General features: G+C 37.0%; 1 protein-coding gene across 1 annotated transcript; it reads right to left on the bottom strand.

The window, feature by feature from the left end:
* Positions 1–30,162: 30,162 nt before the first annotated feature.
* On the bottom strand, positions 30,163–59,765 carry LOC122031067 (mitochondrial Rho GTPase 1-like). The gene is made up of 14 exons (XM_042590125.1): positions 59,398–59,765; positions 59,184–59,316; positions 58,943–59,092; positions 57,816–57,992; positions 57,434–57,685; positions 56,588–56,656; positions 55,726–55,781; positions 45,323–45,404; positions 38,341–38,552; positions 38,094–38,163; positions 37,145–37,257; positions 32,515–32,665; positions 31,290–31,476; positions 30,163–30,465 (listed from the first exon to the last, which is right to left on the bottom strand). The coding sequence occupies exons 1-14, from the start codon at positions 59,622–59,624 to the stop codon at positions 30,392–30,394; spliced, it is 1,953 nt and encodes a 650-aa protein (XP_042446059.1). The 5' UTR covers positions 59,625–59,765; the 3' UTR covers positions 30,163–30,391.
* Between the last annotated feature and the right edge of the window lie 12,324 nt (positions 59,766–72,089).

Raw genomic sequence — 72,089 nt, 5'->3', positions numbered from 1 at the left:
CTTCTCTGGAAGAAGGATGAGTCTCATTTTCCAGAGTGTTTTCGTACTCACTATACTTCGCTTCTTCCCGCGTAAACTCTTTCTTTCGAAAAGGGCTTGATTCTAGTATCTGCGAGAAATCGGAATCGGGATTAAGATACCCTATGCAGTGTGACTTTCTCTTTCTTCTCCACTACGGAAGGATTCGGGGAAGACGACGGTAATGATTCCTTTTTTACAATCGTATCTATCTTGCTTGTCTTTGTTAGAATAGGGCGGGGGGATTCAGCGAGAAAGAAAAAAGACAACCGAAAGGCCGATACACTAAAAGGATTAAGGCATCAGAGAAAAGTGACTCATCAATTACCAAGTCTAGGTCCGGTCGCCAGGAAAGACCGTCTTCCAGAGGGAGAAGTGGATTTTTGCTCTAGTAGCTCAGTTGGGAGAGCCAGAGGCATTCCCTCCTACTTTCGAGGAAGAAGTTTATTCAAACTCAAACCACTTCCGCGGGCTTTTTTTTTTTGATTCCCGCGCCCCCCATTTCACAGAGGCGGTTCAGGCTCAGAAGGGGAAGCTAGCCGAACTTCTCACTCCTTTGATAGAGGAGAAAGCAGCGGGTCTCCCTAGGAATCAAATCCCCACCGATGGTCCTGGTGCCTTATCATCATTCCCAATGGAATACATAGCTATTCTAACTTCTTCAGCAGAAACTGGGGCAAGCAAACCATCCCTGTCACCATCCAACACTTTTAGACCAGCTGTAACAACAACAGGATCAATGCTTCTCCTTTGTCTATTCTCTTGACCAAGCAGCTTCCTATAAAAATCAACCATTGCCTCCTGGATTCCTTCTATATCAGTAACTCTAGTTCCATTGTCATCAAGAATACTGGTAATACTATTCTTACTACACCTGTGTTTGACAGAATTATGGAAGAATTTGGTGTTAGTGATGTGAACCCAACGAGAGAGATATCTCAAGAACCCACAACGAATTGAAAACAGAAAGAAGGAAGGTCTAAGTCGATAAGATGGATGAAAAGAAACCTTGACCCAATGCTTAGAAAAGCACGAACCTTGGTATAGAAGATGGAAGACGCCACAACCTTGGGATTGAGGTTGATAAGTCTTCGAATGCCACAAGGAGATGCCTTGATAAGTTCAAGTTCAATGAAGAACCAACAAGCGAGAGCCTCACCGTGTTTTAGATTGAAAAATATATCAAAGATACATGTGTGACCATCACCCCCTTTATTTATAGCTATAAGGTGACCAAAAAACCCTAAAAGGCCAAAAGAAAGCCCATTTAGTAAAGGCTCATATAGACTATTTAGCCATTTTAAGCATATGGCATTATTACAACCCAAATAAAGGTAAAAATGAGTCCAAATTGAGCCAACATATCCATACTACATAGATATGAAACTTAAATACTAATTTAGCTCATCTAAGGCTCGAATTAGGTTGACTAAGCCGGATGACTTGCTCTTGGTCAAACCTTCTTCAATAGTAGCTTTGGCCTTCACATCTTCAATTAGCACATTAAGTGCTTCCTTCATCTTTTTAGCCCTAGCCCTTGTAATTGGTCCTCCATTGATGCATAATGGATCATCATTAATATCTCGAGTGGATTGAGCATGACCCATATCACTAGCTTGTTGCGCAACTTGTTCTCTTTCATTTATTCCATCATTCCCCCTCTCCTCAAAAGGATTCGTCCTCGAAACTTGATCACCTACATCAAATGGAGAAAGATCAGAAACATTAAATGTAGCACTCACATTATACTCACCTGGTAAGTCAAGCTTGTATGCATTATCATTGATTCGAGCAATGACTTGAAATAGACCATCTCCTCGTGGATGCAACTTAGTACGACGTTTAGATGGAAATCTTTCCTTCCTCATATGAACCCAAACCCAATCTCCGGGTTCAAAGATCACTTTCTTTCGTCCCTTGTTGGCTTGCGTAGCATATTGTTCAGTCCTCTTTTCAATTTGCAATCGAACTTTCTCATGCAGTTGCCTCACAAACTCTGCTTTTCTGGTACCATCTAAACTGGCACGCTCAGAGATAGGCAAAGGCGATAAATCTAAAGGAATTAAAGGTTTGAACCCATATACCACTTCAAAAGGAGAAAAATTAGTAGTAGAATGCATAGATCTATTATAAGCAAATTCAACATGTGGTAAACAATCTTCCCAACCTTTTAAATTCTTTTCAATGATAGCTCTCAATAAAGTGGATAAAGTTCGATTTACTACCTTAGTTTGTCCATCTGTTTGTGGATGACAAGTTGTGGAAAACAAAAGCTTTGTTCCTAACTTTCCTCACAATGTCTTCCAAAAGTAGCTTAGAAACTTTGCATCACGATCTGAAACTATGCTCCTCGGTACTCCATGAAGTCGCACGATCTCTCTAAAAAATAGATCAGCAATATGGTTAGCATCATCTGTTTTCCTACAAGGAATAAAATGAGCCATTTTAGAAAATCTGTCCACAACCACAAAAATAGAATCCATACCTCGTTTAGACCTTGGTTGTCCTAAAACAAAATCCAAGGAAATATCAACCCAAGGTTCACTAGGAATTGGTAAAGGTGTATACAGTCCATGAGGTAAAGATCTAGATTTCGCTTGCCTACATGTAATACACTTCTCACAAAATTTAACTACATCCCGTTTCATTTGTGGCCAAAAGAAATGCTCTACCAACACTTCTAGAGTTTTTTTAACTCCAAAATGTCCCATTAGTCCCCCACCATGAGATTCTTGGATTAATAATTCCCTTAATGAACAATTAGACACACACAACCTATTCACTCTAAAAAGAAACCCCCCATGTCCATAAAACTTCCCAAATGCAGTATGTTCACAAACTTCAAACACATTTCCAAAGTCAGAATCATTAGAATATAAATCTTTAATGTATTCAAATCCTAACAATTTAGTGTTTAAAGTAGAGATCAAGGTATACCTTCGAGACAAAGCATCAGCAACAATGTTTTCCATACCTTGTTTATACTTGATCACATAAGGGAATGATTCAATGAATTCTACCCATTTTGCATGACGTCTATTCAACTTACTTTGGCTCTTCAAATGCTTCAACGATTCATGATCAGTGTGAATAACAAATTCTTTGGGCCACAAGTAATGCTGCCAAGTCTCTAAAGCCCTCACCAATGCATACATCTCCTTGTCATAAGTTGGATAGTTCAAAGCTGCTCCGCTGAGTTTCTCACTAAAATAAGCAAGGGGTCGACCTTCTTGTATTAGCACAGCTCCAATACCTATTCCTGATGCATCACACTCAATTTCAAAAGTTTTAGCAAAGTTAGGTAATGCAAGTAATGGTGCTGAACTTAGCTTCTTCTTAAGTAAATTGAAAGCTGAAACTTGTTCACTATCCCAACGAAACCCAACATTCTTTTTAACAACTTCAGTCAAGGGTGCAGCTATAGAACTAAAATTTTTAACAAACCTTCTGTAGAAACTTGCCAACCCATGAAAGCTACGTACCTCAGTTATCGTTTTTGGTGTTGGCCATTCACGTATTGCCTTAACCTTTTCTTCATCAACCGCTATTCCCTTAGCACTAACAATATAACCAAGAAACTCTATCTGATTAGTGCAAAAAGAACATTTTTGAAGGTTAGCATACAATTTTTCATTTCTCAAAACAAGTAGAACTTTTTGTAAATGATTAAGATGTTCATCTAAATTTTTACTATAAATCAAGATGTCATCAAAATATACTACAACAAAGTTCCCAATATAAGCACGTAAAATATGGTTCATTAATCTCATGAAAGTACTAGGTGCGTTAGTTAGGCCAAATGGCATGACTAACCATTCATACAAACCGTACCTAGTCTTAAAAGCAGTTTTCCATTCATCTCCCTCACGCATGCGAATTTGATGATAGCCAGACTTCAAATCAATTTTAGAGAAAATGCAAGAACCATGTAGTTCATCTAGCATATCATCTAATCTAGGAATAGGATGACGATACTTTACCGTAATCTTGTTGATAGCCCTACAATCAACGCACATCCTCCAAGTTCCATCCTTCTTAGGCACAAGCAAAACAGGAACTGAACAAGGACTCAAACTTTCTCGGACGTACCCTTTTCTCATCAATTCTTTAACTTGCTTTTGAAGCTCCTTCATCTCCATAGGATTGCTCCTATAGGCTGGTCGATTAGGGATAGCTGCTCCTGGGATGAAGTCAATTTGGTGCTCTATTCCCCTAAGTGGTGGCAATCCATCAGGAACTTCTTCAGGAAAGACATCATCAAATTTCTGCAAAAGAGATTTAACAACACTAGGCAAAGAATGGTTAAGATTGTTAGTATTGAAATAAGCCTCCTTATACAAAAGTATAATCATCGGCTGTTGAGAATAAAAAGCTCTCTTAACCTCTCTTTCTTTTGCATAAAAGCTCCTTTTTTTACTCTCTAGATTTTTTGTTTCTTTTTCATTATTTTTTTCACTCCTCTCATCCTCACTTTTTCTTTTCTCACACTCCTTTTCTTTTCCATTTTTTTCTCTCTCACAATCTTTTTTTTTCACTCTCATTTTTTATCCTCAATTGATCTTCATATACTTGCTTAGGAGTAAATGGTACAAGAGTTACAAGTTTACCATGCATCTTAAAAGAATATTTATTTGTGAACCCATCGTGTATGACCCTCCTATCAAATTGCCATGGTCTACCTAAAAGCAAATGACTTGCATGCATTGGTACTACATCACAAAGAACATCATCATGATACCTACCAACGGATAATGAAACCAATACTTGCTTAGTGACCTTAACCTCCCCGCAATCATTCAACCATTGTAGTTTATAAGGTCTAGGATGTTTAGTGGTTGGTAAGCATAATTTCTCAACCAAGATAGTACTAGCAACATTAGTGCAACTTCCTCCATCTATAATCATACTACATACCTTGTCTTTGATGTGGCAACGGGTATGAAATATGTTGTCTCGTTGTTCTTCATCTTCTTCCTTCACTTGCACATTTAGAGCACGCCTAGTGACAAGGGCTTCACCTTCAACGGCATACTCTTCTACATCACTTTCCATCAATGGTGGCAAGGCATTATCATCTTCAGACTCGCTCTCAGTTTCAATATCACCATTTTCTTTCAAAAGCATACTTCTTTTGTTTGGACATTGTGAAGCGATATGTCCTCTTCCCAAACACTTAAAGCATTTAATATCTCTATTTCTTGAAGATTGGATAGGTTCTTTACCTTTAACCAATGGAGAATTAGCATCTTTATTCTTCAAAAACTCAGTCTTACTCTTTGATGCAACTTTATCATCTCTTTTGTTCCAACTAGATTTCCAAGTGGATGAATTAGAACTTTGACCATGTTTGATTGAACCCTTCCTTTTGAGTTGCCTTTCAAGTTTCATGGACATATGCACCATATCTTCAAGCTCCACATAATGTTGCAACTCTACTATATTTGCAATTTCTGAATTCAAACCTTGTAAAAATCTTGCCATGGTTGCTTCACGGCCCTCCTCCACATTGGCTCGAATCATGGCAATCTCCATCTCTTTGTGGTATTCATCTACGGTTTTGGATCCTTGGGTTAGACTTTGTAGCAGTTGGTACAAGTCTCGATAGTAATGTGATGGAATGAACCTCTTCCTCATAAATGATTTCATCTCTTCCCAAGTGCCAACGGGTCTCTCGTTGTTTCTTCTCCTGCTTAGAATAACTTGATCCCACCAAATAATAGCATAATCAATAAATTCGACAGCAGCAAGTTTTACCTTCTTCTCTTCAGAGTAGTTGTGACAATCAAATACTAATTCCACTTTCTTTTCCCACTCCAAATATGCGTCTGGATCACTTTTACCTTGAAAAGAAGGAATCTTCAATTTGATGTTTCCCAAGTTTCTATCAATATAATCAGTCAACCTTCCCCTTCTACCACCAATTCTGATGCCACCAGATCTGCCACTAGAAACTCTATCATCAATGTCCTCAGAAATGCCATCATCATCATCGTTGTTGTCTTCACGGTTATATTGCCTTGAAATTCGTGTGGGAACTCTACCAGCTTGGCTATTTTGCAATTCAGTAATTACAGCATCTTGTCTCTCCAATCTGTCGAGGATTTGATTGAATCTGATTTCCATGCGTTCCAAGTGTTGTGTCAAGGCATGTTGTTCAAGTGTTTCTCTAGGTCTTGCTTCTTCTCCACTTGTCGCCATTAATGCAATCTGTTGTCACTCAATCACTCAACTCGCTAATGTTAGCTCTTTAAGGAACTTAGAATTGTGGCAATTCCTTGTAAACGATCTTTGACTGATTGAAAATCCCAAAGGTATAGGATAAAAGAAAGGAAATGATAGAAGAATGCAAATTGCAAAATTGAAAAATTAAATTAAGTTCAGAAAGGAAATTTGCTAGAATTGAATCTAGGCAAAACTTATACGAATGCGGGACTAAAGGATAAAGATATTTGAAATAAGAACTGAAAAGGATCTTGCCAGAACTTAATTTAGGCAGGTGTAGAATTAAATCTAGGCAAAACTTTAAAAGAAATGCGGAATAGGAAAGTGCAAGTATATTAGGCAAAACTTTAAAGGAAATGCGGAATAGAAAAGTGCAAGTATATTAGGCAAAACTTTAAAGAAATTGCGGAATTGGAAGGTGCAAATATACTAGGCAAATTATTAAAGAAAAATGCGGAATTGGAAAGTGTAAATATAATAGGCAAAATTTTAAAAGAAATGCAAAATTAGAAAGTACTAGTATAGAAATAATAATTCCCTACACTCAACTTTTTTTTTATTTTTTTTCGATTTTTTTTTTGAATTTCGGCCCTTTTTTTTGCCGAAAAAAAATTTTTTTTTTGAATTTCGGCGTTTTTTTTTACAATTTTTTTTTGCTGATTTTTTTTTTAAATGTCAACTCTTTTTTTTTTACCGAAAATAATTTGCTAGTACCAAGACGAATAAAACTCACTAGGATTGAGATGATAATGATAAGCAGATAATTTTGAACAAATTGACAAAGTTTCAAGCACAAAGAGAAAAGGATAACCAAATCGATTTAGAAAAACTTGGCTCTGATACCAAATGATGTGAACCCAACGAGAGAGATATCTCAAGAACCCACAACGAATTGAAAACAGAAAGAATGAAGGTCTAAGTCGATAAGATGGATGAAAAGAAACCTCGACCCAATGCTTAGAAAAGCACGAACCTTGGTATATAGAAGATGGAAGACGTCACAACCTTGGGATTGAGGTTGATAAGTCTTCGAATGCCACAAGGAGATGCCTTGATAAGTTCAAGTTCAATGAAGAACCAACAAGCAAGAGCCTCACCGTGTTTTAGATTGAAAAATATATCAAAGATACATGTGTGGCCGTCACCCCCTTTATTTATAGCTATAAGGTGACCAAAAAACCCTAAAAGGTCAAAAGAAAGCCCATTTAGTAAAGGCCCATATAGACTACTTAGCCATTTTAAGCATATGGCATTATTACAACCCAAATAAAGGTAAAAATGAGTCCAAATTGAGCCAACATATCCATACTACATAGATATGAAACTTAAATACTAATTTAGCTCATCTAAGGCTCGAATTAGGTTGACTAAGCCGGATGACTTGCTCTTGGTCAAACCTTCTTCAATAGTAGCTTTGGCCTTCACATCTTCAATTAGCACATTAAGTGCTTCCTTCATCTTTTTAGCCCTAGCCCTTGTAATTGGTCCTCCATTGATGCATAATGGATCATCATTAATATCTGGAGTGGATTGAGCATGACTCATATCACTAGCTTGTTGCGCAACTTGTTCTCTTTCATTTATTCCATCAGTTAGCATAACCAAGATCAATCCATAACATTCGAGATTTCTATCTGTAAAAACTTCCTTCCTGCAACATGTTGTCTCGAGGGTAAGCTACCATAACTCTCTCCTCATCTAATAAGATCTGATTGAAGGGACTAGACTGAAGATTCCTTTGTACAATCTCTACTTGCTCCCTGCGGATTTGTACTCTCTGAGATATTGGCATATTCCATCCTATTCAAATCCTTCAAACCAGCCTTCACAACCTTGAGTTTTGCACCAGTTGATACATAGCAGTACCTTCCACTCTTGTGCTCCATCCATCCTTTACAATCTGTTTGAACCTGGGATGAGTAACCCACAGATTGAAAAAGCTGAAAGCTTTCCTACCTGTATTAAGAGATTCTTTAACTCTCACAATTATTGGAGAATGATCAGAAATTCCCATAGGTAGAGCTTCTGCAAAAGCACCCCCATACTGCTCAATCCATTTTAGATTAATGAAAACCCTATCCAGCCTCCTCTTCTCTCTGAAGCAGCTTGATTATTAGTCCAGGTATAAAAAGACCCTGTGGTTCTCATTTCAGTCAGCTCTGCCTCTATAATACATTCTCTCATCTCAGCTCTATGTCTGTCATCAAGATCAGCTCCGCCTAATCTCTCCTCATCATTCATCAAAGCATTAAAATCCCCTTGTATCATCCAAGGAGTATCACCATCACAACTCAATCTCCTCAGACTATTCCATAATTCAACTCTACTATCAATATCATTAGCACCATAACACACAGTCCACAAACAATCATCAAATCTGGAAGAAAGACTTCAATGAATAAACTGACTATTAATTTCCAAGATTCTAACATCAACTGCTCCCTCCTTAAACAGTAACCAGATCCTCCCCAATTCAGCATGTTCATAAGTAGTAATTGGCTCCTAATCCAGCAATTTCAATCCCTTAAACACTTTCTCCGTATTCCTTTCTCTAACTCTAGTTTCCAACAGGCCTACCACTACCACTCCATTATTAACAAGAAGGTTGTGAACCTCTACTTGTTTGGGAGGGTCATTCAACCCTCTCGCATTCCAGCTAGCTATAAAGATTTTGCCCTATCAAGGGGGGTAATCAACTTCCTACCCTGCATACTATCTTAGATATCAAGAAACACAAAGGTTGATAAGAGGATGACACGGTCTATGCCTCATTGATCAATCTAGATATCAAGGATAGAGGGACCAAGTCATACAAGATAATAGTCACGGATAGATTAGGTCGGATCTTGACCTTCTCGTCACTTGGGTAGCAATGATGTCTTGCTAGATGTCACTCATTGCTTATGTATCTAAATGTTGATTTAGGTACATTGCCAACGTTACGAGAACATATTAGGTCACACACAACGAACAAGTAGATTTGGAGATGGGTTCATATGATGAATCATTGGATTAAGTCTTATCCGAATTGGACTTATTAAGTTAGACTCAATTGGATCTAATTGTTGGATTAAGTCCAATTCAAACTAGACTCAAGGAGTCAATTCAAATTAATGAAATGTGATTCCTTGAATTTGAATTGTATGAGATTAATTGAGTAAGACTCGATTGAATTAGACTTGAGTTAGACTCAAGTAAATTAGACTTGAGTTAGACTCAAGCAAGGAGACTTGAGTTAGACTCAAGTGAGGATTAATGAGACATTCATTGAATTTTGAAATTTTATTCAATGATACATTTGATTCAATTTTCGAAATTGAAATGAGGAGTTATTTGAAATAAGGAGTTACAAGTGTGTGGTCCTTAATGGAGTGTAAATGCTCATTAAGGCTATTAATGCTAATTAAGTGTTTTCATTGAATGAAAATACTTAACTATTTTTCTCTTCATTTTGGCTTAATTCTCTTCATTCTCATTGCTCCTCTCCTCTTGGCTGAAATCCACTATATAGGTTGCTAGCACAACCTTTCTCCATCTTGTGAGTTTGTGAGACAAACGAACGCTTGTTTGTGTGGATACTATAGAGGCGTGAACGTGAGATCGTGTTGTGATCCGAGCTGTCGGGAGTCCGTGAGCACGCTACAAAGGTATAATCTCTCATGTTCCTATGTAAACTTAGTATATTTTTCTTCTCCCTTCGCATGGATCTTCTGGAGGAAATAGGTTTTTCCGCTGTATGTTTGCGTGTTTAGCAACCTATTTCCTTACAGTGGTATCACAGCCACTTGCGAAGGGATATATTAAGTTTTAGAGTTTTATATGCGATATAGAAAAGCATGATAGGTTTATTATGATCTGCAAAATTATGAGTTTCGGCCAAAAAATTAGTGTTTTGTTGAGAACAAAGCATAGTTAGTATGTGACCAACAAGGTCTCGGCCAAAGGTGTTTTGTTCGGAATGAAACATAGTCGGTTTTAAGGGTAGTAGGATCTCGGGCATGGCAGCAACTCATAAACGAGTATGCAAAATTAATTTTATTTCGGGGGTGCTGCCCCCTAACTCCCGTGGCATTGTAGCTCATAATTTATTATTGCAATCATAGTAAATCTATGTAGTAAATATATTGTGAATATATATGACATGGCGCATGGTTATGTCCCTTGAATCCCTTATGTGGTTGTGTGTGTTGTTGTAATTCATAATACGGCCTGCGTGTCGTACCTTCATCCCTTTCATTCTAGTTTAATTTTTGACTACACTCGAATGTAAGTAGAGTTTCTTTAGTTGTTGTAATGTACAAATTAGAAAGAAATTAGTCTACTGGACGATGGGTGAAAAGGAAGGAAGGAAGAACAACAACACATGATGACAAAAAGGAGCGCTTGGAGAAGCTGCTTTGACCTAGATGGACTCATTGCTCTTCTCATTGACATAAATCACGTCTTGATTTATGCATATATGTGTGATGTGTGCTTTGTGATGTATTCGATACATGTTTAATATATATAATTAAGTCCTTTTAGAATATGCCTACCAAAAATTTAATACTCACATCTAGCGCGATCAATTGTAGTCAGGTTTTGCCAAAGCAAAGTGACTCAATTTATCTTGCTAGAGTGCGACAGGACAATTGTGATGTCCGACTATTAAACTTGGGTGCGACTTAACTAAGTTATCTCATTTAGAATGAGAGATTAGAGGCATATCCCATAAGATGGAATTCAAATTGTGCTAGTCTTGGGTGATTAGCCAAAGCTAACTCAAGATGAGCTATAATATGAATTTCATAAGATAGGCAAATGAACAAATATTATTTTTCATCTAGCTATACAAGATTTGCATTTAATGCAATTGGTATAAGATGTCTACCTACATTATACGAGTCTTGGGTGATTAGCCAAAGCTAACTCAAGATAAGGTATAATGTGGGTCCTGTCCCACATGAATGTTATCGTGATTGGAATTGGAGCTAGTAGTGTGGGTAAAACCACAATCATGACTTGCTCCTACTAAGCTTTATAATTCTGTGGGAGAATCATTTAATTAAAGGCCTAATTAAATGATCAATATATGATATAAGTTCTGCATTATGTTGTTGTAGATAATCATGTCATCAAATACGTCGAACACTCTCTCTCTGCAATCTATCTTTGATAAGGACAAGCTCAATAGAGCTAACTTTCTGGACTGGTACAGAAACTTGAGAATAGTTCTCAAGCAAGAACGAAAACTATACGTCCTAGAACAGCCCATTCCTGAGGCACCCCCCGCTACTGCCACAAGAGCTGATAGGGATGCTTACAAGAAGCATCAAGATGATGCATTAGATATATCATGTCTTATGCTCGCCACCATGAACTCTGAGCTTCAGAAGCAACATGAGAACATGGATGCTTATGATATGGTTGAACACCTTAGACAACTATATCAAGGACAAGCAAGGCATGAGAGATTTGAGATCTCTAAAGCGTTGTTCCAATGCAGAATGCAAGAAGGAAGTCTCGTAGGACCATATGTACTCAAAATGATTAGGTATGTAGAAAACCTATAGCGGTTGGAATTTCCACTAGGCCAAGAATTGGCCACTGATCTTATCTTGCAGTCTTTGCCCGATAGCTATAGTCGATTTGTCATGAATTACAACATGAATGAAATTGACAAACTACTGCCTGAGATGTTGAGGATGTTAAGAACTGCTGAACTAAACCTTAAGAAGGCAAAGCCTAGTTCCATTTTAATGGTGTCTAAGGGCAAAGGCAAGTGGAAGCCTAAAGGTAAGGGTAAGACCCAAGCCAAAGGCAAGGGCAAGGCTCATGCACTGAAACCCAAAGGTGGGGTTGCTAAGGAAGGAACCTACTTCCACTGTGGTGAGACCGGACACTGGAAGAGGAACTGCAAAGTTTACCTAGAGGAACTGAAACGGAAGAGAAGTGAGACTTCTGCCTCAGGTATATATGTTATAGAAGTCAATTTATCTATTTCTTCTTCATGGGTATTAGATACCGGATATGCATCTCACATTTGTACTAATGTGCAGGGGCTGAGAAATAGTAGAGCATTGACAAAGGGAGAAGTGGGCCTACGAGTAGGCAATGGTGCAAGAGTTGTTGCTGTCGCTGTAAGAACATATTCTTTCTCTTTGCCCACTAGGCTTGTTTTAGAACTAGAAGAGTGTTGTTATGTGCCCGCTTTAATAAAGAACATTATCTCTGTTTCTTGTTTGGACAAGAAAGGCTTTTCATTTTTAATAAAGGACAAATGTTATTCCATTTATTTCAATGATATGTTCTATTATAGTGCACCTCTTATGAATAGTCTCTATGTTCTAGATTTTGAAAACCCAATCTATAACATAAATACCAAATGGTTCAAGTCTAATGATTTGAACCAAACATATCTCTAGCATTGTCACCTAGGTCACATAAATGAGAGTCGCATATCCCAACTCCATAAGGATGGACTTTTGGACTCATTTGATTTTGAATCATATGAGACATGCGAATCTTGTCTTCGAGGCAAGATGATAAAGACTTCATTTAGTGGACATGGCGAAAGGGCTAATGATCTGTTAGGACTCATGCATACAGATGTATATAGGCCTTTCAGAATAGCTGCTAGAGAAGGCTATCATTACTTCATTACCTTCACTGATGATCTCAGTAGATACGACTATATGTATTTGATAAGACACAAGTCAGAATCCTTTGAAAAGTTCAAAGAATTCAAGAATGAAGTACAAAATCAACTTGGTAAGAGTATTAATATGCTTCGATCAGATCGAGGTGGGGAATACCTTAGCCAGGAGTTTCATGACCATCTCATTGAGTGTGGGATCATATCTCAGCTCACTCCACCTGGAACACCACAATGGAATGGTGTATCAAAAAGGAGAAATCGCACCTTATTAGATATGATACGATCAATAATGAGTCATACGAATCTTCCTACTTCCTTCTGGGGACATGCTCTAGAGACGGCCGCTTTCACACTTAACCAATTCCATCTAAGGTCGTCATAAAGACACCATATACGATATGGACTAGGAAGAGTCCCAAGATGTCTTTTATGAAGATTTGGGGTTGTGAGGCTTACTGATGGAATAAATGAAAGAGAACAAGTTGTGCAACAAGCTAGTGATATGGGTCATGCTCAATCCACTCCAGATATTAATGATGATCCATTATGCATCAATGGAGGACCAATTACAAGGGCTAGGGCTAAAAAGATGAAGGAAGCACTTAATGTGTTAATTGAAGATGTGAAGGCCAAAGCTACTATTGAAGAAGGTTTGACCAAGAGCAAGTCATCCGGCTTAGTCAACCTAATTCGAGCCTTAGATGAGCTAAATTAGTATTTAAGTCTCATATCTATGTAGTATGGATATGTTGGCTCAATTTGGACTCATTTTTACCTTTATTTGGGTTGTAATAATGTCATATGCTTAAAATGGCTAAGTAGTCTCTATGGGCCTTTACTAAATGGGCTTTCTTTTGGCCTTTTAGGGTTTTTTGGTCACCTTATAGCTATAAATAAAGGGGGTGACGGCCACACATGTATCTTTGATATATTTTTCAATCTAAAACACGGTGAGGCTCTCGCTTGTTGGTTCTTCATTGAACTTGAACTTATCAAGGCATCTCTGTAACACCCACTAAGCTTTTAAGATAAAATAAGAGAATGATGAATTTGCCTTAGAAAAATATTAGTAGAATGTTGAACCAAAAAGAAATAAAAAGAAATAAAAATAGGGAGTTGTCAAGGATTGAACCTTGAACCTCTCATGATGTAAATGATAGGATTAATGGGTAATAACCAGTTGGGATAGGAATAATATATTGATAGCAAAGGAGGAAAACTCATGATAAGGATGAGAGTAAAAGCTAGCCAAAAGAAAACAAGAAAAGAACAAGAGAAAGGCAACTTGCCTTCCTTCTTTTCTCTCCCTCTTCCTCTCTCTTTTTGCCGTGACTTAAAGAGGACCATTAAGGGGATTCATTCCCCCTTGTTTCATCATGAATGATGAGAACAAATAAATAAATAAAATAAAAAGAAAATGAAAAAAAAAGGGCTAAGGGAGAAGGAAAGCAAAAAATCAATTTTGCTACCTCTTCCCCCTTAACATAAAAGGGAGCATGTGAAGAGAAGATTTGATTTTTCTCTCATTTCTCTCATTCTCCCCTCTCCATCACCGAGAACCTCAGCCCCTCTCCTCCATTTTCGGCCCCCAAAACAAGGTTCCTTCTAGGATACAAGGAAGGCTACCAAGGGAAATCAAAAGAGGAGAACAAGAAGAAGAGACCCTTTCTTCCATCTCCACACTTTAGAACCACAAGCGAAAAGGATGTAAGTATCCCCTCACCTGTGGTACAAGTAGTTTTGATGTGTTTTTGGATTTTATGAGGATTTTAAAACCTAGAACAAAGTTGTGAAAAATTCGGCCAAAGGAAGGACTTGTGATCCTAGGAATGTTTAAAATAAGCCTTGATTCATGATAATTTTTCTATGCTTTGTAAGAAGGTTTTCTCTCATATTTTTATATATATGTGATGTTGGATTAGAGATGTATCTAACCCTAGAGTTTCGGCCAAAAAGGTTTTATAAGGGCTAGGGAATTTATTTGTTTACCTAACTTGCACAAAACCCTCTAAATAAATGGTTAAGGATCCATTATTGTTTTCATACTTGAAGGTTACTTGGAACCAAAAGTATCCCACTCACAAGTTTCGGCCAAGGAAGGGTTTAGGGTTAGGAATACTTTGAATTTAAACTCACCATGTTTATATGATAGAATATAGAGTTTCTTAAAGAAGTTGCATGCTTGTATGTTGATAGAAACTCATGAACACCACTCTTAATAGTTCGGTCATGGTAAGGTGGATGGCTTAGAATATCTTAAACAGATTTTTAACATGCTCAAAACCTCCATGACAATAAGATATGAAAGTTGTTTAATGCTCCCATGCTTAATTAGAGTATAGGAAAATTGGTTGCATGATATATGATAATTATGACCACAAGGGTCCTAGCTTGTTGTGAACCAAATTTATATGTATAGTTCTTTGATATTTTTGCCATAAAACTTGTTTAGGTTTTCCATACTTTAGGCCACCTAAAACCTAGTTTAAAGACTTGGAAGGTTTCGGCCAAACATATGCTATGAGATAAAGAAAGGAAAAACCTAGGAAACCTAAGACACAATTTAAATGTATGCTTATAGTGCTTGACTTTTATACATGTTTTGAAATGTGTTATGACTTTCTATGCTTTTATGTCATTTGAACAAATTCTATGCTTGATGAGGTTCGGCCATGTAGGGTTTAAAGACCTAGAAACCCTAAAAATTTAGACCTCATGTGTTAAAGATGCTTCTTAAGAAATTGAGATAACATGTTGTTTGTGTTCACATGCTTATATATTTAACTATGATTCAAATGGACACCTTAAGGTCTCGGCCATGAAGGGATACATGCCCTAGAAACCCTAGAACTTACATTGAACATGCTCATGTCACTCTCCATGAAATATGAAATGTAGAAAGCTAAAAATTCACATGCTATATGTTGTTAGTGACCTAAATTGATGCTAAGGGAAGTTTCGGCCATGACCACTTGTATGATGTCATTTATGAATTTATACATGATGTTAGAGTAAGTTCACATGCTTGTATGCTTGCTTGAAAACCTAAATGAGTACTTGTAAGTTTCGGCCAAGACATAAATTTAAGGGCTTAAAGAATTTAGGAACTAACTCAATGGTGTTTACCATATTTCTTGAAATGAATGCTATAAATATGGTTAAAGTTTCCATGCTTTATGCCCTTTAGAACCTTGTTTCACACTTGTTAAGATTCGGCCAAATGAGGTTTAAGGACTTGGAGAACTTAGAGTCCAAGTAAACCTTGGTTATGATACTTCCTATGAAAATGATATGTGAATGAATTAGGTTCTACATGCTTGGATGTGTTTAAAACCTAAATGGGCACCTAAGAGGGTTTCGGCCATGATAAGAACCCAAAGGATTAGGAAGCTTAGTACCCAAATTAATCATGTTACATTGTTCCTTATGATTGGATGAGCACATGATATACTTTTATGCTTAGACATGTATGCTTGTGAGCTATACCAGATGAGAATTTCTACGATATGTTATGAGTTCAAAATATGCATGTTTTATGTTATGATATGTGGGTAAAGCTTACATGCTTTGGCGATATGATATGAGCTGAAAATATGCATGCTTATGTTATGATATGTGGTTAAATTATGCATGCTTTGATGCTATGTTTAGTGCTTAAAATATGCATGCTTTCATGATATGCTATGTGGTTAAATTATGCATGCTTGATGATATGCTTTATGCTTAAAATATGCATGTTTTTATGATCCATGCCTAAGTGATGCATATTGTTATGATATGATGTATGCCTAAGTGATGCATACTTTTATGGTATAATGTATGCCTAAGCGATGCATACATTTATGACATGATGTATGCCTAAGTGATGCATACCTTTATGATATGATGTATGTCTAAGTGATGCATACTTTTATGACATAATGTATGCCTAAGTGATGCATACTTTTATGATATGATGCGTGCCTAAGTGATGCATGCTTTTATGATGTATGATATGTATAAGTATGACATGTACTTTACTTTATATGGCTTGTACCAAGGGTGGGCTCCATAAGCGCCCCGGGGTCGATGGAATAAGACTCGGGCCTCGTTAGGGATGGGCTCCTAAGTGCCCCTAGGTCGATGGAGTAAGACTCGGGCCTAGTATGTTTGTCTTGTAGGGTTCAAGACTTGCTACCTTGGACCTACATAGGTTGCGCGCAATATGTAAGTGGTACATAGCCGGGATCCCCTTTAAGTTGAGATTATGTTCAAGTATATATATATGTAAGAAGAAATGGTTTTAAAGATCATGAGACATACACATGTTTTTCGGATACATGTTTTTCAAAATCATATGCACATACCTTATGATGATTTATATGTCATGGTTAGATATGATTACATTATGTTCCATGATATGTTTATGTGTATGATATGCCATGACTCCTTATGATGATATGCCATGATTAGATACGATTATATTATGCTTCATGCTATGCTTTACGCTATGATATGTCATGACTAGTTATGATTTCTTCATGTTGCATGATATGCTTAAAAGAGTATGTTACATTATGTCATGACTAGTTGAAGTGATGCCATGTTGAGACATTCTTTGATTATATTATGATTTTCGGTTTTAGTGAGTAGGAAAGGAACTTACTGAGCCATGAGTGCTCACAGCTTACTGTCCTTGTACCACAGATAAAGGAAAAAGCTGGATGAGCTAGAGGAGCAGCAGGAGAGGCAAGGAGATGTGTGTGGCGGTGGCTAGGCAACCAAATAAGAACCTGCTTTAAAACTTTTAAAGAACTACGCTTTGGTATCATGAATTGTAGTACCATATGTGTGACTTGATGTTATGTTTCTACTAAATTTGTTATCATGTTATTGAGGCACTGATAGTGTAGTTCAGATTTGATAAAAAGGAAAACAAAAGAAAAGTTTTTATTAAACTATAAAAATTATTTTAAGTCTTCCCCTGTTATTTGTACATAGAGTATCGTAGCCCCGTCCCTTAGGGTTAGCAGGGAGGGCGGGCGTTACATTCTCCTTGTGGCGTTCGAAGACTTATCAACCTCAATCCCAAGGTTGTGGCGTCTTCCATCTTCTATACCAAGGTTCATGCTTTTCTAAGCATTGGGTCGAAGTTTCTTTTCATCCATCTTATCGACTTAGACCTTCCTTGTTTCTGTTTTCAATTCGTTGTGGGTTCTTGAGATATCTCTCTCGTTGGGTTCACATCATTTGGTATCAGAGCCAAGTTTTTCTAAATCGATTTGGTTATCCTTTTCTCTTTGTGCTTGAAACTTTGTCAATTTGTTCAAAATTATCTGCTTATCATTATCATCTCAATCCTAGTGAGTTTTATTCGTCTTGGTGCTAGCAAATTATTTTCGGTAAAAAAAAAAAAGTTGACATTTAAAAAAAAATCGGCAAAAAAAAATTGTCAAAAAAAACGCCGAAATTAAAAAAAAAAATTTATTTTTTTCGGCAAGAAAAAAGGGTCGAAATTCAAAAAAAAATCGAAAAAAAAATAATAAAAAAAAAAGGTTGAGTGTAGGGAATTGTTATTTCTATACTAGTACTTTCCAATTCTGCATTTCTTTTAAAATTTTACCTATTATATTTACACTTTCCAATTTCACATTTTTCTTTAATAATTTGCCTAGTATATTTGCACCTTCCAATTCCGCAATTTCTTTAAAGTTTTGCCTAATATATTTGCACTTTCCTATTCTGCATTTCTTTTAAAGTTTTGCCTAATATACTTGCACTTTCCTATTCCGCATTTCCTTTAAAGTTTGCCTGGATTTAATTCTACACCTGCCTAAATTAAGTTCTAGCAAGATCCTTTTCAGTTCTTATTTCAAATATCTTTATCTCTTAGTCCCGCATTCGCATAAGTTTTGCCTAGATTCAATTCTAGCAAATTTCCTTTCTGAACTTAATTTAATTTTTCAATTCTGCAATTTGCATTCTTCTATCATTCCCTTTCTTTTATCCTGTACCTTTGGGATTTTCAATCAGTCAACGATCGTTTACAAGGAATTGCCACAGTTCTAAGTTCCTTAAAGAGCTAACATTAGCGAGTTGAGTGATTGAGTAACAACAGATTGCATTAATGGCGACAAGTGGAGAAGAAGCAAGACCTAGAGAAACACTTGAACAACGTGCCTTGAGACAACACTTGGAACACATGGAAATCAGATTCAATCAAATCCTCGACAGATTGGAGAGACAAGATGTTGTAATTACTGAATTGCAAAATAGCCAAGCTGGTAGAGTTCCCACACGAATTTCAAGGCAATATAACCGTAAAGACAACAACGATGATGATGATGGCATTTCTGAGGACATTGATGATAGAGTTTCTAGTGGCAGATCTGGTGGCATCAGAATTGGTGGTAGAAGGGGAAGGATGACTGATTATGTTGATAGAAACTTGGGAAACATCAAATTGAAGATTCCTTCTTTTCAAGGTAAAAGTGATCCAGACGCATATTTGGAGTGGGAAAAGAAAGTGGAATTAGTATTTGATTGTCACAACTACTCTGAAGAGAAGAAGGTAAAACTTGCTGCTGTCGAATTTATTGATTATGCTATTATTTGGTGGGATCAAGTTATTCTAAGCAGGAGAAGAAACAACGAGAGACCCATTGGCACTTGGGAAGAGATGAAATCAATTATGAGGAAGAGGTTCATTCCATCACATTACTATCGAGATTTGTACCAACGGCTACAAAGTCTAACCCAAGGATCCAAAATCGTAGAGGAATACCACAAAGAGATGGAGATTGCCATGATTCGAGCCAATGTGGAGGAGGACCGAGAAGCAACCATGGCAAGATTTTTACAAGGTTTGAATTCAGAAATTGCAAATATAGTAGAGTTGCAACATTATGTGGAGCTTGAAGATATGGTGCATATGTCCATGAAAGTTGAAAGGCAACTCAAAAGGAAGGGATCAATCAAACATGGTCAAAATTCTAATTCATCCACTTGGAAATCTAGTTGGAACAAAAAAGATGATAAAGTTGCATCAAAGAGTAAGACTGAGTTTTTGAAGAATAAAGATGCTAATTCTCCATTGGTTAAAGGTAAAGAACCTATCCAATCTTCAAGAAATAGAGATATTAAATGCTTTAAGTGTTTGGGAAGAGGACATATCGCTTCACAATGTCCAAACAAAAGGAGTATGCTTTTGAAAGAAAATGGTGATATTGAAATTGAGAGTGAGTCTGAAGATGTTAATGCCTTGCCACCATTGATGGAAAGTGATGTAGAAGAGTATGCCGTTGAAGGTGAAGCCCTTGTCACTAGGCGTGCTCTAAATGTGCAAGTGAAGGAAGAAGATGAAGAACAACGAGACAACATATTTCATACCCGTTGCCACATCAAAGACAAGGTATGTAGTATGATTATAGATGGAGGAAGTTGCACTAATGTTGCTAGTACTATCTTGGTTGAGAAATTATGCTTACCAACCACTAAACATCCTAGACCTTATAAACTACAATGGTTGAATGATTGGGGGAGGTTAAGGTCACTAAGCAAGTATTGGTTTCATTATCCATTGGTGGGTATCATGATGATGTTCTTTGTGATGTAGTACCAATGCATGCAAGTCATTTGCTTTTAGGTAGACCATGGCAATTTGATAGGAGGATCATACACGATGAGTTCACAAATAAATATTCTTTTAAGATGCATGGTAAACTTGTAACTCTTGTACCATTAACTCCTAAGCAAGTATATGAAGATCAATTGAGGATAAAAAATGAGAGTGAAAAAAAAAAGATTGTGAGAGAGAAAAAAATGGAAAAGAAAAGGAGTGTGAGAAAAGAAAAAGTGAGGATGAGAGGAGTGAAAAAAAGAATGAAAAAGAAACAAAAAATCTAGAGAGTAAAAAATGGAGCTTTTATGCAAAAGAAAGAGAGGTTAAGAGAGCTTTTTATTCTCAACAGCCGATGATTATACTTTTGTATAAGGAGGCTTATTTCAACACTAACAATCTTAACCATTCTTTGCCTAGTGTTGTTAAATCTCTTTTGCAGGAATTTGATGATCTCTTTCCTAAAGAAGTTCCTGATGGATTGCCACCACTTAGGGGAATAGAGCACCAAATTGACTTCATCCCAGGAGCAGCTATCCCTAATCGACCAGCCTATAGGAGCAATCCTATGGAGATGAAGGAGCTTCAAAAGCAAGTTAAAGAATTGATGAGAAAAGGGTACGTCCGAGAAAGTTTGAGTCCTTGTTCAGTTCCTGTTTTGCTTGTGCCTAAGAAGGATGGAACTTGGAGGATGTGCGTTGATTGTAGGGCTATCAACAAGATTACGGTAAAGTATCGTCATCCTATTCCTAGATTAGATGATATACTAGATGAACTACATGGTTCTTGCATTTTCTCTATAATTGATTTGAAGTCTGGCTATCATCAAATTCGCGTGCGTGAGGGAGATGAATGGAAAACTGCTTTTAAGACTAGGTACGGTTTGTATGAATGGTTAGTCATGTCATTTGGCCTAACTAACGCACCTAGTACTTTCATGAGATTAATGAACCATATTTTACGTGCTTATATTGGGAACTTTGTTGTAGTATATTTTGATGACATCTTGATTTATAGTAAAAATTTAGATGAACATCTTAATCATTTACAAAAAGTTCTACTTGTTTTGAGAAATGAAAAATTGTATGCTAACCTTCAAAAATGTTCTTTTTGCACTAATCAAATAGAGTTTCTTGGTTATATTGTTAGTGCTAAAGGAATAGCGGTTGATGAAGAAAAGGTTAAGGCAATACGTGAATGGCCAATACCAAAAACGATAACTGAGGTACGTAGCTTTCATGGGTTGGCAAGTTTCTACAGAAGGTTTGTTAAAAATTTTAGTTCTATAGCTGCACCCTTGACTGAAGTTGTTAAAAAGAATGTTGGGTTTCGTTGGGATAGTGAACAAGTTTCAGCTTTCAACTTACTTAAGGAGAAGCTAAGTTCAGCACCATTACTTGCATTACCTAACTTTGCTAAAACTTTTGAAATTGAGTGTGATGCATCAGGAATAGGTATTGGAGCTGTGCTAATACAAGAAGGTCGACCCCTTGCTTATTTTAGTGAGAAACTCAGCGGAGCAGCTTTGAACTATCCAACTTATGACAAGGAGATGTAAGCATTGGTGAGGGCTTTAGAGACTTGGCAGCATTACTTGTGGCCCAAAGAGTTTGTTATTCACACTGATCATGAATCGTTGAAGCATTTGAAGAGTCAAAGTAAGTTGAATAGACGTCATGCAAAATGGGTAGAATTCATTGAATCATTCCCTTATGTGATCAAGTATAAACAAGGTATGGAAAACATTGTTGCTGATGCTTTGTCTAGAAGGTATACCTTGATCTTTACTTTAAACACTAAATTGTTAGGATTTGAATACATTAAAGATTTATATTCTAATGATTCTGACTTTGGAAATGTGTTTGAAGTTTGTGAACATACTGCATTTGGGAAGTTTTATAGATATGGGGGGTTTCTTTTTAGAGTGAATAGGTTGTGTGTGTCTAATTGTTCATTAAGGGAATTATTAATCCAAGAATCTCATGGTGGGGGACTAATGGGACATTTTGGAGTTAAAAAAACTCTAGAAGTGTTGGTAGAGCATTTCTTTTGGCCACAAATGAAACGGAATGTAGTTAAATTTTGTGAGAAGTGTATTATATGTAGGCAAGCGAAATCTAGATCTTTACCTCATGGACTGTATACACCTTTACCAATTCCTAGTGAACCTTGGGTTGATATTTCCATGGATTTTGTTTTAGGACTACCAAGGTCTAAACGAGGTATGAATTCTATTTTTGTGGTTGTGGACAGATTTTCTAAAATGACTCATTTTATTCCTTGTAGGAAAACAGATGATGCTAACCATATTGTTGATCTATTTTTTAGGGAGATCGTGCGACTTCTTGGAGTACCGAGGAGCATAGTTTCAGATCGTGATGCAAAGTTTCTAAGCTACTTTTGGAAGACATTGTGGGGAAAGTTAGGAACAAAGCTTTTGTTTTCCACAACTTGTCATCCACAAACAGATGGACAAACTGAGGTAGTAAATCGAACTTTATCTACTTTGTTGAGAGCTATCATTCAAAAGAATTTAAAGGGTTGGGAAGATTGTTTACCACATGTTGAATTTGCTTATAATAGATCTATGCATTTTACTACTAATTTTTCTCCTTTTGAAGTGGTATATGGGTTCAAACCTTTAACTCCTTTAGATTTATCGCCTTTGCCTATCTCTGAGCGTGCCAGTTTAGATGGTACCAGAAAAGCTGAGTTTGTGAGGCAACTACATGAGAAAGTTCGATTGCAAATTGAAAAGAGGACTGAACAATATGCTGCGCAAGCCAACAAGGGACGAAAGAAAGTAATCTTTGAACCCGGAGATTGGGTTTGGGTTCATATGAGGAAGGAAAGATTTCCAGCTAAACGTCGTACTAAGTTGCATCCACGAGGAGATGGTCCATTTCAAGTCATTGCTCGAATCAATGATAATGCATGCAAGCTTGACTTACCAGGTGAGTATAATGTGAGTGCTACATTTAATGTTTCTGATCTTTCTCCTTTTGATGTAGGTGATCAAGATTCGAGGACGAATCCTTTTGAGGAGAGGAGGAATGATGGAATAAATGAAAGAGAACAAGTTGTGCAACAAGCTAGTGATATGGGTCATGTTCAATCCACTCCAGATATTAATGATGATCCATTATGCATCAATGGAGGACCAATTACAAGAGCTAGGGCTAAAAAGATGAAGGAAGCACTTAATGTGTTAATTGAAGATGTGAAGGCCAAAGCTACTATTGAAGAAGGTTTGACCAAGAGCAAGTCATCCGGCTTAGTCAACCTAATTCGAGCCTTAGATGAGCTAAATTAGTATTTAAGTCTCATATCTATGTAGTATGGATATGTTGGCTCAATTTGGACTCATTTTTACCTTTATTTGGGTTGTAATAATGTCATATGCTTAAAATGGCTAAGTAGTCTCTATGGGCCTTTACTAAATGGGCTTTCTTTTGGCCTTTTAGGGTTTTTTGGTCACCTTATAGCTATAAATAAAAGGGGTGACGGCCACACATGTATCTTTGATATATTTTTCAATCTAAAACACGGTGAGGCTCTCGCTTGTTGGTTCTTCATTGAACTTGAACTTATCAAGGCATCTCCTTGTGGCGTTCGAAGACTTATCAACCTCAATCCCAAGGTTGTGGCGTCTTCCATCTTCTATACCAAGGTTCGTGCTTTTCTAAGCATTGGGTCGAGGTTTCTTTTCATCCATCTTATCGACTTAGACCTTCCTTCTTTCTGTTTTCAATTCGTTGTGGGTTCTTGAGATATCTCTCTCGTTGGGTTCACATCACTTACGTTCGACGACAGGTCTCAGATAAACTTTGACCCAAATCAGACAAGTGTTATTTTGTAGGATATCCCAAGAAACAAGGGGATATTACTTCTATAATCCCACAGAAGGTAAGGTATTTGTTGTCAGAACTGGTGTCTTTCTAGAAAGGAAATTTATTTCTAGAAAGACTAGTGGGAGTGAAGTCGATCTTGAAGAAATTCAAGATACACAAACTAGCACCGATGCCTTGATAGAAATTGAACAGGCACCACAAGAAGTTGTGGAGCAATAACATGTTCAAGTAGCACACGCTCTACGCAGATCTGATAGGACCCGTCGTCAACCTGAGAGATATTCATTTCTCTTGTCTGACCACGGTGATGTAGAGATTATTGGTCTTGATGAGCGTACATCTTATCAGGAAGCCGTACAGGGCCCAGATTCTGAAAAATGGCTAGAGGTCATGAGATCCGAAATGGAATCCATGTACACTAACCAAGTATGGACTTTGGTTGATCCACCTGAAGGGATCAAACTCATCGGGTGTAAGTGGGTCTTTAAGTGAAGACTGACATGGATGGGCATAAGCATACCTATAAAGGTAGATTGGTAGCTAAAGGTTCCAAGCAAATTTATGGTATAGACTATGATAAAACTTTTTCACCAGTTGCGATGCTTAAGTCCATTCAAAGTTTACTTGCTATTGCAACTTACTATGATTATGAGATCTGGCAGATGGATGTCAAAATCACATTTCTTAACGGAAATCTACTCGAGGATGTGTACATGACACAACCTAAGGGTTTTGTAGATCCAAAGCATGCTGGAAAGGTTTGTGAGTTGCAAAGATCCATTTATGGATTAAAGCAAGCTTCTAGAAGCTGGAATCTTCGATTCGATAATGTGATCAAAACGTTTGGTTTCATTAAGAATGAAGATGAACTTTACGTCTACAAGAAGGTTAGTGGGAGCACAGTCATCTTTCTCATATTATATGTAGATGACATACTACTCATTGAAAATGATAATCCCTACTCTTCAGTCAGTGAAGACTTGGCTTGGGAATTATTTTTCAATAAAAAACTTAGGTGAAGCAGCCTATATTTTAGGCCTTAAGATCTATAGAGATAGATCTAAAAAATTGCTTGGCCTAAGCCAGAGTACATACATTGACAAGGTGCTTAAACGTTTTACCATGGAGAATTCCAACAAGGGATTCTTGCCTATGTCACATGGTGTGAGTCTTTCGAAGACTCAATGTCCCTCTTCTAAGGTAGAAAGGGACCGCATGGATCAGATTCCTTATGCTTCTGCTATAGGATCTATCATGTACGCCATGCTTTGTACTCGCCCAGATGTCTCACATGCTTTAATCATGACGAACAGATACCAGTCAGATCCAGGTGAAGGTCACTAAACAGCAGTCAAGAATATTCTTAAGTACTTGAGAAGGACTCAAGATTATTTCTTGATCTTTGGAGGCGATGAAGAGCTTGTTGTAAAGGGTTACACTGATGCTAGCTTCCAAATAGATAAGGATGATTACAGATCGCAGTCAAGGTATGTGTTTTGCTTAAATGGTGGTGTTGTGAACTGGAAGAGTTTGAAGCAGGACACAATCGCTGATTCTACAACAGAGGCCAAGTACATTGCTGCTTCAGCTGCAGCAAAGGAGACTGTTTGGATCAGGAAGTTCATTACAGAGCTTGGTGTTGTTCCTAGCATAGCAAGTCCAATAGACCTCTATTGTGATAACAATGGGGTTATTGCACAGGCTAAGGAACCTCGCTCTCATCATAGATCCAAACACATACTACGGCGATTCCTTCTCATTCGAGAGATCATCGATCGAGGAGATGTGAAGATAAGCAGAGTACCAACCGATGCTAACATTGTGGATCCTTTGACTAAGGCTTTGGCACAGAGAAAGCATGAAGGTCACACTAGGTCATTGGGTATTTGATATCTCAGTGATTGGCACTAGTGCTAGTGGGAGATTGTTAGTATTAGCCCTAGTACCAATTATGAGATGATTGTAAAGGGCTCATTTTGTATCATATATCATTATTAATAAAATACAAAGTTGGTTATTATATTTATTTCAGTTCAGTGCCAATTGAATAAGTATAATAATGTCCTTTGGTAGTAGGTTCTTATCTACAGTATATCAATTGGTTGAATTGATAGTGAGATATTATAGAGAACACTACTCTTAACTATTCCTAGTCGAGCATTAATATACAAGGACAATATTAATGCGTTGAGACTAGCATGTAGATCGACAGATGACTTGATCTCAAAAGTCATGAATATGAGATATCAGGTTGACACATGAGTATATATTAGAGAATATATACTGAATGACCCGCCATGAAAATGTTTCATGGATCGTTATATGAGTGTCATAAACATTCTCATATGACTATTGGTATGAATAGTCCTTAGACCTGAAGTCACTACGGTTCCCTACATAAGGGGTTATGTACTTTGGTATCGGCAAACGTCACCTATAACAAGGTGGACAATAAAGTCGATCACTGGGTATGCAATGAATTATGTGGAGGGATGTGAGTGATGTAGATGGGATCTATCCCTTCCATATGGCGGAAGCGATATCTGTGGGCCCCTTGCTTAGTAGGACACAAAGAAAGCATGGTCATGCTCAAATTAGTCAATATGAGATATTGAGCTTATTTGATTGAGTGTGACTACTTAGAGATCAAGAAACACAAAGGTTGATAAGAGGATCGCACGGTCTATGCCTCATTGATCAATCTAGATATCAAGAATAGAGGGACCAAGTCATACAAGATAATAGTCATGGATAGATTAGGTCGGATTTTGACCTTCTCGTCACTTGGGTAGCAATGATGTCTTGCTAGATGTCACTCATTGCTTATGTATCTAAATGTTGATTTAGGTGCATTGCCAACGTTACGAGAACCTATTAGGTCACACACAACGAACAAGTAGATTTGGAGATGGGTTCATATGATGAATCATTGGATTAAGTCTTATCCGAATTGGACTTATTGAGTTAGACTCAATTGGATCTAATTGTTGGATTAAGTCCAATTCAAACTAGACTCAAGGAGTCAATTCAAATTAATGAAATGTGATTCCTTGAATTTGAATTGTATGAGATTAATTGAGTAAGACTCGATTGAATTAGACTTGAGTTAGACTCAAGTAAATTAGACTTGAGTTAGACTCTAGCAAGGAGACTTGAGTTAGACTCAAGTGAGGATTAATGAGACATTCATTGAATTTCGAAATTCAATTTTTCGAAATTGAAATGAGGAGTTATTTGAAATGAGGAGTTACAAGTGGGTGGTCCTTAATGGAGTGTAAATGCTCATTAAGGCTATTAATGCTAATTAAGTGTTTTCATTGGATGAAAATACTTAAGTATTTTTCTCTTCATTTTGGCTTAATTCTCTTCATTCTCATTGCTCCTCTCCTCTTGGCCGAAATCTACTCCATAGGTTGCTAGCGCAACCTTTCTCCATCTTGTGAGTTTGTGAGACAAACGAACGCTTGTTCGTGTGGATACCGTAGAGGCGCGAACGTGAGATCGTGCTGTGATCCGAGCTATCGGGAGCCCGTGAGCACGCTACAAAGGTATAATCTCTCATGTTCCTATGTAAACTTAGTATATTTTTCTTCTCCCTTCGCATGGATCTTCTGGAGGAAATAGATTTTTCCGCTGCGCGTTTGCGTGTTTAGCAACCTATTTCCTTACAATTACTGTAAGAGGCTTCTCTACCTTCATCGAAGGAGTTTGTTAGTGTTTTTCAATGTCTTGGATTAACAACCTTCTCAGTTGTAACCAAAACAAAGCAAAAGAAAATTATAATTTGATTTGCAAAAGAAAGTCATAAGGGACCTTCATACTCTTCTTTACTTAAATTATACATTAGTGTAAGATTGTTCCCCTATCTTTGATTGTCAACCATGGAGGAGAAAGTTTAGAGAAAACTTCAAGATGTAATCCACCTTATGTATCAAGGGTATGGAGTCGGTGTCTTTGGGAGGATTGTCGAACAACATAAAATTGCTCATCTTTATTGCTTCTATCTTCTTGTCTTATTGCAATATTTGTGTTTTTGTTGACTATATATGTGTAACTAGCATTGTAGACGAAATCAAATTCACCAATGAGTCATACCCCCCCCCCCCCCAAAAACCAAATAGAGTTTGTTAGCGAGCCTTTCGAGCCGGTTTAAAAAATATTTTATCCGTATTCAAACTTATTGAAATCTAGCCCCACTCAAACATGTTCGATTATTTTTTTTTAATCGAATTTGAACCCATAATATTTTGTTCGATTGTTCACAAAATAAACTCAAATCAAACTTGGATTAGTTTTATATAATTTTAATATTAATTTTAATATGCTCAAATTAAGATTCAAATTATTCAAGCCGATTTCAAACTATAGTTCAATTCTACTAGAGATTCGAATAATTCCAGCCAAACTCAAGCTCAAATTTTATTTCGAACTGAGTTCAAGCCAAAATTATTTATATTTTCTAGCTTCGAATCAAATATCACATATATTTTTTGAGCTCTAATTCAAATATTAATATTTTCTTATTATTCGACTCGATTGATTCGTTTGCACCCCTAGCTATCACTGGGGATAAATCAAGGCAGAAATCAAGAGTGCTTTTTAATTATTATCAAAATAACACCTCATCCTACTTTGACCTAGTTATTTTCAAAGATATCCTTATTTTTTATTATATTATAGCAGCTATGAGATCATAGCTGCTACACAGTTATAGCAACTATGATTTTATAACTGCTACGACTACATTGTTATAGCAACTACAATCTTGTAATCGGTACAGCATAATATTGACCAGAAATAAATTATTTATATTATAATAACTACAATTCATGGTTGCTACAATATAATATTATAATATTGACCAGATAACTGCTACAACTATATAGGATCTAATTACCATATTATAATTCAAGACAAATAGAAAGCAATAACAATAATAAAGCATCCCTTAAGCTCCTCCAAATTAACAACATATGTCTATCAGATCAAATTTCCAATAAAGCATCCCTTACAATTATCCTAACCATGGGGTGGCAATTCCGCTAATCATTTCATAAATGGATTGTGTTACATGTGTTAATTCAAAATTAAGTGTTAGTTCAAAACTATTGTTATTTTTTAGATTAACCAAACTTTATAAAAATAAATGTGTAACATAAAGTCTTTTAAAGTCGTATTAATTTAACTTGGTTAATCTATGTTACTCATTTACATATTCAAGACATATCATGTCAGTTGAGTTTTGTATTTGTTAATTTGTTTCTAGTTCATCAGCTCTTTGCCTTGTCATCGCCTTACATTTCTATGGTGTTGTATTATAATATTTGAATTGTTAATACTGAGTTTCGAATAGTCAACTGTTGCTCAGTTAGCACTGTGGTAAGTTCCTTCTCATTATTGATTGGCATTTACTTGTAAAAATACTTAGGTTTATTGAGGGCGCTTAATTTGTTGTAAATGCAACTTAATCACATTGATAGACCTGCTCAACTGGCTTCCTGTGCACATATTGCTGTAAGTTCTTGCTTGATCTACTGATTTCTATATGAAAATGACGAGTTGTTAAATTCAAATTGTGGTTAGGTAAAAATTGTTAATGAAGGTTAAAAAATAATGCATGGTAAACGACTTGAGTAATATCACCAAGGTAATATCACCAAAAAATTTCCAAGTACATGCCATTTATCATATTCAATGTGAAAGTGTAGTCTATCAAAGACATTTAATTGTCGTTCCTATGCGCAGGAATGGTAGCTTTTGTAGCATGACACCTCCATAAGATTAACATTGCATGCCTCGTTACCTAATTATCAGAATTTATATATTATCAAGGTGAGTGAGTTCATAAATAAACATAGATTTAAGTAGTGTGAGTTTACAAACCAATTAAAGTAGATTGGTTTTGCTTTGTTAACCCTCAGAGATAAAAGGAAACATCAAAATAACAAACTCAAATAGAAAAGGAAGCTACATGTTCACTAACGCTATACAACCAGAGAAAATTGATGATTGGGAAAGCTCCAAAACATAGCAAACCAAGTACCATCGTATTTTATGATAGTGGCATCAACTTGATGTGTTCTTTCTTGCTGCATAAATTCGATAAGCTGCCAGTCCTGCAACTGTAACAGCAGCTCCAACTGTATGGCAAGACAGGCAAAAGTAAATAAACAATCAAGACGACAAAGAGTGACAAAGACAACGAAGATAACATTTTGCAAATAAATTTCAGCTCTTTGTAAAATGCTTCCTGGTTTACCCTTTTTTTAAAAAAATGCCATCAAACTTTACGTCCCAAAGGTTTTATATGGTAAAATGCCCTCCAAACTAAATAAATCCTTGCAGATAAGCACAAATGCATGCAAAGTAAGAGGGCAATCCCACTAAGATGGATGCAGCGAAAATGGAGTAGATGCTAGTAAATTGGAAGTTGGAACTGATTAAGAACAAAAATTTGAAAATCACTTGGTTCCCAGCGAAAGTCAGGCATTCTATAACCTGCAAAACTAATTAAATTAATATTTGAAATCTCGAGCCAAGTTACGGTCTTGGTCCTAAGTCAGCTCAAGAAGTATTAAGCTTCTAGAGCAACTGGGCCTGGGACTGTCAAGTAGCCGAAGTGCATGGATTAGTAAGAAGTATGGATCAGTAAGAAGAGTAATTCAAGCAATGAATAACTAGAAAAATTATGCATCAATTTGCCAATAACAGCAAACAGCTTATTCCAACAAAACATATGTCCAATACTTCTGATGGATTACCAAAATGTATGGAATATGGATCAGTAAGAAGAGTAAGAATATGAAGGTACACATAAAAATAGGAAACAACCAAATAAAAGTTATAACGTCTTTCAAGTTTTTTTTCCATAAATGTAACTTAATAAACATGAGCAGATTCAAAACACTGAAATAAAAGAAGAATCAACAAAAAAACAGGTGCTATTGAAAGGTTTTAATGGTACCTGAGATAAACACAAGAGACTGATTAATAAAGCGTCGGTATTGTTTGCGGCTTTTGCCAGCTTCAGTTTCTGGAATACTTAGATGAGGCTGTTGTGCAGCACTAACTATTCGATAGAAAACATCATTATGATCTCGTAATTTCATGCTGATGGGTATAGGTGACTCGATTCCCATCTCAAGGGTTACCTTCAAGTAAAAAAAACATAAAATTAGGATCAACAATGTAGTGAATGCTCATACTTCAAAAATAGAAAAGGTCATCGAACATACTGGAACCAACTATCCACTATCAAAAGCATTAGAAAATGTAATTTAATCCCACATGGACATACCAGCATAAGGCATTATCCTAATCTTATATATAGATGTACTATTATCTCTTTTTAATTGATTATATAGGTATTTGATTGCTTTCAATTAGATGGATATTATGGTAACATTAGCAAATTGTGGAAAGAATAGAGGCAGTGTTGGGCTTTTACCAGCATAAGTGCTGGCATAGAAAACCAAACGTTTACTGGCTCATGTGGCTGTGGCCAAGCGCATGATAACCCAGTTTTAGTGCCAATTCTAGCAGTTTCTTATTATGGGATTTCATTTGCATGTAACAGGTTGGAATTTTTCAATGGCTATGAATCTTCATCGATGGAGCATTCTAGAACCCAGGCAACACGTTGGCTGCATTTGGAAGCCCATGGGAAATCATCTCTTGTGGAGAAGACAAGTTTATTTTTTTGGAATTTTGTGCCCAAGTGTTCAAGGTGAGATTTTCTTATTTTTCTCCACCAGTATTGAGAGAGAAATTTAGGGTAAATTGAGGGGATATTATGCAAGGTGCAGAATAGACATTGATTTGTCCTATTACATTGTATTTTTCACTCATAAAGACTTGGATTTTCTCCGTAGAACAGGCTAACATTGAACCACGTTAAATTGATCGTCTGTGTGTGTTATTCTACCAAGGGAAACATCCCACCACATGGCAGAGTAAAGATTATTCTACATCTAGACACCAGATATAGATAGAAGTGTTTAGTTTGTAGTGGCAAGTTTTAATTAGTGGTATAACGATCTCTAACCTTATTAAATGGTACCAAAGGGACCAGTGTTCCCAACACACAATGGCAACTTAATGCTACATTACAATTCCAAATTTCCATGAAAGAAAATAATATAATATTATAGACAAAAAAATAACAATGAACAAAACATGGCTTGAAGTACCCTAGTTGAATCTTGTATGCTCAAGGGATAGGCATCAAGGTCATCCTTAGCAGAAATGATAAGACAAGGAACTTCGTAGCCAGTGTTCTCTCCATGATAAGCAACTTGCTCCAGTAATTCTTTGGTTCTCTTCCAAGATTCTTCATTGAAACTGCAAATAAAAAAACTAATGTTTAAACTCCCTAGGAAAAAAAATAACACAGTAGAAATGCATAAAAAATGAAGATAACTGCAAAGCAACACCCAGTAGCTAACAACTTTATTGGGTTTATTCAGTCCAAAAGAACAGCAACAAGACCATTCTAAATTGTGGAGCTAAAAGTTGAAACATGTCACAGCATGGACAAGTGAAGGATCATATAGATCTTTTAAGAGAGCAACAAGTCCAAAACATGCAGAAATAGAACACAACTTTGTTACTGAAAATTTAGCCTTTAACCCCAACATACCTGTGTAGACATGATACATCATGGATGCAGACATGATATACGACTCTGAGTAGTTGGACACAAACATGATACACGAGTCCGAGTAGTCGTCCTTGCCTATGAGAGCTAGAAGAAACAAAGGAAACCTACCAGCGAATTGCATGGTGGGAGAACCTAGAGTTCAAGAGTGCCATGCACGAGCAAGGAGAGCATTATTGAATCGGTTGCACGTTAGGGAAGGGATTCAAAGATCAGTAGTGTTTCTTGCAGCAGTGGAGTTTGGCTCTCATCCGTCCAGCTGATGGCGTACCGACAACGGATGAAGCAAAACTACAATCGTCGTGTAATCCCCCGAGCATTCCAGGTTGGTGACCTTGTCTAGAAGAAAGTAAAACCGGTCGGCGACGTCGGCAAGCTGGAAGCTCCTTGGGCGGGCCCCTTCAAAATCATCGAAAAGCTCCGCTCGGGCGCTTATTATTTGGAGGATGAGGACGGGCGGCAGCTGGATCGACCATGTAGCGCAAATCATCTCCAGCCATACCGAGCTGGGTAAGAGGTGCGCTGATGTAATTTTGCATACGTTTTGGTCGCCTATGTACTTGTAATGCAGGCAGCAAAAATAATAAAAGGATGACAAATAACTTCGCCGAACGGTAGTGTTAAAGTTAGCCTTAAAGACCGTCGAGCTCCGACGTTAAAAATCGAGAGACGAACCGGCGTCTATAAACCCTCCGAGCGGAAGACCGTCGAGCTCCGACGTTAAAAATCAAGAGACAAGCCGGTGTCTATAAATTTTCCGAGCGGAAGACCGTCGAGCTCCGACGTTAAAAATCGAGAGACGAGCCGGCGTCTATAAACCTTCCGGTCGGAAGACCGTCGAGCTCCGACGTTAAAAATCGAGAGACGAGCCGGCGTCTATAAACCCTCCGAGCGGAAGACCGTCGAGCTCCGACGTTAAAAATCGAGAGACGAGCCGGCGCCTATAAACCCTCCGAGCGGAAGAAGACAATCAAAAGGACTTGTAATCACTATTAATATCGTTTGACCAACTATGTGTTCTGCTCGGCCCAGTACCCAAAGGTACTTCATCAATATCCAGTGAATAATCTCGTCGAATCAGAATATATTCATCCAAGCGGAAATGGTACGCAAAATACTTTGTAAAAATACCTTTCGAGCACGAGAGGTGTGATAAGAGGCGAGCGGACAACACACATATTAACTAGCAAAAGGACAACAAGCGAAAGGATAACATATTAAAAAGACTGGCCGAGTGGCCAAATTACAAAAAAAGGAGTGCCTTGGACCGAGCGGCCAAATTACATGTAAAGTTTCTACTCTAGGTAATCATAGAGGTCCTTGGGGATGTTGTCGAGAAGAGCCACTTGATCTGCGGCCGGGATGATGGCGGACTCAGGAAGGTGCCCCTTGGACTTCAGATAGGTCACCGTGACGATCATGGCAAGGTCAAACGCAGTATACATCCGCTCGCAAACCTTCTCCGAAAATTCAGGCGAGCGGATGGAATTCTGTCTCAGGGCGGCGACCCGACTCGGCTCGGCCTCCTGATATTCTGTGAAGACCGCTTGGGAGGCAGCGAGGGATTCATGCAGAGTTTTCAGCTCGTCCTTATGCTTGATTGCGTCGGCCGAGCGGCCCGCTTTCTCTTTATCGAGCTGCTCCATCAACTCCTTGACTTTCAGCTCCAATCCCCGAGCCTCGACATTCTTTTTCTCCAAATCGGAGATGATTGTGTTTTTTCGAGTGGTGGCCAGGGTTATTTTTGTGTCGAGCGACTTGACTTGCCGCTCGGACTCGGCCAAGGGGTGGGCCTGATCGGTCGTCTTCTTCTGCTCGGCCGCCAGCAAATCCTGAGTCTTTTGGAGCTCCTTCTGAAGCTCGGCATACGAAGGGCCTTGCGGAGGAGCGCCGCCCGAGCTCCGTAGCCTTTTAAGCTCCTCGTCCACCATCGCAAGCCGATTGGAAACGGCAATCTCCTCCACCCATCACTGACAAAAGAAAATTTATTATGAGCCGATCGGAAAGAATGTGCGAGGAAGTTGGAGAAAATACACCTACCTCGGTGGCCTGTCATGTAGCTATCGGCCAAGTTGCGGAGCGGAATCAATGTCACACGCGCCCGAGCGTCGGCCCACATTTCAGCTAAGGGCCCCTTCATCGTGATCATGTGCTCGGGCGCTGTGGGTCGGTCGGCCTTGGGCAACAGTTCTTCGATCGGGAGGTGGAGTGAGACTCGAATGGTGCGGCGCCGACCGGGGGTCGTCTGGGCGGAAGCCGGAGAAGGAGCAGAAGCCGGAGAAGGAGCGGAAGCTGGCGCAAAAAATTGGGACAAAATGGTAGAACGATGGACCTGGTGGGGAGCGGGCGGAAGGACGTCGTTCGGCTAAACAATCGTCCAATCAGTCGGACTAAGTACCTCCTTCGACTAGACTTGAAGGGGAAGCAAGTGATCCGGCGGTAAGAACAGGGGACCCCCGTTCCGGGGAGTCAACGCCACGTGGAAGTCAAAGGGCCAGGTGGTCGATCGGACAAGGATGGACTGATCGGACGACCTAGAAAAGGTTGGATACGTGGACCGACCGGGGAAAGGTTGGGCCGATCGCCCGGCCTGCCGACCGGTGTCTAATTGATGGCAAAAGGCGCCCCGGCGGGAGTAGGGGTTCCGGCGCTCGTTGAACAGGAACATATGGCCGAGCGGATATTGCGAACAGTCTCCACAAGAGCACATTACCGGGAAGGTCCTAAGTGGACCAGCACGAACGACCGGTCAGACGATGCTCATGACTACCGACCGGTAGGACGCTCGGCGCAGGAACAGAAGATACAAAGGGACAGAGAAGCATATTATGACAGCGAGCATGTTCGACGATTGGACCATACGCAGGATCTTAGGACAGCAGGTTCCCTTGTCACATCATAGACGTGCTCGGACTGTAGCAGTATGGTGTCAGGTAAGCTTGTCTGACAAGCACATACCGAGGTATGGGCTAAGGACACGTGTTTGCCTCGGTAGGCGTGCGTGAGCTCTTTCACAGCTCTATATAAGGAGCTTTATATTTCGACGGAGGTATGCATTCTACGATATTTGGAGCCACTTCTTTGTTGTCGAGCTTTGCCTGACTTGAGCGTCGGAGGATCGTCGCCGGAAACCTCTTCCCGGCCCGACTTCCTTGCAGGTTCGCCGGAGGTTCGTACGACCAGTTGGAAATCTACGTCAACGACTCGGAGAGCGCCACGTGCCCAGCGTCCGTTGATTCAGCTTTCAGACAGGATCACTTATTATAATAATAATTACTATATAATATATGTTATATAATTTAAAAGTTAGGTTATATAACTTAAAACATATACAAATTAATTAGCTATTATTTGATCAAATATTAGTATTTGAAGTTTAAGATCAATTCTGTCCTCATTTTGAGAAAATCTCATGCCTAAAAAAATCATGTACCTAAGATTTATATTCAACATGGATACGGAGGTACTCTTTCACAAGGCTAAGTAACATATGCATACAATGCGCTTAGGGAACCTTTTTAACATTGCACTCATTTATTATGAGGAGAACAAAAACCAACTTATCCTATTTTCTGCATCTATGGATTTGAAAATTCAAATTTGGGTCCCCTCTTCCATCTAGAACACTTAACTTTTATCCACTCTTTTAATTTTTTTTTCTTAATTCATTGCTTTCACATCTTTTAAGGATCCATATAGCCACCTCACTTAGTGAGATAAGACTCGGTTGCTGCTGTAATTGTTGAATTGCTTTATATTTGTCTCTCCTTTTTTACGCACCATAATTAAATTCTCAAGGGATCAATTAAAATCAGTTAGAATCATCCATTACATAGAATCATCTGAGGTCAATTGGATTGATTTCCAATTGATTCAACAAAAAATGCCAGTATCAATACATGGTTTATCTAAACGAACATATATTTAGTTATCTTAGCTAGAACAAGTCTTACACACCAACTATTGGGGTCAGCTACTTGGACCCTATCTCTCCATTGAACAAGACTATGCGGTCTTATTAGTTAGATGCACAATAAGAAAAGAGTGGTATGCTTTCTGTTTCAATATTAATTAAATTACACAAATAAAAGACATACAAAACACAATAAAATTTAATGATTAATGAGTTCATTAATCATACAGCTATAGCTAGAGCATAGTACCTGTCATAGATGAATACAGCTATATCACATGCTGCCAAAGACTCCTTGTTGGAAAGCAGGTTTTTAACTTCCTGTTCAGGAATCTCGCGCATTACAAGTATCTTTTTAGTACCCTACAAAACAACAGATACAGAATTAGGAATGCAAATAAAAAAGGGAGAAATAAGTCCATGTGCAGGTTATCTAGTCCTGGATTATGGAAAGATTATGAAAGTAAATCTTCAAGCATATGTATTGGTGATTAAAAAGAAACGAGACTGGTACAACTCATGCTGTGAGAAGACAAGAGCTAGCAGAAAAAAGATGAGGAAGGGCAAAGAAAATGGGGCTTTAAAAGGATATGAAATTTAACAATTTTGAGTTCTCCCACAGCTCCATTCCCTCGAGGATCCACTTATTTAACAAGTTTCGAACTAGAGGCAACTTAGGCAACATGTGTAGCTGTTTTAACTAAGTTTTTAATTAATGTAAATGAGGTAAAATGTGGGGGGAAAAAATCAATTCAAGGCTTAATTTGGATTGCATTGAGAATATTAAATCAAGTGAGGTGTGGGCTCAATTTGATGGGTGACAGCTTGAACTAGGTTCAAATCATAGTCAAATTGATCAAATTAGTGTGCACCATCATTAAGATGAACAAGCCTTCTCTACCTGTTACCCCTCTTACTTTAAAAGATGTTAACTTTTCAAAATATACAATCTATTGGTTATTTGAACATGTGAATATCATCTCAAGCTGATTTCTCTTATTGTATACCATCTATTAGAGTTACCTCTAATAAAGTATACATAGTTTTTTTTTGTCTTTTCCCACATAGATCCACCTTAGCATTCACATCTTTGCTACAGTATTGATCACTAGAAATTAGCCAAATTCTGTAGAAAAAATAATGATGCACCAAAAGAAAGTAACAAAACAAATGGCGCTTCTTTGTTCAGCTGCACTTACATTGTGAAGATCAACAACATTTGTAGCAAAACGATAAGATGTTGTAGGAGTATACTTGTCAGAGAATGTCCTGCATGACAAAGGATGAAATAAAGATATAATCCCTAAGAAGTCATGTTAAAAGATAACAAACTTTGTGAGCAGTTATCATGCACCTGTGAACAATATGAGACAGCAAGACAGATTAATTGATCAACTTATTGCAAAAATAAATATATATATATATAAAAAAAAAGTAAAGGCTCACCTTCCAATAAAGGAATTTAGCAATGTGGTTTTCCCTGCATTTTTAGGACCAAAGACAAAGCATTGAAAAACATTTCTCTGTGTGCGTTGCTTTTTTCGATCCAAACGCCTTTTTCTTGTTACATGAAATACTGAAGCAGGATCACCAGTATATCCAATGTAAATCAGGTTAGCTAAACTAGCCTTTGGATCTTGAAGTGTCATAAGAGCCCACTGTGACAGATAGGATATGTTGGTCAATAATAACGAAGCACAACCAAAAGTGATGCATCAGGGAATTTTTATAAACTTAAAAAAAAATAAAAAAATAAAAAAAAACCAAGATAAAGAATGAATATGCTAACCAAAAGGTCACATTTAGTATATGTAAAAAGGAATTCTTGCACAAGGAAAATTCCAAGAAGTTATAATGAGATTTATTAACTTCAATCTGAATGCAAAAAATTGTAATGATTAACATTATTGTAAAGGAACTTCAGATAAATAGTGTAGGCCAAGGTGAAGTTTAGAGCATTCAACGAGTTAGTGAACCTGTAAAAGTACAAAAACACAAGTGAAGAAAGTGAGATAGGAAATTCAAAATCTTGAAATCAAAAGATAACAAATAGACAAATCACCAAATAAATCCACTATAAACTTGTACTCCATATATTCTTTATAGTTCATGCACTAGTGATCCACTAGATATTAAACCAACCAGGCTGTCATTTTATACTTTGGAATCTGGTATATACTGATATAATGCAGACAGAGACTGACTGGACCAGTTATCTAATCATTGCATATATGTTTGAAGTGGGATTGGTTGCACCTAGGGAGAAAAATTCCATAAAAGCAAAATGGCTTCCCATATGTAAGAAAAGGGGCCGGATCTTCTGGTCCGCAATTTGCGGACCAAGAGATGGTCCACTGTATAAGGACCATTGATTTGGATGGAGTCCACCTTTAAATTGGTAGGGTCCATCTAAATCAACGATCTATAATAATGGACCATCCCCTGGTCCGCAAATTGCGGACCAGAGGATCTGCTCTCGTAAGAAAAGACCTCCAATGAACAAGGCCAATTGACTACACAAACACTAATGGATCACTGACTTATTGCTTGCCATCCGGACTCCAGTGGGTCAATGAATCAGTGGTGAAGCACAAACACGCCAAAAAATAAATTGACAAGGCACCAGGCTAATCAGCCTATTGATATAGCACCAACACACAACAATAACCACCAAGCCTTTTCCCACTAGGTGGGGTAGGCTAACCACTCAAAACTTATGAAAAGAGAAAAAAAAAGATAGAATGAAAGCTAATTCAATTACGTGGGATCCTGTGCTTACCCAATTCTTTGTAAAATAACTGACCTAACATATCCCAGAAAATATATAATGAACTTTCCAAGAAAATTCAAAAATTTAAAACTCTTTAAAAAAAGTAAAAAAATGCAGAACAAACCCAAAATTGCAAACTGATTTCCCCTCGAATCCCCATGGCAATATCTTGTCTTGAAAGAAAAATAAGATTCCAGCAACAATGTTGCTGAGGGTGACACCTGATGTGTATGTTTCATATATAATTTTTGATATTGTTTTGCATGCATTTTATTCATCACATGAGCATATTTTCATCTCTTTCGCATTGTTTTCACTATTTTAGTTTGGAGAACTACTCTTTGCACTTTTGGATTGAAAGGACGCTAATTCAAAGATCAATTGGAGTTAAAAAGCCTTTAAACGAGAGTCCACAACAAGGAACATGGAACATGCTTTGGCCGTGTCCCATGACATGAGTGTTCCTCTAGCCGAAGTTAGACGCAAAATAGAGCAACCACGGAATTTGTAGAGTTTGACAGGGGCTGGTCGTGCCCACAAGCACAGTGGTGCTCCCTCCTACCGAAGAACCAGTTTGGTCAGCCTCCGACACGCCTAGCTATGTCGATTGGCTCATCGATCTAGCCTCCGATACACCCAGGCCGTGCCGACTGGCATGACCATGTTAAGTCGATTTTGGAAAGCCATGACCAATTTGAAATACTTTAGAGGCTTTTGAAGCTTTAAAAAGACCAATGGGCCTCGTTTTGGGGCATCAAGGGGGTTTCCTTGTGAAAGGAACCCTAGGAGAGTATCATTTCTAAGGAGCACTTGAGATTTTATCCTCCCGAGAGCTTGGAGTTCATCCAAAGACAACTACAGACACCATGACTAAGCCTTTCTGCTCTCCTCTTTGATTTGAGTTGTAAAACACTTTTCTGCATGTCTTTTGGTTGTAACTCCATCTCCAGGGAGTAGTTCTTTTAATTCTAAGATGAGAGAATAGTCTGATGAATTGTTGACACTTGTTGCATGTTTTTATTTTTTTTTTTATCGCATGACATGTTTAATTTATGATCTGGATTTAGTATGCATACATGATTATGACACTTGCATGCATTTTCATCTCACGAGATGCGGGGAAGGACCGAGAGATGAACTCAATTCCCCGACCCCTAAAGTCCAACACTTGAGGGATTATTTACAAAAATAGTTCAAAATAGGACACTATTGGCTATCACAAAGCTTAATGGGTTTACCCTAATTCGACGTCACGAAGTAGGGGATAACACATAAAGGACTGTGGGACACTGTAACAGAAGCCTCCCTGAAAATTCGTCGCTTTAGTAAGGTTCTGAAAGTAGATACCGTGTTTGGCAGGCACACCAGTATAATTTCAAAAATCTATATCGAGTACCACGGGATAGACCACCTTCATAATTATCAAATGCAAAGTTAAAAGAGTGAAAATGTTTAGGGTGTCAACGATCATTGTGGTGAAACAGAAATCCTAAAATTGCTCCCAAAAATCGATTTTCTTCCACAAACTTTCTTTGCTTTCTTAGTTCGTTTTCTCGTTCACACGATTTCTCTCGATTTTGATTGATTTAGATAATCTGCTCCAGAAGTCTGACTAGTACTCGATTTATAGTCTTGTGAGATCGATATTTTATTACTTGACGACAACCATGCACTTATGGAAATCAACATCAACACCTAAACCTATTGGCTATAAACTTTAAAGTAGAAAATAGTAAAACATGATTGTCCTAGGAATCTTTGTATTCTCCATCAAAAGATGCACAAGAGAGAAAACTGTCTATACATCCTAGAATCCTTATTACCCCAGGTAATATATATATAAATTATAAATTATCAGAATTTTAGATTGATCGATAAGTGAAGGTCTTCTCTATGTTATGCTAATTCCACTGTGCCAGTAAAATTGCTTTGAATTACTCATCTCATTGTAGAATAAAAAATACTTCAAGATCTATTAAATGAATCTTCCTTGAGAATAATTTCCATAGAGCCATACACTAGAAAATGGTGGTGCTGAAAGAAAAATATGCGTTATCCTCTCAAGTTTTAGGATGATATCATTTTTAACGTATGTTACCTTATAAATCACATTTCTTCTCCAATTGTTTTACCCTTTGATACAATTTAATTGCACCATATGTGTATACTTGCTTTGATATGCACTATCTCATAGTGGAAATAATACTAGACAATTTCCATGTATAGAAGGAGGTATCCTTGCTACAATATACAATTGTCTCCACAAATCCAAATTTATTTGAATTTATTCTTTATTTTCTAACAAACCATCTATTTTCAAGTTTGTCCTGAAGGATTTATCTATTTTATCACTATTATCTATTCCTAAACCACCTTCTCTTACAAGGACACAATTTCATCAAAGTGCTAAATAGAGGATGAAGAGTCAGGCAAGTCATAAATAGTCCTTCAAACTACGTCTTATCCCAACACCACCTATTGTTCAGATCCTATCTCAGGCCTTGACTTTCCCATTGCTTTAACGATACTCATAAGTTTAACACCTTACATGCCCTTTCCTAATACATTTCTTAGGCTTCATTGGCTTCTAGTATTCTACTTGTCTTTCCATGTTATATTCATTTAGAATTCTCCAAACTAACTTAAAGGTTCTTTCAGATTAAAGGTATAGATAACCAATTGGAAAGATAGCAGATTATAATGGTACATGGGAAACTTGTTCTTCTTCCTTTGGCCAACTATTTTGGGTTGCAAATGACTGTTTTTCATTAAAACATTCTCTGACTGCTCCATTGACAAACTTAAAACTAGATTAGTGGCAAAATGATTGTTCTGGCCTAAACACCGTAGATGGTCAAACCACCCGTCAACGAATTGGGTAAACTGTACAACTCTTGAGGGATGTCGGCAAGGGACAGGAACGGACAGGCTCACAAAGAAAGAGGTTCGAATGGTGTCGAGAGGTGTCCCGATGAAGCCACTCCGAAGTCAGTGGGGTGTGCGTGAGTTGGAGGAAATAGGGAAAGGTTCGGGAGTTCAAGGGCTGGTATGCTCATACCTACGCCCGCAAGAGCGGGCGATCTTTCAAAGAGTCATTGAGATCCATGTTCTCCTCAATGTGCGGCCCGATTACCCACACTTCAAGGGAGGTGGACACATCGCCCCATGATCTTCGATGTTCTTGCTAGCGATGGATAAGGAGCCACGTGATCTTATGGTCTCTATGTTCCCTGCATTTCCAATAGACCACATCGAGAGAGAGGGGGTTGTCGACTCACAGGAGACCTTGAGTCGAGCTAGCCACTTACAGGAGATCTCAGGTCGAGTCGAGAGATCGGCATCATTCATCTGAGCTAAGGAGTCGGTAATGTAAGGTCAAGCTTAACAGTCAATGATGTATGGCCCAAGGTCGGGAGACCAAGCTAGAAAAGAGTGGGCAGGAGTGAGCGTGCTAAGAAGTGGCCAAGTTGAACCAGAGTGGCTGAAGGGGCAAAGGTATCTTGAGTTGAGCTAGCTCAGACAAAGGCTCCTGGGGCAAGCTGAGCAAACATCTCAGGGCTACCCAAGTTCTCTAGGAAGTCGGCACTCAAGACAAGTAGAATTGGCGTGCCTCCTTAGCTCAATGAGAGGCCTGACATTCATAGAGAAGTCCTTCCTGGCCTTCGCAGGAGGTTGGCTCTAATGCAAAGGAGTCGGTGTCAATAGAGTATCAAGTCCTAAGAGGAAAAGTCGTAGACCAACTTTCTAAGTTTGTTGCTTATAGTAAGCTAATATTTTATCTAAAGTAAAAAAGTATTTATATATGCTGAAGCAAATCTTAAGAGTATGGTATGATAAACATGGATAAATTCTTCGTAAGTTTAGTAATTAAAAGTAAATCAACTCATTCTGGATTTCAATTTTTGCATCTTAGTCTGAAACATATTATTCTTATTGTTTATGTGGATAAAATCATCATAATTGATGACAGTTTTGCAAGCAAGATTTATATTGACGCTTTCAAATGGCGGATTAAGTGAATTGAAGCACTTGGAATAGAGGATTTAGGTCTCTGTGTGTGTGAGTGAGAGAGAGAGATCATTTATTGCCCCTAGGGCGTAGCACAGACAGTGGGCGCATGGTATCTCTAGCGTAATGGTCAGGGGTCGATTCTCAGGAACTGACGACCTGAGGTTTACCCCGCCATGCGCCTATGGCCTGTGTACCTGCATGAACCTCCCTCCATATCCGTGGGGCCGGCACTAGGGAGGCCGCTAAGGTAGCGGATGAAAAGAGAGAGAGAGAGAGAGAGAGAGAGACTTGGAATACATAAGAAAGCTATTATGTTCAGAGTTAAACTTATATACATACATACATTATATAGAGCACTTTTATCCTGCACGATTTACCGTGCGCGACTGAGTGGTCGGGATGCCCGGAACTGATCCGGACGACCCTGAGTGCATTCACTTTAGAGCTCGCTTCCGGAAGCCCCGACCACTCAGTTGCACACAATGAGTCGGGTAGAATAACGAAACTGTATATATATATAATCTTGATACCCTACTTGCGTGCTCACCTTGTGAGCCCCCATGTGTATTTTTTTTGGTTTTTTTTTAATTTTTTAGTTTTAATACTATAACCCAAACCGTAAACACTAAATCATAAATTCTAAACCCTAAACTCTAAAAAAAAAAGAAAAAAATATATACTTAGTGCTCACCTTGTGAGCACCATAAGGTAAATAGGGTAACATTCTTGTGTATATATATTTATATTTATATATATAAAGTTGGAGGGAAGAAGGGGAGCCTTAATGCAATGGTATAGGTGTTGTCGTGTGACCTTGTGATCACAAGTTCGAGTCAAAAAACAATCTAATAAGCATACAATAGCCCCAATGTCATCTGTCCCTTCCCGGACCCACATTGGCAAAAGCTTGGTGCATCGGACTATCTTTTGTATATATAAAGTTGAAGGGAAGTACTTTAGGGATAAACCATAATAACTTCACCAATTTAACATTAATGTAGTATTTTGTTGATCCACACCACATGGCACGTAGGGTAGGCAGAAGCATCGTTTATATTTTAGTAAAATGAGGTAAGTTGTGTAAGGTTGTCATAGTAGTAAAAGTTGTAGTAATGTAAATAATCATCAACGGCATTTAATAGGATACAACTCATACATGAACCTCACCCTCAAACATAGAAAGTTGTTTGGATGAATCAAACATCATTATACATGTCTAGTGATTCATCTAAATACGAAACTATATAATACAATAGTTTGCTCCTCTTATATAGAATAAAACAAAGGATGTGCTTAATAATCATCCAATATTGAAATAGACCACCTCTTGAAGTGACTCCTTGGTAGTCTATTGGAAACCTCATCCATCCTTTAACAATTTTCTAGGAGGCAATCTATCAGATTTCCTTTACAACTTAACCTCAGAACCCTATTCTATCTTGAAGACCATATTTTTCCCTTGTCCTTGCTAAATACATTTCAAGTTAAAGATCAATCATAATCTAAAAAGAATTGGTAATTAACCTCACTGAAACAAGGAAGCAAAGGAAGCCCAAAATGCACAGAACCATAAAATGGGGGCATACATATTAACAGTTCAGGTACAAAGCAAAAATCTTGAATGTTAAGACTACAAAATAGAAGTACCTCAGAAATGAATCCATCAAGTGACAAACCGCCTAAAACATTCTTCTCGGCAGCATCCTTGTAAGGAGATTTGGACCACGGGCTATAAAGAACACAATAGACTTAGGGCAAAACAAACCAAAAGAAGCACAAGAGAAAAGATATTGTATTTCACACCATTGAAATTATAGTTTAGCAACAAAGAGCCTACGCACTTTAACAAACTGCATTCATGTAATAAATGCAGGGACAAAATTATCAAAGAAGGGCAACTATGGATTATAAGTTTTGTCGCCATGTCATAGCTTTTGATCAGAAAAGTAATGAACGAAAAGGCTAGTGACATGCATTTCAGAACATGATTGCCTACATCTCCGATTTGGTCTACTTGCTTCAAACCATTACATTGTTGGAAAATGATTGGCTAAAATTTCAACACGTGCTACTGGCTTCAAACCATTACATTGTTGGAAAATGATGGGTTAAAATTTCACTACGTGCAGTAATCAATGTCTGAGAGTCCAGGCTACAATTGCGGCAAAACTTTTAAAAACTAAACTGAGGAACATAATGGAATATATATTTTTATAGGTGAATCAACCACACTAAAAAAAACACCAAGCAAGGAAATCCAAAATTAGAAAAATACTAGTATGAGGGAAAAAGGAAGAGATAAGGTGAAAGAAGTGGAAATAATAGAATACATAGATATATAAAGAGAGCTAATATTTTTAAAAAAGTGGGAGAGGACTTTCACTCCAGGAATAAAATCTCAAGTCGTGCCATCCGAAACGGACAGTTTTTACTAATCCAAAACGGGAACAGCACCGATACAGAACACGCAACAATTTCATGTGCACGCGGGCAACAAAAGGAAGAAGGAAAAAGAAATCAATTTTGGGATGAAGATCACTTGGAAGCATAGGTGAAAGATTAGCTCGGCGAGCTCGGTGAAGGCAAGACAAGAAAAAATCGTGAGAGGGAGGAGACAGAAGAACCACGAGGCGTGAGGGGAAGAAGGCGGAATTGGGGGAATACGAAAGAAAAAGAGAATAAGTAAGATTTTATTAAAAGTTTGAATTAAAACTGTAAAATTATATATATAATTTATCATTCTTAATTAATTATTATATAAATTATAAAAATATAAATTAATAATTAATTAAATAAACGGTTGATTAATTAATATAATTATAATATATAATTTAAAATTTTATTATTTTATTTAAAATATAAAAAATAGTTAATTTATATAATATATAGTTATATAATTTTAAAAAAAATTAAAATCAAACTTTAAATTATTTTTATAAATTATAAATAGATTTAAATTTTCTAAAAATATTTAAAATAATTTTAAAAATTTATAAAAAATCTAAAAAATTAAAAATATATCAATTTTTTAAATAAATTTGATTTTAAAATGCAATATAAACTATATATATATATATATACTATAATAATTAATATATATTATTTAGAATATTTATAAACTATAATTATATAAACATATATTATATAAATTAACAATTAAAAAAATATAATTTATATAATTATTATATATAAATTAGGATTAATTTATATAATTATTATGGATAATAAATTTTTTATTTTAGAATCACTTTCAGATTTGGAACCATATATTAAGATATTTACCTCTCTACTTTTAGATATTTTTGCTTCCTAAGCATATGAAATACATATTTTTGTTGCTATAAGTATCTATTCTTTATGCCTAGAAAATACTTTAGATTACCTATCCTTTATGTTGGAAGTTTTGAAAAAGATATTCTATCAAATTACATAAAATTAATATATAATTTATTTTTAAATTATATTTAATACATATTTATCTAATAATTATTTTATGATATATATATGGGCACGGCATCATATGGTACTAAAACTGTATCGTTTTAGTCTGGGACCGAAACTTCAACACATGTCGAGATTTTAAAACTTTCTTTCACTTGCTCGTTTATGAATTTATTTGGCAAATTTCCCAAACCACACACGGAGTTTGGGTATTCTTAAATAGCACACAACAATTCAGGATACTAAAAGCATGCTCCTTAAAACCAAAATGTCCTAAATACACCATGTTTGGCACACAAATACCTCCCTTTTAAATCAATCCAAACTAGAATAGTTAAAAAATATCTTATTTCCACCGGTGTTAAACTAAAAGTATGCATAACATAATATCATGGATTGAAATGTCGTTCTGTGTCGGACAACACGGACGGTTTTTACCGTTCCGTCGCCCGACCGAAACCGGCATCTTAAGATTCCCCGTCTTAATGCATTGCAGGATGCCTCCGACGGAGCCGGAAGCGACGCCAGAAGTGTCGCCGAAGGGGTCGGAAGCATCGTCGGGGGGCAAGAAGCGTCGCTGGAGGCACCGAAAGGGTCTCGCGATGCCGGAAGGTCAATCTTGACCTGCTGGAACTTCTTCACTAAGTATCCGATCAATCTTTTGACCCACTTGAACTTATCTCCTCGTGCCAAGTGTCTGGTCAATCCTTTGACCCACTTGAATTTTTCTCCTCGTGTCAAATGTCCGATCAATCCTTTGACCCACTTGAATTTTTCTCCTCGTGTCAAATGTCCGATCAATCCTTTGATCCACTTGGACTTTTCTCCTGATGCCAAGTGTTCGATCAATGCTTTGACCTACTTGGATTTCCAAACACCAAGTGTCCAATCAACATTGACCCACCAAGATTTTTTCATATCTAACTTCATTCACCAGGACTTTTCACCACCTGACTTAATTCACCAGGATTTCCCTTTACCTAGCTTCACTCACTATGGCTTTTCACATGGCTTCACTCACTAGAATTTCTCATCACTTAACTTCACTCACTAGGACTTTCATCAACTAACTTCACTCAGTAGGACTTTTTACTTGACATTACTCGTCAGAACTTTTTATCACCTAGCTTCACTCACTAGGATTTCCATCTGCCTAACTTCATATACTAGGGCTTTTCACCTGATTTCACTCACCAGGACTATTCATCACCAAATGTCCGATCAACACTGACCCACTTGAATTTTTATCTTCTGTCAACCTTCCCATTGAATTTACCCTTGCCTAACTTCCAGTTAGAACTTCTCAGTCAAGTATCCGGTCAACCTTGACCTACTTAACTCTTCTTCACATCAAATTGGTCAAACCTTGACTAGAAGGAAATTACACCAACAATCTCCCCCTTTTTGATGACAATACGTTTAAATTAGACTAATCTCATAACCTCAACTTCTTTTTCATGTCAAAGCATGAATGAGAGTTGCCTACATTCTCCCCCTTAACATAAGGGTTTCACAATCTCCCCATGTGAATATGGAGAATATCCTAACTTAAACCCTACATTCTCCTCTTTTTGCACACATCAAAAACTCTTCTCCTTAAGAGTCATCTCATGTTGTTCACAACCTCACTTATTGTTCACAAAACCACAATAAAGGTTTCATACTCATCCTAGAGAATTCATAATAATGAAAGTTTCCAACCTTCAATTATTTCGTTGTTTAAAAAAAATCATTCATGTTTTTAAGGAATAGCTCCCCCTCAAAACATGCTCTAAACTTCTATCATTGCACCAACAATGACTTGAAGTTTCTAAACCTTTAACAAACCCAAAATATAAAATTTTGAGGTTCAAAAATTAACTTTAAAACTAAATATCATCCTAAACTCCAACTTAGGTGGCGTTTGGTTTAAGAAGAATGGATTCATTCCCAAATCTTATATTTGGTTGATGGGAATAAAATTAAAACCTTCGAATGAAACCAAAAAATTTGGATATTGATAAAACATACCTCCTCTGGGTTTTGATGGGAATGGGAATGAGAGTTAAGTTTTGGACGAAAATACCCTTAATATATTTGTTCAATCTTTCTTTCATATCACTTTCTCTTTGTGCTCTCTCTTATCGTTCTTTCTCTCTTCCAATTCTATCACCATACTTTCTCTCTCATCATAATTTCTCTCTCCTCAATCTCTCCTATCATGTACTCTCTCTCCTCATTGTCCCCTCAGGACGGTCTAGTGACTAGCGCATGAAGTGTTGCCACCATGAGGTCTGAGATTCAAATCTCGGCAAAGTCGAGGTAAATGTCTCTCTTATATGTTAGTCATTATTCCAAAGGCTAGTAGTCACCCGTGATTTACCTCCTCCATGTTGGCCCTGAGATGGGTTGACGGGGGCGTTGGGGGCGAGCATATTCGCCTTTTGTCACCATACACTCTCTCTCCTCATTTTCTCTTATTATACTTTCTCTCTCTTTATTTTCTCCTATTAGACTTTCTCTCTCCTCATCCTCTCTTACCATGTTTTCTCTCACATCACACTCTTTTCTCATTTTTTTCTCATCACACTTTCTCTCTTATCATATTTTCTCTCTCCTCATTCTCTCTCATTACACATTCACTCTCTTTTCATTTTCTCTCATCACTCTTTCTCTCTCTTCATTCTCTCTCATAACACTTTCTCTCTCCTCATCCCCTCTCGCCATGCTTTCTCTTCCATCACACTCTCTTTTTCTTCATTTTTTCTCATCATACTCTCTCTCATCATAGTTTCTCTTTCTTCAATCTCTCCCATCACACACTCTCTCCTCATTTTCTCTCATCACATTTTCTCTCTTCATTCTCTCTCATCACATTTTCTCTCCTCATCCTCTCTCATTATGCTCTTCCATCACACTCTCTTTCCTCGTTTTCTCTCATCACACTTTCCCTCTTTTCATTCTTTCCAATCACATTTTCTCTTTCATCATCATTCTCTCTCATCATATTTTCTCTCACATACAACTTTCTCTCATATTTAATTTTTTCTCTTATTTTCCTCTAAGCGTAAAAAAGGAAATTTGGTTTATTCCGATAGAAAATATTCAATTAACCAAATATTATTTTTAAAAGTGATATTTATGCTCATACTCATTCTCGTTCCATAATCCTATGATTCTCATTCTCATTTTGATTCCTAGGAAAGAACCAAACGTCACTTTAATCTTCTTTAATCATTTCTTTCTTGTTTCAACCAAAAAAAAAACTACCATTAAATGCTTACCTAAGCACTTCCTATGGTTAGGAATAGTTATCACGACTAAACATGGCTTAATGAACTGAAATCAGACTATTTAAACCAAAATCAGCATTCTTAATCGATTGGTATCAGCTACCAGTGGATTACAGCCTCTCTTAATCGATTAAAGTTGGGATTTAATCGATTATCGAGTGTTAATCGATTGCTCTAATCGATTAAGACCTTTAATCGATTATATTGATCAATTCTGTGAGACATTGTGCTCACATAAATTTACCTTAATCGATTGACCTAATCGATTAAGGTGTGGTAATCGATTGTCCCAATCGATTATCATAATTGAATTTCTAATTTCAATTTTGACAAAATTCAGAAATGCATAAATAATTTTATAAAATTTCAAAAATCATGAAAATTCGTGTAGATATTAATTATATCGTATACTATCATGGAAAAATAGTTTTTTAAGAAAATACATCTCATTTTCAAAGATTGGCACAAAGTTGGAAACTCTTGAAAATTCAATATTTCTTCCAAGTTTGTATCTAACTTTCCAATAGTGATTACTATCAACAAATAGTTTTCACCAAGATTTTCCAAAATATTTTTTAAATCATTTTCAAAATCAAATTTCCAACCACGATTTTTGAGCTAAATGTACATAACTTGTACATTTACTTTCCCTATGATTGGATAACATAATATAATCTGTGTTTTGATGAAATTAAAACTCAAAAAGATACACTAAATCAACATCTTGAGTTATGATAATCCTCCTAACATCTCACTTGTATTTAATGTGCACCAAAATACATACAAGCTAACCTATAGTCCTTGTAAGATGTAAATTTTGATTTTGCCCTAAACTAAGGAGTCGTGAATTTCTATATAGGCATTTTAAAAATTGATAATCCACCTAGGATATCACTTGTTGATTAATGTCATTGTCCTTTACAAGAAATTAAAAGAATGCATGATGATTTATGATATACATCAAGGATGAGTTAATTTTCAAAAGAAAATAAACTATAGTTATATGATTCATATATGACATAACATGGTATTTTTATTTTTAATAACAAGTATGAATGCAAATTTATGATATCATGACATATGATTGGCAAACAATCATGGCAATTTAGCATAAAGAAAATACCTAGATTATCTATCTAAGTGTTCTATCCTTAAACCATTTCCTAAGTTGTCCTTTCTTCTAAGAAAATGTCAAAATCCCAACTTGACAATTTTTTTTTTTTGATTCTTTCCTAATTGTGTCAATTTTAATAAATCTAAATTTTCAAATTTTTGCACATTTTACTCTTCCAAAAGAGTAAACATTTAAACCTACATTTTCGAAGGTTAACAAAACTTTGAAAATGTCTCCATGTGTTAACTTCACCAAGATTGGGTTAACTACCCTTCAAATTAGAATTGACACTCTAAATCCATCTAAGGTGCAGAGAACACACTCTTCAAAACTCAAAACCTATTGGTACTCTTGGATGTGCTAGGTAACTCTCCTAATTACCTTCTTAATGACCTTTCTAGGCTTCTTAGAAACCTTGGTCATACTAAATTCCTCTAGGTCAACTCTAAGGATAACTTTCCTTGTGACCTTCTTAGTGACCTTTTTATGCTTCTTAGAAGCCTTAATCACGTTGGTCTTTTCAAGGTTAATTTTAAAGATAGCCTCTTTTGAAATTCTAGCTTGACCCCTAGACCTAGAGTTGGTTCCATAACTATATGGAACCCTATGATATGAAGTCACATTCTTCTTAGCTTTAGATCTATATCTCAAACCTCTCTATCATTGGACAGTTCTTGTCTATCTATTCCTAGGTTTTGTCCAGTTGACCACTTTAAGATATTTTCCATTCTTTTAAGGGTCTTTTCTAATTTATCAAATCTTGACCTCAAGACTTAATTTTCCTTCTCTTGCAAAAAGCAAGGTAAGGCTGTGTACAATGAATCCTTCCCCGGGACCCCGCATAGTGGGAGCTTCGTGCACCGGGCTGCCCTTTAAATCCTTAGAATTGGGTGTCTCGTTAACCCTTTAGACATTTTTATTTCTAAACATATATCTAAAATTCTTAAAATTTTTGCCTAGATCATTTTCTACCTTCCTATCCTTAGGTAAGGTGGTTCTAGCATAATATGCTACATGTTTTTCTTTAATCCTATCATGCTTCCTATTTTCATGATAAATAGTATTAAAATAATATAAATTATTCCTATCATGTTTTTTATCATAACTTAAAGGAATTGTATCAATAAAAGATACCTTGGGTTTGCTTTTAAGAGCTCCCCATGACTTGTGCTTCCTTCCTGGTTCTTGGTTCTTAGTTCTTGGTTGGATTCCTCCTCCTTTTGATATTGGTTTTGATAATGTCCCTTTCGCTTGCAAGAAAAGCATATAATATTTTTCTTACCTTTTCGTACCACGGGGCCAACTTCTTTTAGCTTCTCTTGCCCTTGAATGTCATTTAACCCTCTTCTTGATTAACTTTGAACATTTATTCTTGTAATGCCTTTTTCCTTACACTCAAAACAAATAATGTGATCTTTATTATTACAAATTGAAATTGTTATACCTTCAACTTGTAGAGATGGCACATGATCCTCCATTTGATTCGGATGTAAAGACTTCTTCTTGATTTGGCATTGATGATCCATGCTCCCCCTCAATCCTTGAGATGGATGTTTCTTCCTCTTCACCCTCTGATGTTGAGCATCTCTCAACCTCCGAATCCTCATGTACATGAAACAAAGAGTATGCTCCTTCTTTGCCTTTATCGTTGCACTCCATTGAGGATGAATCTTCATGGAGCTTCACCATATTATTCCAAAGCTCCTTTGCATCGTGATAGTCTCCAATTTGGCTCAAAATGTTGCTCGACAATAGATTGACCAACAATTTGGTCACTTTATCATTGGCCTCGCATCTTCAAATTTTCTCTTCACTCCAATTACTTCTCTTGATGAGCTTGCCTTTTGAATCCTTTAGAGCTTCAAAGTCTTTCATTAGAGCAAACCATTACTCTATATCTCTATCTCTATCATCAAGAAATTTTCGATCCTTGATTTCCAAAGATCGAAGCTTATCATTGTGAATGGTGGAGGCACCCTTGTGTCAAATCCGAGTCCATCTCGGAAATCTATTTTGAAGTTTGAGCTCCTCTTGATGAAATATTTGACTTGTTGAAATTTTGGTTTCAACATCTTCTTTCTCTAGCTCGTTGCCCTTCCGGTGATGAGTCCAATGAAGAGTCACCTCGCTCTGATACCACTTAGTGGGACACTACGAAACTAGAGGGAGGCAAATAGCTCGCTTGCTTCGAAGATGATGATTTACAGCGAAATAATCGAAGCTAAGCTCCTCCAATGTTAACAAATAAGATTTACTTGGCATCCACCTTAAATGAGGTGACTAATCTAAGGATTCACGCACACCTCTACACTATGAAAACACTCCTTGGAAATAATCATGAGGCGAAGAATCCTCGTACAAGCTCAAGAACAAAAATACAACAAGGAAACAAATACAAATATAAATTGAAACACAACTTAGCACTTTAAAACTTGATTTGCTTAAGCTCTTCTTACTTTAGAATGTCTCTTGAAGGTGGGAAATGCAACAACACTTGTCTCCCCAAATCTCAAGAACTGGAGTCGAACGTTCTGGGTGCAACGGTCACGAAAAACCCTTTTCTAGGGTTATCGTTGGAGCCTTAATCGCTTAAGCTTTTCCCTTAAGCAATGTCACCTCTACAATCCACTTAGAACGACTAGATTTTCACGCTTAATCGATTACCCTAATCGATTAAGCCTTCCTAATCGATTAACCTAGTCGATTAGAAAGCTTTCTGTTTGCACAATAATTAGCAGTAAGCGATTAAACATCCTTGCTTAATCACTTACCGTAGCTTCTATTTCCACAATGAAATGGCTTAAGCGATTAGGGTAATTGCTTAAGCTATGGTAATCAATTAGCTTAATCGATTACCAAACCCTAACTTCTAATCCTAAGTCTAAGGTTCCTTTACCTAACATCCGGTCAACCGTGACCTGTTAGGACTCCTTGCCAAACATCCACTCAACCTTGATCTGCTAAGACTTCTTCACCAAGTATTAGGTTAATTCTTTGACCAACTTGGACTTTTCTCCGTGTTTCAAGTGCCCGGTCAATCATTTGACCCACTTAGACTTTTCTCCTTGTGCCAAGTGTTTGATCAATTCTTTGACCCATTTGGACTTCCAAACACCAGGTGTCCGGTCAACCTTGACCCACCTAGATTTCCTCATGTCTGATTTCACTCACCAAGGCTTTTCACCACATAACTTCACTCACCAAGATTTCCCTCTGCCTAGCTTCACGCACTATGGCTTTTTACCTGGCTTCACTCACCAAGATTACTCATCCCCTAACTTCACTCACTAGGATTTCCATCTGCCTAGTTTTACTCACAAGAGATTTTCACCTGGCTTCACTCACTAAGATTTTTCATCACGTAGCTTCACTCACTAGGATTTCCATCTACTTAGCTTAACTCACTAGGATTTTTTACCTAGATTTACTCACCAGGACTTTTTATCACCAAGTGTCCGCTCAACACTGACCCACTTGGATTTATATCGTCTGTCAACCATCCCGTTGGGCATGTCTTTACCTAACCTCTAGTTAGGACTCCCCAGTCAAGTATCTGGTCAACCTTGACCTACTTAACTCTTCTTCACATCTAACTAGTCAAAACTAGAGAAGAATTACACCAACAATCTTCCTAAATAGACAATTACACCTGCAATCTCCATATATTGCCAAACATCAAAACTCGAACATCACAACTCAAGGTTGAGTCAACTCAAGCTTAAGTTAACTCAAACTTAGTCAACCTAAGTCAATCTTGACCCAAGAGAAATTACACCAACACCCCCCCCCAACCCCGCAATCCGCCGCGACCACCCACCGTGATCCGCCGCTATCCCGTGACGATATTTTGATGATCAAAAAAAAAAACTTTTAATTAATTTAAACAATTCTCACGTGTGATATTTTAAATAGGCTTTTATAAACGTTAATTAAATTATCCCAATAAAATATATATTATAAACTATATCAACTTAAAATTCAAGTCTAATATATTCCTAAAGACGCTAACATGAATTGACCTTGTAAACTAGCTTCATTTAAGTAAGTCAACTAGATTTTAAAGCAATTATTGAGTGCTATAATGACTTTACCAGACAAAAGTTTTGTCAAGCAGATCGATGTAAAGGATAAATCAATGTGCAAAATATTTTTCTTGAATCTAAAGAGAGGAAAATCATTGTATTTCTAATGCAATATATTTGTCTATTTGTGGGATAACTTACTTTTCTGGAGCAGTTGAAAAAAGCTCATCAAGTTCAGAAGGTCGCAAAGCCCCATCCTACCAAATGATCATATACATATTTAGGTTGTATTAAGTAACCATGATGAAGTATAAGAATAAACAATTCATCATCAATCGATAAATATGACTGTGTCCCAACAATTCATAGATACACTATTCCAATTGATTTTCAATAATCTAAAAACAGCAGTCTTGAACTGTTGATAAAGAAGTAAACACTGAATTATCTCAACTTAAAAATTGAATCAAACCTAAACTGTCAGCAAGGATTTCCATTCAAGGACAATAGCTAAACACTGGAAACTGAATTATCTTAACTCGTCAGTGCTTGGTGCATGCAATTGTGAAGTTGTGTACAAGCAAGTTAACCCATATACAACTGAATCATTTTCATTGGTTTCGTGATTAAAATGCAATTGTGTTGGGCTGCATCTCATCTCAATCACATACATTTGACCAAACTATTATACATCAATATAAGTTACATGTGTTATGAAACCAATATTTTGGCAATGAACAGAACAAAAAACCCAATCAACTTCCCATTTCTGAATCAAATATACAAAACAGAGAATCTCCATATAAACAAAAGAATACTAATTTCCATAATATAAATGGAGACATTCAATCTGTTTAGTTGATGGATTAACAGGAGGGGGGAGGAAAAGAACATAAAAGCACATGAAAATTTCCCCTCATTATTCAATGCATTCTTAAGATGCCTATAAAGGAGCAATACAACAATACAAATGCAATAAACAACTAATTTATTCACCACTGTAGAATCCAAGAAATTAAATAGAACATGTCCTGATATCAGAAGAGATATAATGATTCCATACACTGTCAATATCAAAAATGTGGAAGATATCCTTCAGGAAATCCAATGCTTCATCTCTCAGCTCTATGGTCTGCAAAATAATAATAATAATAATAATAATAATAAAAGTCACTTAAAATGTAATGCATATTCTACCAGGATAAATTCGAACTGAAAATTACCATTTCACAATTTTGAAGAGAAATCATCAAATTATATCTATGAACCAATATTTGACTCAAAATAAGCACCAAGCAGTTGGTTATAAAGATGATGAAAGAAAAATTTTTGTTAATAGCGGAAGGAATGAACAATGGAGTAGACAGAGGAGATCCTAGATGGCTATATCAAGTAAAAATAGAAGCATTGGTGCAAAAGGTGATATCGCTCACCCCAAGCGCCCAGTATCGCCAATCCCATAGTAAGGTAAATCACAGGGGACATTTTGCCCTAACACAACGGCCCTTTGCATGGGAAGGTCAAGCACCTAACGAGGTATTTTGCATCCACTAGGAATTGACCCCAAGGAAAAATAGAAGCATGCTAAGATTAAAGTTGGAATTGCAATTTAGAGTGCAAACATAAAACTTGGGATACCTAATGCCACTGATGGGTTCTCTTGAACACTACTCAGTACCATATTGATACACGTGCTCCATACTAATCTGATTGAGCACTGAAAGAGGAACCCAATCAAGATTACAAGCCTAGCATGGAACAACTAACAAATTTGAAGTTGAAACTTTTCCAAACAATTTTTTACCCTCGCATCTAACTAGGAAAATTAAACAGTGAATACCCACAGGAGCCATTTTAAAACAATCTTGGAACAAATAAAGCAATGAACAGTGATAAAAATAAAGAGCACCTGATCAGAAGCAAGTTTGAATGTTGTTGGTAGGAGTTCATCTTTGAGTTTAAGATCATTATCATAACCGAACTTCCTCAGGACCGACCAAGTTGTTTCTAGGCGGCCCCTTTCTATGAAAAGAGCATGTAAAAAAAGAAACCCAGTCAATGTTAGCCCACGGTCATTAACTCCTTCAGGTATCTTCTCTTGGACAACCCTCTTAACCCCCACAATTTCGGATGGCTGGAGAGGAGCATTAAAACATCTAACCTGAAAGCTTTTAACACACAATTAATATGATTTATCAAATAAATTACTAATAACAAACCCTGTTCTAAAATTCATTTAATGAACTTAATCTAGTGCAAGAAAAAACAACATAGGTAAAACATAGAATAACCTGGAAGTTATTCAATTCAGCATCACTTAGTGCACCATCTCTATCATTGTCACACAAGATGAAGATTCTTTTCAAGGCCCTTGTACATCGGGGCTTCAATGATTGTGTCTCCTGATCAAAAAGTGGAGCAGTTGGATGAAGAACTGCTTTCTGAGCATAATAAAAGACTTCTTGGACCTGAAGCAAAAGAATATTCCCAGACAAAATATGATTATACGATAAAATCAAAAAATGATTAATAAATCAAGGCAGTTGACATAAACTACGAAAGAGAGCTGATAGTTTATGGCATGGCATATAATGTTCCAAAAATTGTATTTACAACTGCTTGTGTAAGCATAGTATGTAATAGGATTGAAGCGGTAGACGTACAACCTTCACGTACAAAGTCCACAAAAGATATGGCTGTACAGCTTCCACATAAGATATGTCAATGAACTTTGCACAAGCATTATGCACGAATATTTGGTTGTAGACCTATAATCTAATTCCACCTAATAAGGTTGATCATAAGAAATTGACATACATGTTCAAGGATCTCATGTGATTCACTAAGCTTCCACAATGATAATAAGAAATTAAGACATACCTGTTTTCTAATTTTGTATTATGTATGTTCCTAAAATAATTGAATTATAGTTTCTAAAATAATTGAATAATAGTTGCATGATTTTGAGCACCAAGAACAGTTGCAATTACATTTGTAGGCATTCTCCATTGGTATATGTGGCATGTTACATCGCCTAGTGCATTGGACAAGTCCTCCAACACTGGATTTTACTAGCACCGATCAAAGAGTTAGACATCCACTTTCAAGTTTCGTAAGCTAATATATGGTGGTCAACTCATCAGATGAAGCAGAAGTAATGTGTTCTCTAGTGAGATGCTACAAGAATACCAAAGCATCGATTACATATTTGCACAAACAAGAGCACTAAGTTGCATGAGAATAGTAAGAAGGGATGATGTAAGAACTCCTAGCAAATCAACAAACTATGCAGAGCCTTGCCATTGTCTATCTCAACCATCAATTAACTGATTTAACCGAGCCTTATGTCCTATCCTGATAATATAAATACTAGCCAGATGTACCGAAGAAACAACTAAAATATACAACCAACTCAAACCTGAATCTGTCTGAGGGCAGAACACTCTATGCATGTCTCGATCTCCCGGAATTGTTGCATGATTGGAGCCATAACCTGGTCCAGACTAACTTGTTGCGGATCATCCCGGAGGTCAAGCTTGCATCCAACCACAAGTACTGGCACCTTTACCTGCCAATCCGGTAAATCAAATAGAAGAGATGAAAACAAGACCTATTAAATGCAGAGCTAATCCGTGTGAAGAGAGGCATAATTAGAGAACCTCCAGTCGGCGGAGTTCGGGAAGCCAATAAGTGCTCAGGCGGTCTAGGGTGGAAGGTCGGTCGCAGGCATAGGTCAAAACAATGACATCGGCGGCCTTGCAATCCGCAATCAGCTTTGCTTTGTGTTCGGGTCTGGAACAGAACGGCATCTGAACGTAAGTAAAGAAGATGAAGATGAAGATGAAGAAAGGCGGTACATTTGTGGGTACATACCTGGAGGAGGTATCGATAATGGTGATGGGGACGCGATCCGGGTAGTAATCAGAAGGGAGACGAGTTGGGGGCAATACGTGGGGAACGTTCTCCGGGAAAGACTCAGTGGCAACGGCTACGATGAGACTAGACTTACCGGTGCCGGCCTCCCCCACAACAACCACCCGGACGTTCGCCTGGCCGGCGAAGTTCCCTCCACCAGCTGCTGCAACTGGATCACTGGCCATTAAAATCGATTGATTTGGCAAATACCTGCTAGAGGATTGGTGAGGGATTGACAGTCGAGAGGCGGCGCCGAGGAAGGTGTCCTAATTAATGAAGGCGTGCGAGGGCTTGGAGGCGAGGCAGAGGTTTTAGGGCTGTTTGGTATCGGTAAAAATGCCCCCTTTTTTCTTTGTTTTTTATTATTATTATTATTATTATTATTATTATTATTATTATTATTATTATTACATAAAAGCGGTAAATCAAAATAATGAAAATGAATTAATTAAAACTGAATAAATTAAATTTTTTAACTAATTAAATCGACTTAAATTTATAATAAAAATTAAATAAATTAAACTAATAAAATATCAATTAATTTACTTTTAATCAAATTAATTAATTTTTAATGTTTAACTCCATTTTAACTTCCTAAAATCAAGCAAACGCTTGAAGGAAGAGATAGGATGATGATGGTGAACAGTCAAAGAATTAATCATTGGAGAGCTCGTTATAACTGGTTCAAAAGAGTTGCTCGGGATGATTGATAACCTTTTCCTTTAATCGAATACGAGTGATTGAAAGGTTGGGAATCAAGAGGAAAGAAAAAATAACATAAGAAAAAAAAGATTAATAAAAGTAGAATGAAAATAAGGTGTATTTGGCGCTACTTATGGAGCTCACTAAAGATGCTGATGACGAGAGTTATGGATTCTCCCAAGGATGTCCCACCCAACATGACGTCCAACCTTAGTTGTCGAAGCCGTGGGGAGGGTGTCTGGCAGGAGGATCGACACGATCCTCTCATGTTCTCTTGGAGTCGTGTTCGGCCTAAGTTGTCAAAGTTGCGAAGGAGAGAGAGCATCGAGGTAGAAGCTAGGTGGAGCTGGCGGTAAGAGAATTCCTCCCACATCCTCTTGGTGCCGACGTCCAGCCTAGATTGTTGAAGTCGCGAAGGGTGAAGGGCGCCAAGTGTGTCGAGCAAAAGAAGCCATGTGAGGAGCAATTGAGCGAAGAAATTAGGAATTTCTAATTTATTACCCAATCGATTTTAGTGATTTATTCTGCCAGTGAAAAAAAACAGTTTATTTGATTTAATCAAATTTTGATTTTTAAAATCTAGATGAAATCGATAAAATTGATACTTTTAGAAAAAATAAAAGGATCAGAGTAGACGATGAGAGAGAGAGGTGGTGGCGTCGATTCTCATATTGGTAGTGACATGTTGCATCGCCTAGCTAGCCTCACACGGAGAGGAGGTGATTTCTACTTCCCCGACGGTAGTAGCCTACAGTGTCACCGTTCCAACCTCATGAGGAGAAGGGGTGCAGACGCATCAAAGATGCATAGGGTTCGAGAGGAAGAAAATGGACCGACTATGAAAGGAGATAGGGAAAAATAAAAGGATTAACACTTATGCTTAGATTTATATACTTAGGTTAATGAAATAAACCTTAGTTTTAATTAAATCAATCAACTCTCACTTAAGGGATATTCTAAACACACTTTCTCCTAGTCCAATAGATCCATTCCCTTAAAACGTATCATACATATTTTGTTTAAATCCCGAAAAAATTCTAAAAATTTTCAAAATTTATAAGATTATTTTTCAATAATATTTATTATTTAATTACCGTATATTACAAAAGATGTGTTCCCTAAGAGGGAATAATAGGTGTTGGTATGATCTAGGGTTTCACTAAAAATGTAACACCCCTAGAAAGCCTAGATAAGAAAGTAAGGATAATGAGAGTTTGAAGGTAGTGAAAAGAAGGTGTAAATATTCTAAGTTGAATATTAAGATGGGAAGGATTTAGATGATTAAAACTTTATGAAAGAAAATAAAGTTGAGAATATAAATCATCTATATTTATAATACATGGAATTAATGTAAACAAAAGGAAGGAATATGAGATAATATATATGTGTATGAAATATTTATGCATAATGCATAATATGGTGATATATGAATTATTATGTACAAAAGAATATCAATAATATGTTAGAAGAGAAATAGGATTGAACCTTGGACCTCTTGTAAGGAACATGTATAGGATATCAAAGGGGATAGGAGAATTATTGATAAGAAGAGAAAGGACTAAGTAGTTAAGAATAAGAAAGGATTCTTTTTACTTAAAAGGAAAAGGAAGTAAAAAAAGTAAAATATACATAACCAAGTTTTGATCCTTGGTTCTCTTGTGGATGCATGCATATGTTAACCAAGTGTGATAGGAGAGGATATTGTAAGAGGAGAGATAGGAATTTTAATTAAAGGAAAGAAAAGAGAGAAATTAAAGGAAAGAAAAGAGAGAACTCAAGAAGCATTTCTCTATAATATTCTTATCATTAAAGAGGAGAAATAAATAAGGAGGATGAATCAAGTCAAGTTTTCCTCCCCTCATTTTAGTATAAATAGGCATGGAGGGGTGGCTTCATCCTCAACTCACTCTCCTCCTCTTCTCCTAGAGGTGCCGAGACACTCCCTCTTTTCTTTCTTTCTTTTTGTTGCCGAGCAACACAAGAGGAAGAAGCCTCCTCTTCTTCCTCCTCCTCTCCACTAAAAGACCTAGCCACTTCTTCCTCCATTGGTGCCGAGCAAAGCAAGAAAGGAAGAAAGGTCCACAAGCAAGTTCTCAACTCTAGGAAACTTAAGCAAAGAAGGTAAGCTTCCCCTCACCTGTGGTACAAGGCTTTTATGTGATTTTCGGATTTATAAGGATTAGAAAACCTAGGAAAGAATTTAAGAAAATTCGGCTAAAGAAAAGGTTTTCAAATCTAAGATGATTTAAACAAGACCTCATTTCATGATAAGATTTTCTATGCTATGTAGAAGGATTCTTTTCCATGATTTTATACTGATATGATGTATGATCAGAGGAGTATCTAACCCTAGGATTTAACCAAAAATATTTTAAAGAGGCTAGGAAGATTATTGTCTAACCAAACTAGTGCAAGGTTCCTTCTATGAAATGCTAAGGACCTTTCTATGGTTTTCTTGCTTGGAAATTAATTGGAACCAAAAGAAAACTCACTTGTATGCTTCGGACCAGAAAGGTTAAGGGTTAGAAAGACTAAACATGCTCCTATGATAGGATATAAAGTTTCTTAAAGGGTATTCACATTGCTAGAAACTCATGAACTCTTTTTAGGGTTTTTCGGCCATGATAAAAGGGATAGCTTAGATTAGCCTAAACAAGAATATTAATATGCTCAAGACCTCTGTGATATTATGATATGAAAGTTGATTAATGCTCTCATGTTTAATTGGAATGTAGAAAATTAGTTACATGATATAAGACATGTAAGATCACAAGAGTCCTAGATTGTTTATGATCCAATTTTGTGTATGATGTTCTTAGTAACTTTTGCCATGATATTTACTTAGGCTTTCCATGCTTTAGGCCACTTAAGAAACCTAGCTTAAGGACTGGTAGGTTTCCGCCATGAAGGAAAATAAAAGAAAAAGGGAAAGAAACCTAGGAAATGCTATACATAATGAGAAGAAATGAAATTATGTTATGTAATATGCCATGATATGTTATAGCATAGGAAATGCTATACATAATGAGAAGAAATGAAATTATGTTACGTAATATGCCATGATATGTTATAGCATAGGAAATGCTATACATAATGAGAAGAAATGAAATTATGTTACGTAATATGCCATGATATGTTATAGCATAGGAAATGCTATACATAATGAGAAGAAATGAAATTATGTTACGTAATATGCCATGATATGTTATAGCATAGGAAATGCTATACATAATGAAAAGAAATGAAATTATGTTACGTAATATGCCATGATATGTTATAGCATAGGAAATGCTATACATAATGAGAAGAAATGAAATTATGTTACGTAATATGCCATGATATGTTATAGCATAGGAAATGCTATACATAATGAAAAGAAATGAAAAAGGAAATGCATGAAAGATTGTTAGGGACATGATATGATAGTTATGCATGATAAGTTATTTTTTTTGTATGGTTTGTACCAAGGGTGGGCTCCGTAAACGCCCCGGGGTCGATGGAGTAAGACTCGGGCCTCGTCAGTAATGAGCCTCTGAATGCCCTAGGTCGATGGAGTAAGACTCGGGCCTAGTATGTATGCATGGTAGGGTTCAAGACTTGCTACCTTGGACATACCTATGAAGCGCGCGCATTATGTATGTGATACAAACCGGGATCCCCTCTAATGATGATATTAATTTCAAGTACTTATAAGTATAAGTTTTCAAATTCATGATGCATTGCCTACATATGTGCTTGAATTATCTGATGATTAGATATAATGTCATGTGATATTATATGAATATGAATATGATACCCTTGTATGTCGTATGCTTATGATACCTCGCATGATATTGATATGCAATGATATGAATTCGGTTTTAGTGAGTAGGAAAGGAACTTACTGAGCCATGAGTGCTCATAGCTTACTTTCCTTGTACCGCAGATATGGGGGACGGATATTCGGAACGACGGAGCAGCAGGAGGAGCAGATAGTGATGTGTGTGGTGGTGGCTCGGCAAGAACGATTCGGACAAATTAATATTTTTAGTTATATGATCAATATATGCACATTCGAACTAATCAGAATATGTGATATCATGCTTATTTAAATAAAAGGAATGATTTAAAATTTTCCGCTGTTATAGTATAACTAAAGCATGTACGTAAGTAGTATAAGATCGTAGCGCCGCCCTTGGGTAAGAAGGGTGGGCGTTACAAAAAATCCAAAAGTCAAGATCAAACAGTCAAAAGACTATCAAACTATTTTATGTTTAATATTATAATTATGTGTTAACTTTGTGATATAAGTATAAATTTTTTGGACCAAGGTGATCTAGGCGCCTAGGACTAAGGCGCCTAGAAGGGATCAAGGCACTTGGGATCCAGGCGCCCTGGGACCGAGGCACTTGGAAGGGATATAGGGGCTTAGGACTAGATAAAGTCTCAAGCGATGAAGTTTCATCCAATTAATGCCACATTAGGGCTTGAGGGTCTTAGAAGAGATCCAAGCGCCTGTATATGGATAAGCTACAATGTAAGCGGATCGGATATGCTTCGATTGAAGAGCCTAGAAGGGATCTAGATACATAAAAAGGCCTATAAAAGAAGGGTGGTCAACCTTGACCCACCTAGATTTCCACGTGCTTGGCTTCACTCACTAGATCTTTCCATCTGTCTAGCTTCACTCACTAGAATTTTTCATCTGCCTGACTTCATTCACCAAGACTTTCCATCTGTCTAGCTTCACTCACTAGGACTTTCACCTAGATTCACTCACTAGAATTTTCCCACTGTCTGGCTTCACTCATCGGGGCTTTCACCTGCCTAGCTTCACTACTAGATCTTTCACCTGGTTTTACTCATCAGGATTTTCCAACTGCCTAACTTCACTCACTAGGTCTTTCACCTAGCTTTACTCACAAGGATTTCCAACTGTCTGACTTCACTCACCAGGACTTTCCCTTACCTAACCTCTAGTTAGAACTTTCCCAGTCAAGTATCTGATCAAACCTTGATTAGAGTGGAATTGCTCTAACAATCTCTCCAATCAGACGATTGCTCCTGCAATCTCCATATATTGTCAAACATCGAAACCCAAACATCAAGACTCAAGCTTGAGTCAATTCAAATTTAGTCAACCTGGTCAACCTTACCTAATGGATATTGCACCAACAATCTCTCCCTTTTTTTTGATATTTGGCAATACATTTAATTTAGGCTAATCTCATAACCTCAACTTTTTCTTCATGCTAATGTATGAATGAGGGTTTTCTTCATTCTCTCCCTTTCCTAGAGGATAAACTCCCTCTTTGGATAATGAAGGCATAATTTAGACCCTACATTCTCCCCTAAACTTTCCTAGAGGGGCAATGAAGACCTAACTTAAACCCTATATTCTTCCCCTATTGGCACACATCAAAAACTCTCCCCTTGAAGAGTTACTCAACGTTGTTCACAACCTCACATATTGTTCACAACACTACAATGAAGGTCTCATACCCTTCATTGTATCAAATGCTCACCCTTGAGCATTAAACCTCTTCACAATACTCATCCTAGAGCATTCATCATTCCAACAATGAAGGTCTCATACCCGTCATTGTAGCCAATGCTCACCTCTGAGCATTAATCCACTTCATAATACTCATCCTTGAGCATTCACAACTTAACAACAAAGATATCCACTCTTCATTATTTTTCAATGTTCAACCTTGAGCATTTACTCTAAAGAAGGTTAACCACCTTCCAAGGTATTTTAAAAAAAATAATTTTCATGTTCTTAAAGAGTAACTCCCCCTAAAGACATGCTCCAAACTTCTGTCATTGCACCAACAATGACTTGGAATCCCTAAACCTTTAGGAAATCCAAAAACTTGAAGTTTTCAGGTTTAAAAGATTCAATATTGAAACCTACCTCATCCTAAACTTCAATCTAGTGTTCCTCAACCATTTCTCCTTGTTTTCATCATGAAAATTACTCTTAAATGTATATAAATATATTCCAAGGGGTTAGAAGTGGTTAAAGGGACTAAAAGTAGGTTAAAGTGCTGAAATCAGGCTTTCCCAACTAAAATCAGCCTTTTCAATCGATTGGGTTGGGACTTAATCGATTGCCACTTGCTCAATCAATCGCCTGATTGATTCCGTGAGCTTCTGTTTGTGGAAAATGCGTCTGAATCAATTGCTCGATTGATCCAGGCATGAGTGAATCGATCGACTGATCGATTCCACGAGCCTCTACTGGCGAGAAAACTCTATCTCAATCGATCGCCCGATCGATTGAGACACTCCAATCGATCGGGTGATCGATTGAGGCACTCCAATCGATCGGGTAATCGATTGAAGCTCTGATTTTTCTAAAAATAAATTTCAGCGAAATTCAGAAATGCCCAAAAAATTCTACAAAATTCTAAAAATTATGAAAACTCTTATAGACATTATTTAGGGTATATACTATCATGGAAAAAAATACTTTTCTAAGAAAATACACCTTATTTTTAAAGACTGACACAAACTTGAAAATTTCACTATTTTCTTTTAGTTTGTGTCTAACTTTTCAATGATGATTACTATCAAAAGATAGCATTTACCAAGGTTTTCCAAAGTATATTTAAAATAATTTTTAAAACTAATTTCCAACTATGTTCTTTGGGCTCAATGCACATGGCTTGTACATTAGCTTTCCCAATGATTGGAGTACATATAACTATATGTTTTGATGAAATCAAAACTCAAATAGATGCACTAAATCAACATCTTGAGTCTTGTTCATCATCCTAACATCTCACTTGTATCTAATGTGCACTAACACACATACAAGTCACCTTATAGCCTTTGTGAGATGTAGATTTTAGTTTTGCCCTAAATTAGGGATCATGCATATCTATCTAGGCATTTTAGAAATTAAGAACATCCACCTAGGATGTCACTTGTTAATAAATGTCACTGTCCTTAATTACAAAGAAAGTAAAATGATGCATGATAAGTTATCACATACATAAAAAAGAATAATTTTCAAAAGAAAATATATTATTACTATATGATGTATGTATGACATGACATAATATTTTTATTTGTTTTTCATAGTAAGCATGAATGCAAAATATGATATCATGATATATGATGAACACACAATTATGGTAATTAGCATAAATAAAATATACCTAGATATTCTATCTAAGTATCCTTAATCCTTAGCTAAACCTAAAATTAAATCTAAACCTAGATTGCCCATATTTTCTCAAAAGAATGTCAAAACTCAACTTGGCATTTCTTTTACCTCTTGATTTGTTGTACCAATTAAAATTAAGTCTAATTCCTAAAATTTGTCACATTTTACTCTTCTAAAGAGTAATCAATTTATCCTTTTCATTTTCAAAGGTTAATAACCACCCTACCCATTTAGAGTTGACACTCTCTAAACTCATCTAGGGTGTAGAGAATATGCTCCTCGGAACCCAAAACCTATTGATACTCCTTGGATGCTCCAGGTACTCACTAGGGATGACTTCCCTTGATACCTTCCTAATAACTTTTCTAGGCTTCTTATAATCCTTGGTCACTTTCTCTATGTCAACTCTAGGGATTGTTTCCCTTGTGACCTTCTTAGTGACATTCTTAGACTTCTTAGAAGTCTTAGTCACATTGGTCTTGGCAAAAATACTTCTAGGGATAACTTCCCTTGTATCTTTGATTTGACCCCTAGATCTAGGATTGGTTCCATAGTTATATGGAACCCTATGATAAGATGTCACATCCTTTTTAGCCTTAAGTTTGTACCTCAAACCTCTACAACTATTAGATGACCCTTATTGTCCTAAACCTATGTTATGATTCTTGAACCCTTGTGTTTTCATTTGTGATTTTTTTATGGGTCCTCTCCATTTTATCAAGTCTTAACCTCAAGACTTGATTTTCTTTCCACAACTCCTCAACCTTAGATTTTTCACTTTTCTTAGGAATATACTTAAAACCCTTAGAATTATTACCTAATTAGTTTTCTATCATCCTAACCCTAGGTTGAGTTGTTTTAGCATGATAAGACACATGTTTTTCTTTAATTCTATCATGTCTTCTATTTTCATGATAAATAACATTAAAATGATATAAACTAAACCTAACATGTTTTTTATCATATGTCAAAGGAATTGGTTCAACAAATGATGCATTGAGTTTCCTTTTAAAAGCCCGTCCTTGACTTGAGCTTCCTCTTTTGACTTTGACCGGTTTCTTCCTCGTAGGATATTGACTCTGGTAATGCCCTCTTTGGTTACACAAGAAGCACACTATGTGCTCTTTGCTCTTCTTTGTCACAGGGGCGGTCTCTTTGGGCTTCTCCTTGTCCTTAGGTGTCACTTGGCCCTTCTTCTTGGCCAATTTGAGACACTTACTCTTATAGTGTCCATGTTCCCTACACTCAAAGCAAATGATCTGACTTTTAGTATTTAATATTGAAATAGTTATACCTTCTTTGTTGGTAGGGGTGGCACATGATCCTTCATTTGATTTTTCTTGACTTGTGGAGGTGGCACCATCTTCTTCTTCTTCATTTTACCCAGAGGTGGAAGCCTCTTCTTGCTCTAGTGTCAGTGAATGACGCTCCCCCTTAATCCTAGAGGTGGAGGTCTCTTCATCTTCAGAGCACATGAAACAAAGAGTATGCTCCCTCTTTTCTCTTTTGTTATACTCCTTTGAGGATGAAGCTTCTTGGACTTTTTCTTCGGAAGTTGAGCATCTCTCAACTTCGGAGTCCTCTTCTTCTTGGTCTTGCTTTAATGAGTCACTCTCTTTAGATTTCTCTTGGTTTGGTGTAGTAGAGGGTTCTTCATGAAGCTTGGCCAATTTACTCCATAGTTCATTTGCATCCTTCAACTCTCCAATTTTACAAATGTTTGTGATTAGCAATAAACTAACCAATAATTTGGTTACCTTGTCATTCGCCTTGCACTTTTACATTTTCTCCTTTCTTCATTTACTTTTCTTGAGAATTTTGCCCTTTAAATCTTTTAAAGTTCCAAAGCCTTTCATTAGAGCAAACCATTGCTCTATCTTTATCATGAGGAAATTTTTTATTCTTGAATTCCAAGAATTGAAGTTTGTCATTAATGTAAATGGTGGAGGCACCCTTGTGTTGAATCTGAGTCCATCTCGGTGTTAGGATATATACTAAAAGCCTAGCTTTTTGTATGAATATTTATTTTGAAATAAGAATCACATTGGTCAAATGTCTGCATTTATGTTAAATGTAGTTGCTCATTTAATTTATATTGTAGATAACATGGTGTATGGTGTCACACAGAAGATCATGTTATCAATTCCTTATAAATTATAAATAGTAGCTCACAACCAAGTTGGATTGAGACAAACCATTGGAATGGTTGTAGTATAATTTGATATTAGTTTATCTTGACTATAAAATTACACTAGTACACTATGAGTGTATTGAGCAGGACCATTTGAGGTTGTTTTTTTTATACTGACTGTATAAAAGAACATGTCTCTGTTATTATGGAAGTGTGTGCTCTTAATCCTGATATAATAACAAACACATATACTTAGTATTTATTTATTTAATTTATCAATAGGTGAGATTTATTCAGTTGGATCAATAGGCCTAATAAGTTGGAAAATAATATTATTTATATGGTGTGTTGTTGATTATAGAAGGAAACTGTATCCTAGTAATCTAGGTTGATGATGTCCCCTTGAGAAGCTTATAAGGATTGTCATGTAAACCCTGCAGGTGGACCTAGTACGGCATGACAATGAAGTTGAGTGGTACTACTCTTGGAGCTAGATGTTAATTAAGTGAGTGTCAGTAACTCATTTGATTAATGGGCATTTTGTTGGATCGAGATCGTGCTAAGGGGGTGAATAGCGCTCGTGGCTTTCACACGTTTAGTATTCGGAAATTCAAGTAATGCAGCGGAAAATAAAAACAAACACACACAGAAGACCAAGGTATTTACTTGGTTCGATGCCTATGGCGACTCTTACTCCAAGGCCCGCGATCGTAGATCGCTTTCGGTGGGTAATCACTATCAATCCGAAAATCTTTTACAATTTAAGAGTACAAGTACTGAATAAAGAAATAATACCGACAATACAAAAGAATTGAAGAACGGAGTCGTCAGTTGTCAGAGTAGCAGAGCGTAGTTGAAGCGTTCGGAGCAACGTTCAAAAGCACAGGTTGTTCTGTTCGAGTTGTTCTAGAAGCTATAGTCCGATGCTCCTTTTATAGCCTTTACAAATCTGATCCAGATCCTCGAAACCTGGGATCAAGTTTAACCCGAGGTGGATCGGTCGACCGATCCCGTCGTTCGGTTGACCAATCAGATGATTTCCCCCTCATCCGATCCGCCCGATTCGCTCGCTCCGCTTTGATCTGGTTAAGTCTTATCCCTAGTTTGGTCAAGCGATAACTAGGTTTGGTCGGTCGATCCCCTGGTTGAGCTCGGTCCATTCGCTGGAAATCTGATCTGCGGCTTGGGGGTTCGATCAACTGATCCAAGCGTTCGGTTGTCCGATCCCGGCCAATTCTGACCCTGCACAGAAACTGTTAGAACTATTCTCTTGCAAAACAGAGTTAGAATATAGCAGATAATATATAAGTAAATAAATTAACAGTCTTTCGACTGTCCGATTCTGATTTCGAATTTCCTATCGGAAACCCTAGGTCGAACCGACGCCTACTGTTCTCTCTTCCGGGGAACGCGTCCTCACCTACTCCACTCAGGAGAAGTTACCTTTTGCCAGTTCGATCCTCCAGACCGACTGGACTTTTGTTCGACGCTCGAATCTTTCGGTCTTCATGCTGGACGCCCGCTCCATGACTCGTCCAGACTTCCACCTGGTTCGCGACACCAGAATTTCCACCTAGGGTTACCACCCCTAGGATTTTTGCCCGAAGACTCCGACCCGCCAAGACTTTCCGCCTAGGGCTACCACCTCCTATGACCTAGTGTTACCGCCCCCTAGGGTTTTCCACTTGCCTAACGGCAGCTAAGACTTTCCTGCAAACTCATTGAGTATATCAGATAACAAGTAACCTTAACTTTGAATCCGTTTGCCATTATCAAAACTCGGGTTCGATCGTCGGATGCTTCCCGCACCAACAATCTCCCCCTTTTTTATTATAGCAACACAAATTCAAAGTTAAGTTAAAATAATGTTATAAAGAATTTTCAAAGAACAATGCAAGCATGATAATATAAATTAAGTATAGTAAGTGAAGAGCTCTCCCTTAATAAAAACTTTAAGTACAAAGAGAACTCTCCCTCAATAAAAGATCCTTAATTTCATTTGAATTTTCTTATACTCTCCCCTTTTGCCATATATTAAAATTTTCTTATATTCTCCCCTTTTGTCATATATCAAAATTTTCTTATATTCTTCCCCTAAGCTTAAGTGACCATTAGCCTTAGCTAAAAAGGATATTTGGTTAACTTAGCGTTAAAAAAATGTAAAACTTAGAAATTTTTTGTCACAAAATCCTTTAGCTAATACTTAAAGAAAATAGATATGTAAAATATTAAAACACCTAGCTTCTAGCTAAGTGAACAAATTGTTGGGGTTGCAAGGTTGCAAACATAGTCCCACATTGAAAATACATGGAAAAGATCATGGGTTTATAAGAGAAAAGATCTCTCCATTGGCATGAGGCCTTTTGGGTAGAGCCCAAGAGCAAAACCATGAGGGTTTAGGCCCAAAGTGGACAATATCATGCTATTGTGGAGATATCTAAATTCTTTTCAATCCTACACAAACAAGAATATTTATCAAAAATAAGAAAACAATCTCAAGATAATTTGATTTTGGGGAAAAATTTAGCTAAATTTCACTTACCTTTTTAGAATAAATTTCCTTGTAATACATTTTAACTAAGTGAAAAAATTTTATTATAAGTTTAAAAAGGATTTTGAAAAATACTTAGCTAAAGTTTGAAAAACTTTTGCAAGAATACTTAG

The sequence above is a fragment of the Zingiber officinale genome, chromosome 11A (genome assembly GCF_018446385.1).
Source record: "Zingiber officinale cultivar Zhangliang chromosome 11A, Zo_v1.1, whole genome shotgun sequence".
In the NCBI taxonomy this organism is placed as follows: Eukaryota; Viridiplantae; Streptophyta; class Magnoliopsida; order Zingiberales; family Zingiberaceae; genus Zingiber; species Zingiber officinale.
Note: the sequence above shows the minus strand (reverse complement) of the source record. Positions and strands in the feature narration are given on the sequence as shown.

What these genes read in the sequence shown, in the direction of transcription:
- LOC122031067 (XM_042590125.1), bottom strand. Translation starts at nt 59,624, where the DNA reads ATGGCCAGTGATCCAGTTGCAGCAGCTGGTGGAGGGAACTTCGCCGGC. An exon ending in TTGATGGATTCATTTCTGAG is followed by an intron (nt 38,553 to 45,322) that starts GTACTTCTATTT and finishes TATCTGTCACAG; the next exon opens with TGGGCTCTTATGACACTTCA. An exon ending in GCATACAAGATTCAACTAGG is followed by an intron (nt 31,477 to 32,514) that starts GTACTTCAAGCC and finishes TTTTACTTGAAG; the next exon opens with GTAACCCTTGAGATGGGAAT.